This window comes from Lottia gigantea, assembly GCF_000327385.1.
Source record: "Lottia gigantea unplaced genomic scaffold LOTGIsca_12, whole genome shotgun sequence".
In the NCBI taxonomy this organism is placed as follows: domain Eukaryota; kingdom Metazoa; phylum Mollusca; class Gastropoda; family Lottiidae; genus Lottia; species Lottia gigantea.
Window position 1 is genome coordinate 2,903,271 of NW_008707225.1, and position 51,164 is coordinate 2,954,434.

General features: G+C 32.4%; 4 protein-coding genes across 4 annotated transcripts; 3 read left to right on the top strand and 1 right to left on the bottom strand.

Moving 5' to 3' along the window:
- Window positions 1-18,286: 18,286 nt before the first annotated feature.
- LOTGIDRAFT_100031 (hypothetical protein) lies at window positions 18,287-18,487 on the top strand (the record flags this gene model as incomplete). Its single annotated transcript, XM_009048202.1, has 1 exon — window positions 18,287-18,487. A coding segment is annotated over one exon (201 nt), but the record flags the coding sequence as incomplete, so codon positions are not given.
- A 4,504-nt stretch (window positions 18,488-22,991) lies between these two features.
- Window positions 22,992-27,526, bottom strand: LOTGIDRAFT_156936 (hypothetical protein; the record flags this gene model as incomplete). Its single annotated transcript, XM_009048203.1, has 7 exons — window positions 22,992-23,039; window positions 24,825-24,915; window positions 25,122-25,255; window positions 25,565-25,656; window positions 26,094-26,175; window positions 27,048-27,116; window positions 27,509-27,526. 7 exons carry the CDS (start codon window positions 27,524-27,526, stop codon window positions 22,992-22,994), a joined length of 534 nt encoding a protein of 177 aa, XP_009046451.1.
- A 2,305-nt stretch (window positions 27,527-29,831) lies between these two features.
- On the top strand, window positions 29,832-36,554 carry LOTGIDRAFT_177862 (hypothetical protein; the record flags this gene model as incomplete). The annotated part of the gene is made up of 15 exons (XM_009048204.1): window positions 29,832-29,945; window positions 30,623-30,742; window positions 30,911-30,996; window positions 31,261-31,508; window positions 31,992-32,035; window positions 33,077-33,160; window positions 33,335-33,338; window positions 33,674-33,749; window positions 33,981-34,206; window positions 34,641-34,852; window positions 35,113-35,226; window positions 35,333-35,489; window positions 35,725-35,838; window positions 35,967-36,174; window positions 36,403-36,554. 15 exons carry the CDS (start codon window positions 29,832-29,834, stop codon window positions 36,552-36,554), a joined length of 1,959 nt encoding a protein of 652 aa, XP_009046452.1.
- A 161-nt stretch (window positions 36,555-36,715) lies between these two features.
- Window positions 36,716-42,003, top strand: LOTGIDRAFT_156940 (hypothetical protein; the record flags this gene model as incomplete). Its single annotated transcript, XM_009048205.1, has 8 exons — window positions 36,716-36,857; window positions 37,163-37,257; window positions 37,492-37,575; window positions 37,732-37,890; window positions 38,896-39,030; window positions 39,252-39,399; window positions 39,535-40,257; window positions 41,933-42,003. 8 exons carry the CDS (start codon window positions 36,716-36,718, stop codon window positions 42,001-42,003), a joined length of 1,557 nt encoding a protein of 518 aa, XP_009046453.1.
- Window positions 42,004-51,164: the final 9,161 nt, after the last annotated feature.

Below are 51,164 nucleotides of genomic sequence, written 5' to 3' on the forward strand. Positions count from 1 at the left end.
TGCCTTAAAACGTGCTAGATGCATATTGTTGTTAGAATTTTTAAAACTTTGGTTCGAGGTTTATATTCACAAGAACGTGTACAAGTAAGATTCGGAAAATATCGACGCCGTTTAACCCTCAATGTACTGAAAATACAATTAAAGTGCATACTGAACGTGAGAGGCAGGGGCGATAGTTTTTGTCAGAAAAACTTTACTTTATAAGGATAACGACGTAGGTTTTCAAGGGAACCTTTTTATCAGCGGGGCCTTGGCCAAACCTATTTGCATTGATCTGATTACTCGACTAGGCTTACGAGTGAAAATGACTCAATCAAGATCGTGGGACTTTCATACACCGATCGAGATTAGAATTGTTGTGATTGTGCTGCAGAACCTCATAAAATTTAGATGCAATCCTCGATATTATGAAAATGCCTTAAAACTGACTTGTAAACGCGAGCGGTTTTCAGGTTTTTTGTAGGTCTCGAAGTTTGATACGAATTGACAAGTATTGACAGAGTTTCATCCCTTAAACAACTGCACCTGTGAACGCGATAGAGGCCATAATTGTTGTCAGATGATCTCGGTCAAGTTTGAATTTGAATACGTTTTGACAAATTTTTACAGAGTTACAGCCATTTATATATTGAAAATACATTAAACGTGGCTTGTGAATGCAATATATGCCACAATTGTTGTCAGATTTTTTTTTGTAAAAATTTCAATACTGTAATTATGATGATCAACACCATTTCATTATATTTTTGCACCTGTCTCAATTTTTAAGCATTAATATTTTATTTCCTTGATATTCTCAATGACGTTCGTTTTGTGCTGCTTTTTACAGATAATAACCTACTTTTACTAATTTTTTGGTGTATGAATTTGAAAAGTTTTCGTTATTGATCACTGTAACTTAATCTCATACACATTTTTATATTATACAATGTAATAATGCATGGTTTTTATTTACTGTTTACTTTGCATTAAGGTCATTTTTTCTCCATCTATGTTTGTCCCCGTGTGCTGAATGATAAAAGTAAGACTACTTGAAACCGATTTACCTTACCAATTCGTGCGAAGCGATAATTCTTTTTTTTCATATTAGAGACAATTATGGCGGCTATAAAGCGAAAACCTGTTTTTGAGAACGTGATGTCCTTGACCCGATGAAAGTTATTTGGTTCATAATATGTTTCTTCGAAAATTTTTTGAACAATTAAATAAATCACCCTTCGCAATGACCTGTTCATTCAGATAATTTGAATATCGAAAAATTTAAAACGCTGAACTTGACACTGAATTCTTAAACACGTGTACAAGGTAATCTTGTGTAAATTAGGGTTCAAAACTATAATTGTCAATAAAAGATAGAATCTATATATGTTACATTCACATTATCTGACATAATATGGTGAAGAGTAACGGAAACTCAAATTGAATGATAAGGGGGCATTACTCATCGTGAAACTTGCACACTTGACGTTTAATTCTGTTTTAAGACAATTTATTTCTATAAAAGATAATTTTAATCTTCATTGAAAACCATTTCTCTTTCATCTCCTGTAATTATTTATATACAATATCTCTTACCTGAATTCAAGGTAGATCATGGCGGATTGTAGTTAACACCACAATTTAAAACGATTCCAGGCTGGTTATATTCGACAATTACTCCAAAGGGAAAACACAGAGAAAAGAGTGAAATATATAAAAGATGATCATCCATGGCTATTTCCATGTTGTTCTTAGGGTAACTTTATAAAGAAATGAGTAAAAACTGATATATTAAGTTATAATAGAGCCATAGCGTATAAATTGACTATATTGTGTGTTTATGCGAAATTCTACTATCATAAAATTGCGTTTTAAAACACGTATAGTGTATGGTGAGACTTTGCTATAAAGATTTTACATGATAAATACTAGACATAAAAATTTTCATAGGCTCTTCATTTAACCAATTTAAAGTTAGTTTACTATCAGAGTCAAACTATGTCTAAAGTTCGGCTAGAATATCACCAGCACAGTCAGGTTCGCAGTCGGTGGTGCCTCATTAAAAGACGATCTGTTACAGATTCTCTCGACCTTTTGATGAAGTTAAGATTCTTGCTCTAATTTTCTCAATATTTTTATGTACATGTTTTTTAGTGTCTGACAGTGTTATTGGTCTATAGAATGTAACAGAAAACAGTTCAGAATATTATTTTATTGTGTGGTCTTCCATCTCTTTAAACGTTCACTGTATATGTTACGTCATAAGTTTTGTTAAAAAACGTCTTAAATTCCTTTTGTTTTTTTGGTGTCTACGTTGGCAATGTTATCTGATGTTTTAAAATCGGACACACTATAAAGGTGACAAGGCCAAACGATCCGTTTTATGCGCTTTAGCCACTGGCCCGTATTTAGTGAAATATGACCTGGTTTGTAGAATTGTTAGCCACAATCTAAGACCCATTGTAAGATAAGAACTATTAAACTACTAAATGAATCTGAGTTTGAAGCTGTAACTAGCTTTTAGTTTGGTAAAAAGAACAATGCTCATATCTTCAAATATACACCCGTAAATCATTATTATCAAGCGTGTACAACCATTGGTAAGAGGTCTGTGAGAGACGGACAATTCGAGAAAAATCATAAGGTATCTTCCTTGTAAAAATTTACATTCTTCCGTGTGATTAACGATGAAACTTACATAGCATATTAAAGCAAAACCATGCATAAAAAGATTCCCGTGAATGGCCAATAACAGAAATTCCTGTCCATCGTTGATAGTACATTTTTGCGTTTTTGGTTTGATATTTTCATCAGTGGTGCATATTTCTGTAATTTCGTGCATTGATCGATTAATGCCACTATAAACTGTATGGAACTTCTTTTTATGTTTGTAGGTGCTCTTTACATCAACCCCATTTTTCTATCAGCATTTACTATCTAGTTTTTATGTGGCTAATTCCCAGAAAGAGGCCATTTTAATCTTATAGATTGATATTGGTCACAGTTGTTACTTTCTAATTATCCGTAGAATTATGTGAAAACTCACAAAATATGAAACCGATCACAAAACTAGGGTGGTCATAAGAGTATGAAGGATTCTATAAAAGTCAGTTATAAACGTCCCACAAACACCTTCTAAACACCATCATTATTTTACTTCCTCTCTTTAGTAGTTTTTTGGTATCTAAGTTCCCAGGGATATAAGGGCTCCCACAGCCGTGCAGTAAGCGTCGACTCTACATAGGGTAGCTGATAGGTAAGCATGGTAAATGTCTTCAGTGGTTTAGAATGTGTGCGCCCTACTGCTTAGAAGATCCATTGAAAGCAATTTTTGAATGTAGCCTGGGCGGATTTTATTTTTCCTACTACATATTCCATAAAAGATGCATATCATTTCCAAGGATTCCCTTTAAACCAGGGGGTATATTGGAAAGCATGGTAACCATGCCATCGTACAAGTGTTTTGTCATTATTTGACATTTTCAAAAAATAGCTACAAGATGTGTAGTAACAAATACTTAAATCAAGTTCTTAAACTAAAAAAATATGTTAAATGTTATCCCTCGGATCGAAGTGGATTTTTCTTGCTAATCATCAGGGTCATTGATGTATCATGACATTATTTTCTCACTTAAAAAGATTAAAGTATATGAACTGTTTGAATTAAAGTTGAAATTTATATGTACCAATATTTATGTTTCAGTTAATTTGTTAAAGAGTGATTTGGTTATTAATATCTGAAGAACAATTTCTATAGACCATGATGTCATTAATTAAAACATCTCGACAATGACAATAAATAATTTTAATACTTTAGCACGTGTATGTTATATTTCGTCTTTTATATCAAACTGTTTGTAGAGTGAACCACTGAACAGATTAAATAAACAATAAAAGACTTATATTTAAGTTACTTGTTCCAACACCAGAAAGCTACAAAGGAAAATGGCGAACAGTCATCATAAAATTTGGGCTTGTGTTTTCTTGAGTGGAGAAAGTGGTCTCCAAAACCAAATTAATATCGTGAATAAAATTTCCCCAATCTCTTAAATGCAGCTTTTAATATCAAGATCAAAGCTAAGGGAATATATTATAGTTTCATATGGACCTCTTGAAGAATATTATTAGCTATAAAACACCAATCGTTGCATATTTTATTCATACTGTGCGGGACTGATATCAGAAGTCATGTGACATAAGGAACACGTTACTTATTGGTAAAACTTGTTTGAAACATATTCTATAATCAATGTCACAAAAAGATAGTGACCTCCGCTCTATGCTTTTGTCAGATGTTGATCACTTATTTATTACTTTTATGTAATGCCATCCGATATCCGAAAGTTAATGTGAATTCTCGACGAAGAAGAAATTGCAAATCAAGAAAATATTATTGATTACTGCTATACATGCAGTTAGTGAACCCTTGACATTCCAGTTATTATTTTACGGGAAGATACAGGTGTCAAAAGAACTCTTTATTCAGAGTTTCTGACTGACGATATTGCTAGGTGTGTTGAGCGTCAGATTTCTAGAAGACGGAATTGGTCATAAAGAAATGTTTAAATGATGTCGTTTGAGCATACTACTGATCTGCACTTGTCCTTTTTCAGTCTGATGCACTGTTTAAGATGACATTGACCACCAAGATCAAACTCCTCACCAATCCTATAAAGGTTACGAAAGCTACCAGATTATCACATGCTACGATTCTGAAAGACAAGTGCCAGTGGTCTATATTTCTGAATTGTTTTCTGAATCCTCCGGAATTTGAATTACATACATGAAAACCAATCTTGTCATGGATACAACCAATGCCGTACTCTCTGTGAATCCGTAGTACAACTTTTTCAAGTTGTGAGACTAATATTATTTTGTGAAGCAGATTTGTTCATAGCTATTAAATCATTAGAATAACGACCTTTACTTTATTAGTATATTATCTCTCAGTAGTTTTAATGTTCTTACAGACCTGTCTGAGATTCCTGTTTAATTTAATTAGATTGGAAGCTTTTGGACCTACGTCAAAGCTGGAAATACCCCTATTGGTAAGCGGGGATAAATAACAAGTAGGGGGCTACACCTTTCAATCTTAAAATTTAAACGTGTAAATTGTGATAGCTATAAATATCTCTCATTTACAGCTGTTTTAGTCAGAGATAATTTTGTCATTTCATCTCACACATTAAAAGATAAATTCTGTCTCCAATATACTCCATTAAATTGTTGAAAACAAATCCAGCGAAATGATATGGGGTCAAACTTAGCAGTAAAGATGTCGAAAGACTTACTCGCTTGTTAAGAAAGATAAAAATAGGAAAAGTGATTATCTTGTTTACGGTTTTATATGAGATATTCTCTTATAGAAGCACTGGCCTAAATCACAAGTAGAGAATATGGATTTCAGCATTGAAATACATTCTTTCTGACTGCTTACAATAGGATCTTCAAACCTTTGATCCGAATAAACCTTTGAGATAAATTACAAAGTGTGACAATTAAGTGCTTTTCCTCTGAGAATCAGATGTTCTTATGGAAAACGATCTGGTAAGTTTACAATATATTAAGAGAGTTGGTCTGGACTGGACTGGAAGAAACTGGCGGTATATTTGGGAATCTGATCAATAGTTGGATATAATTGAGCTGAACGCACTTATAACTGAATATTACAGTTATCGGTGATTTACTCTCTTGTACGAAATAAATATATATCGGAACCATCAAATTGACGTCTTGATAGTCAGCGTTTTGTTAATTTTGGCTGCGTCACTTTACGTGAAAAAGACCGTTTATTAATCGAATATACAAGACTAAGTATGCTCTATCCATAAAGTAAATCCACAAACATCCAAAAATCATCTATACCTTTGGAATAACTTTATTCCACTTTATTGAAATGATCCGAGGTAATAGGTCATTTTGAATTTTAAGCTAGACCATTGGTTCTTTTTGAATCGCAGTGTGATCCACATTATTGTAAGCAGAGCAGTGAAACATTTTAATAATGAAGTGACATGTAATATAAATAATATCGCATGGATACTGTGATAATAAAAATAATAATGATATAATCACTCGCTAGGTTGTCTATCCAATAACTTTCTAATAAATACACACTTATTTTATGCACGGTTAATATCACAACATGACGTGCAACATTTTATATTTCTTAAGTCAAGTGGAAAATATCTTTTTATCCGCCTGGTTACGTATTAGAGTGAAGTCCTCGAAACTTGACGGTATTGAAAATGATGGGTGTAGTTCACTTTTCCAGAAAGCGATCCGCGATTCTATGCATTTTGATGTTAAATTTAAACCTTTAATGATGGAATGAAAACATGTTTTTATAATCTAAACGGAATTTTACTTCACAGCCTACAAAAAAGCAAGTTATCGATTGTTGCCAATAATCAAAAAGCTGTACGAAGATGGATGGATTTGGCGAATAAATATTTCTTAGTATTATGAATGTTACAATTTGGCTTTAATATGATAATGTGACCATATTTATTTGTAAAAGAGCTTCTAAAAATATGTATCGCTAAGCTATCCTTGAGTACAACATTTTCAAAACAGGATAGTCTAATCAGGCCACATTAATGAAATGATACTTCATTGAAACCTAGGGGATAGACTGATGGTTTTTCAACTGATTTTATCTAAGAAATGTTTCATTATATTACCACTTATGAGGCTCATTAGTTTTTTCACAAATTAAAGAAGAATATTTCCTTTGAAGTTGGTCTGCAAGAAGGCGAGGAGATGTAATCTGCTATTTGAACTATTAAAAGCAAAATGATCATTACTTCAATTATAATTAACTTTAAATTAAAACCAGAAAAATTGAAATGATATCGAAATTTTCTCTTAAAATCTTAAATTATTAAAACATAGTTCAATTTCAAAAACAGGATTTAGATGCACCATATAAATTTAAATAATATTTTTCTCAACAAAGATTGAGCCACGTGCACCTTCCCTGTGAAAACACGTACAATGATGATGTACATAACTTTGTTCTGAATTTCTCAAGAAGTCATTCAATGATTCATCCAATGAAGAAAATCAGAATGACTTGAGAGCATGATTATTAAATAGATTCCATTTTTTAGATCTATAGTCGTTTCTGAAAAAGGAAAATAAACCTTTGCACATCGTAGCTCAAAATATTTTTTCAATGTGTCTATTTTCATATATTATACATACTTCGTTAATTTTCATGAAGAGTTTATGTTATTTCCATGACAACTACCTTTCAAACAACCATGCATAGATCTGGATGGACGCAGGGAATCGGTAAATCATAAACCGTAGGCCTATAGTTGACGTGGTTTTCGGGAACAAAGCGTGAACTTATCATTTATTTTCATTCCCGACAAGTTCAGACCAATAAATGCACAAGCCCGCAACCTGCTTGGTACCATTAAATGGTGGTCATTAATTCTTCATTGTTCATAGAATATTAAGAATCTTATTTTCTTTTTAATAGTTCTACATGGTTTAATTTGATCAAATCTGGCTAGTTTTATACCAGGCTATCAAAATATATACCATATAATTATAAAAACCTTATAAAAACTCAATAGCATAATTTTCAAAACTGAATAAATTTTCTTGACGCAGATATCATTATTTCTATTCCCGCTTTCTTTTGCGGAAATCAACATAATTTTCAGGAAAAATCTTTTTTTATAATAAAACAAAAATAATTTGTATTTGCACTTTCAATCATACCTATTTGACATAATTATTTCTTAAAAATTTGAAAAACTTTCATAATAACATAATCAATCATAGTCGTCCAATTATTTTATTAATATGGTTTGTAATGTAACAGTACAGTAATGTCCCTACTTTGAAATGATGACTTCAACAATTTCTTGTATTTCATAATATGTATTAAGGTATGTCGCAGATTTTTCACANAAGAATTGCACATAATTTTGGTAAAACTTCTCTAAAATTATAAAATAGGCTTTATGTTGCAAGATATATAAAGAGTAATACATGTTAAGGGGCACGTATAATAATTTTCGAACAATAAAACCCCCGTCACACTTTCAATTAAGGGTTGATGAACGGAACAAACTCTTCAAAACTCAATAAAGTAGCAAATTGTTTTCTAATGAAGCTAGTTTAAGATGGAAGACAATAGAACACTAGTTTTAATGAAGTACGCAATAGAAAAAGATACAATACATCAACTTCTTTATAACTCAATACAAAATAAAGTTTACATTTTACTTATAAAGGACCAGTATCTCATATTGTGCGGTTATAAAATAGTTACGACTCTCCCTTTTTTCACGCTAATCTCCTGTAATTTGACGTCAGCTTAAAATGACAAGGGTTTCCATGTTGTAAATTTGGTAATCAATGGGCATAAAATACGTTGACAAATTTAATAACTTAACTAGCTCTTTAAATCTACCTTCAACAGTATATTTTGAAGTATAATTAATTGTCAATGAAAGAAAGGTAAGAGAAGCCCTATACATAATAAAATATTATAGGAAAAGGGTATCTCTCGAATTTTTGTGGGTTTTAAGATGATTTTTAAATTAACTTCTAACCTGGATCATAGACAAAATCTCAAAATATATTTTATCAGCGACAAAAAGGCCTAAATTAAATGAAAATCTTAAACCAGCAAATTTTCATGTAGGATAAAACATATTAAGGATCTGAAGAAGCAGTTTTCTTTCTGAAAAAATGCGCCAAAATCTTTTAATGTTCATCTTGATTATTGCGTGATCTGTTAAAATCATTCTGAGGCGGAGCCTTTCACATTATCTAATAAACGTTTCATAATCTCATAAACATATCTAATATTTAATATATATATCATATCAACATGATGTTTTCTTATAAATGTACACTAAGATATATCAATGCAAATTTTAATTTTGAAGAGTATTTTTTGGTATTATTTAAGTCTGTGCAGTAATTTGAAAATCATGTACGGTATAAGGAAAATGTATTCAAAATTCAAAATAAAAATAAGAAATGTAATTGACAACACTAAGGCGTGGGGGTGTTTCTATCCCAAGAATGCTTCAATTCAAAGTTTGGCTCTAAAAGAAGTCGAATAAGAAATAAGAAATAAGAAATAATTTATATATTATATAAGTATGATGAATATTTTTATATGGTGCTTGAAAGGGCTGTTGTATTTTTCTTTTTGAACATTTTTGAACTAAACAGAATTTAAAACTAATCCTAGAATTAAGCCACTTTGTGACGAAGTTAATCATTTAAAGAAAGGTGACGACAGTGGTTTATGATAAATTCAGCCCTGACAGTAGCCACCAACTGAGACCTTTGGAAATAAAGTATTTTATACCTTTCCTAAAGTTCAATTCGTACTAACTACTTAGGACATAATACTGGCCTTGCAGTTTTGCCTAAGGGATGCCAATTTTATTCTTTTTCTACACAAGGGGGTGCATTTGCTGTACTATCTTACAGATAAATAAATGATTGGTAATATTTATAAAACGCACCATGACATTAGCTAAGAAATCTTGGCAATATTGCATAGATACCTCTTTTTGGTGGATGTTTGGAATCACTTTGGTCAACACTTCAACACATTTGTGTTGTATAACTTATAAGAGAAAAGGGGTAATATGAAGGTTAACGATTATGATCTGGTATTAAGCATTCCTTTTGCATGTAGCTGTACGGAAACTTTTGACCAGCGTTGTGCTGGGTGTTTTGCTCGTCACATTAGTCTCCTGCATTGAAGTTTTGAAGCGCTTTATGACTGTGGATCTGAAATGGACATTGTGGATCGGATATGGCAATAAACTGAAGCTCGAATTGAAAATCGAAAAAAAAAATATTGGTATTATACCGTTCTAAATTGTACCTATTTGAACATTTTGCATGGAGCCCTTGGTCAAAGAGCAGAACACCAATTAATGTCCTTTGATCTCGTAGTGCTATTGCTCCTCTGTGGTTTCAGCTATTTGAAGAATAAGTTTTTTAGTATAAAATTTATTAAGAATAATATTTATTATTGTAATGAGTGACAGTGTAGTTGATGTAATGTATTATTGAATGATTAAACGGTAAAGGAACATTCACGTGGATCGTAATACTAATGCTTCAGGCTAAAGAATTTCTAAATCAAACAATAAAAGATTTTTTTGGTTGTTGTTTTATTTTGTAATTATGAAAATTTTGTATGTTTGGTGGCAAAAATAAATTTGATGTGTTAGTAGAATATATCCTACAGGTCTGTGATGCGTGACATCAAGTCAAATAACCACCGGAACGAACTGCTAAATACCACACACAATATTTTACGATCTTTTTAGTACCCGCCAATCAACTGATAGTAGGCCGACTCGGTGGGCTAGCAATTTTTAACGTCAGGGCTAGTTGCCGAGTGCGAAATTATTCAAATCACTTCGTCACCAACTGAAGTCGGGAGATAATCTATCGGTCCAGTAGACTTGTTCCAAATCGTTGGATGGGCGGGAACTAGGGAAATATAGAAGAACACGTGTAGTTGATGGTTACAGACGTGAAGTGAAACATCAATTTAATAGCAGACGACAAGCTGACTCTATATTTATATTTATGTATGATAATATATATCTAACTTCATCATTGTGGAATTGAAACCAGAAACTCAACCGTTTTCAGAGATGAATCCTTACGCATTCCGTGGCTGGCACTTGCCAACAGCATACAGCGAACCGTCAAATTGTGATCGAAATTATCCTGTTTATCCAGCATCATGGACTTCCAGTTATTTCAGTTCACCAACAGCAGTGTATCCGTTCCAATCAGACAATACTACAAAACAGACGACAAATAATGATTGGAAATTACAAAGTGTTTGTGCAACTACGCCTGATTCCAACACATTAAACCGTGATGCCAACACAATAGCCAAACAAGGCTATGAAGGACTATTATATAAAGGTAATTCGTGTAGGGGAGATGTTGAACTGTCTGTTAGAGAAGATTGTCCGAGGAACTGTTGTACTATAACATGTACATGTAACAGTCAACAACGGTTAAATGTTCTAGATAATAGTTGGAGAGGTTCCGATATGTCAGCATCTTTAGATTTTAATAAAACTCCCAGTGTTTCACCATATCAATCATTTTACCAAAGAGGTGAGTTTTCAAACGACTTTTCAATGTTATTTTTTCATTAAATTAATACTACCGTATATACGACAATTTTGTTGCTTATATGAGTTATTAGGGAATATCAATTTTTGATTAGTTTGTATCGCCAACTACTGTAGACTCAATCTTGGCGATGTTGGTCGTATTAGATAGTTTGTTTTATTTTAGATATCTGTTCATAAACAGCGATGTCCATTGACTCTGTATATGTTTTGATATTTTCAATGAATTTATTACAAATACCGTAACCAAAATCTAATTCTTCACTAGAATATAACATTATACCTGTACGCATTTAAATAGGTGGCATCTCTTAGGGATAAATTAGAGCCAAATTATGTTTTTGTGTTTACGGTCTTGAATCTTTGGCAGATATTTCTAAACATTGCTTATTATATTGAATTCGACTCTGTTGTCAAATCATAATATGATTTGCATGCAATTAAAATATTAAGTGACTCTCATGTCTTAACTATAGTCTGAGTTTTTTTAAATGGTAAGCATGTCTCAACGGCCACATCTTTTCCGACGTTATTTGGAGATTTTATCCAGTAGCATTATCGGAGGAAATATCCAACTTATTTTGTAACAAGTCTTGAATTTTTTTTTATCTTTCGCAAACAAATTAAATACGAACAATAACATGTTCAGATTAACCATTATGATCTACGATAACGAATTTTAAAGCTAACTTAGGCTTTTAAAGCATAAGAGTATCAGATGACATTATAATGTAGATATCTACAGTATAATTATAATTGAATAAGATCGTCTTGTTCAGATTGGACGAAACTTCTCAGCCATGTATTCTAAATAATATATGCATACTAAAGATAGGCACATTATTGTCGTTAAAATTTCATCGTGAGTTGGTACTTACAAATCCATTTCATGTGTGCATGATTATATTATTGATAGAGCAGCTCATATTCACATAAAACTTGTGCTATTAATGACATATTGCACTTTATGTGATATTGTTTTATATTTGATTTTGAATGATAGCCTTTCATTTAAATAACAATATTCATTAAGAAATAAACATTTCAAAACTTTCAAATCTGTCCCCGATATCCAAATAAGTACAAATCTGGTCATGAATGTAGGCACGTCTCAAATTAAAACAGATTAAATGCGAACACTTTTTCATAAAAATCTTCAAAATGCAAACTCATGTATTTTTAAGTGTCAAAATGTAGTGAAATCTAGACAGATTTGAAACCAATAAAACAACATAACCCTTCAAATAACTTTACGTTGACAGGTTAGCGACTTTATGAAGACATGTTCATTCTGTAAGATTTATTTTATGCAGGTTTCAGCGAGTTGCTCGACACAAAATATGACTAAAAGAAGAACATATTAAGACGTTTTGTTTGAATAATTATGATATAAAATCTTTTTAGTATGAAACTGCAATTAAGCCATCACATGCACTTCCTTTCAACATCCAAAATTTTGAATTACAATTTTTAAAAATGTTGTCCTTACTCAAGATGTTATTTTGTCGTGTTTGTTTGTAGAATGTTAATTTTTTAAAGGTTACCTAAATTGTAAAATAACTACTAAACAGATTTGATGTAGGTGACAAGACACAAGGAATAAATTTCAAGATTTTTTATGTTGAGTTTTAACAAGAGTAGAGAGCACAACGTAATCCAAGCCTTTAGATACTATTTTTATTGTCCAAGGGGTGACATAAGCTTTCGTGTTGTCTTGAAATTATACATTTTCGACAAGAAGAATTAAAAATGAACTCCGCTCGATTAATGATGTGAGGTTTTACGTCCTTTTTTTACGGAGGGCTAAGACTAAGGCGGGCAAGACAATGCAGCCAGGAAGATTGCAAAGACACTTTTCTATTTCCAACGTCCACGTGCACAGTCTATATGGTTTATTTCTTGTACAAACGAGTAGGCTTTTCATATTAGCAACTCCGACTCGATTCACAAACATGGGTAAACCCGGTAAAAAATTTTGAATATACTGCTTTGTCCATGCCAATGTTGAGCTCTGCGTCACTGTCATCACAATTGGTTTGATTTTCATACGTTTACAGTTGTGACTTTTGATTAAAAATTCATCTCTTACTATGCTACAAGAGAAAGAATTGTGAGCATTATTGGAGTTTATTGAATTCCATATTTCAAATACCTTCACTAATCGGTGAAAAATGAAAATATAAAAAAATCGATTCAGGTAAATGACCCTCGTAATATATTCCGGGTAAAATAATTAAATGTACATTGATGTCATGTTTCATAAATCAAAATTTTAAAGGCGCAGTTTACTTTCATTTTCAAAGAATGACACTAATATGAACATCGGGACTCGATTATCTGCGCTTATCTTACCTACCTTTCAAAATTAACAGTATAATGACAGATTTTTTTTTGTAAAATTTAGGAATTTCTGCTAGTAATTTTGCTGGAATGTACGATAGTACAGTCTTCAGAATTCCAGTCGTAAGTGTCAGTCGTGAAGTTGACAAAAATAAAAAAAATATTGAAATGAAAATGATCGATTTCCTTTCTATCTCTTCTCCATCAATATAAAAAAAAATACCTTTGGAAAGCCAGAATTCATGCTGACTAGCCACGAGAAATATACTATTAAGACATTTCGTTTAATCTGCTAAAAGGTAGCGGAGGGATAATGTATTTTGTAACTGTTAATCACTAAGTACTAAGGTAAATCTGCAATCATCTAAAACGACTGACAATGTTCATTGAAAATTACCTTAGATCATTAGCAAAATAATTAGCCACGCCTTTAGAATAAACATTATTGTTTTTTTACGATTCTTTTCATTGAGAAGCAGAAGAGAAAAACAAGAGAATTTGTTTATGAACAACCTATTACAGCATTCATTTTTAATTAAAATATTTATAATATATAGTAATGCAATATTAGCTTCCTTTACCTTAAGTCTCTGTTTTGACATATTGTGGTCAGCAAATCAACTATCACGGACATTGTTTTTTTTTAGACTTTTCTTTTAAGTACCAGAATCAATTATTATTAGATATCTTGATAGTAATTGACCATGTCAGTTATTAATTATATGTTAATTTTTTCAAATTTCAATGCTCGTTTAAGAATGTGTTATTGTGTGCGTAGAAACATGTAAATTGTTATATCTCTATGCTTTATGAAACCAGAGCCGCGTGGAATAAGAATCTAAATAGGCGGTACTAAAAAATAATATTTCATAATGTAAGAGATAGCAATCTATATCCAGTTATATTGCATGTATATGTTATAAACATAAGCCGCTGACATGACAAAAAACTTTGATTTTGTATTCATTTTATTAAAAAGGGTTGTAAAATTTGGCCTCAAAATCTTATTTAAATAAACCCATCTCATTAAAACTATGTTTTTTTACATTATGATCATTTTGCAAAAAAGTAAAACATGTTTTATACCTTAAAGGAAAAATAGAAAAAATTTAATCGTCGGATTAAGATAAAGCCCTGTATTGCTCTTTTTTGCTGTTTTTACCAGTTCGATGCGCATACAAAATTTTGATAATATGTTTTTGAATCATCAATGTTCGATTTTATTACAAAAATTGGGAGATATCTGTTTTTATGGAATCTATTGCTTACTCAAATAACATCCATAAAAAATAGATTATAGTACCACAGAAATAAAAAAAAAATGATTTAGTAGTAAATTTGCTTTGTTTGTTAAATAAGCTAAATAAAAATAGTAGATGACATAAATATAACGTATTTCGTGTATTTAATAACATTAATTTGTATAAAAATAAATGGAAAAAAAACGGTATAGAAATAGTGTATAAAGCCACTTAAGGACCACTTGTTTGTGAGAAAATTTGAGAAAGATATGTGGCAGATTGGAAGGAAGTTGATTAAAGATATAATAAATGTATAGTATGAATTGTGTCTGACATATCTATATGACTAATAATTATGTTCATTTATCATAAAAAGTCTGGAATGAAAACTGGAAGACCAGATGTGTTCTGATCGCTTTCTCATGTCTGAAATAATCAGTTTTGATTTGTAAATTTCGCTAAGAAGTGTTTCATACAAATAACGAATCCAAGGCATGATTCTATTCTTTTGGATGTAAGTTTTTGAAATTTTAAATGCAATGCTTCATTGTATATAGGAAATATTGCGTCTTCGAGCTTTATGTATGCGATTTCAGTACATGTATAACATTTTGAAAGTTGATAGAATCGCAACATCTGCATTATGAAAGGAGATTCTATGATGCATTCAATCCAAAATATAACTGCGATCTGAAACAGCAGATAACTTGGCATTTTGGCTGTTGTAATATGTCTCAAAATGCGTATAATAGTGGTCTTTTTTGCTTACTACGATGAGATGAATTTATTGTAAAATTATAAAAAAATAGCTTCCTTTTCTGCATTCAAATTCAATTACACGGAAGTTTATTATGTGTTTTATATACAAGATTTATTTCTAATAATATAATACGATTGCCTATATTGTATTGTATACAATGTAATTCCCCAAAAAGTCCGGATTTGAATCTCGAAATTTATTTTTCATCCTTCAATAGTTTGGAATGGTTTTTTGTGTTATGAGCATTAGATGAACAATATTTCTCTTCATTAATAAGACAAATTACATAATAAATTGATGTTTTTGAACACTTTTTTATACACACTAATTTAATCAAATTTTAATTTGACACTTTTATTTCACAATTCGTTAAATGTTAAGAAGTATTCTCTTTATTCTCGTCATCGTGATTTATATTTTTGAAAGCATCCCTTCAAGTAATCGAACAGATTTTCTTCAAAAATACGAATTTTTTCAAATAATTTTTAAAAATTGAAATTAAATTCAAGTGTATGACTTGTTCATCTAGAATTCATGCGATATTGGAGAAAGGTTGTCGGTGATATGAAGATAGTGAGGGTAGAAGGAGGTCTCCCTGCCACACACACTAGTCGCCATTCTGATTGATGAGCACATCCGTTACATAAACTACCAGATAACAAGCTATTTCAGTGTGTATTTTCAATATTTTCAAAATATTTCATTTAAATTCTGTTTCTTTCTTGTGTGAACACACATTCTCAATAAAATGAATATACATTAAAAAAAATATGAATGAATAAAATTGTCATACGTTTTTTAATCCAATACAAAGGTTATTTATGTCATATTATTTACTTATTTCTAAAAGATTTTCGACCGGAAATAGAATAAGGTTCGCTTGAGGAGAAAAAAAGGACAATTCCAAGTAATTTAGAGTCAACACTAAATGTTTTAAAAGTAAACCCAGAGCCATATCCTCTACTAGATGAAAAATAACGATGACTGTATTTTTTACTTTTGTCTATGTGATCTAATTTGTATTTCAGAAGAGGTAGACTGGGGTTAGGCAGATGTTATATGAATGTTGTAGGAAAAGGTCTCGTAAGAGTTAACAAAAAAAAAAAAGAACAAGCCTTTGCCACTTTCCAAGTTAAAAATAAAAAATTGTACATAAAGTTTTGCAAGTAAGCTTGCACTATTGTGTCTGAAATAACATAATTTAGTATCAGTAGATGTAAAGATGACATTAACATAAATATAATGATGAAGATGTAACTATTTTAACTAATTCTCCAATTAAACTAATAAAACTCCAGGTAATAGACACTTCATTCACTGCTACAATAATCTCCTGTGAGGCCTTGCTACCATTCAAAATCAATCACCCTTTTAAAAACATTTACGTAATATTCCTAATAAAACAGCACGGGTTTAATTTTCTTGGCGCAATCATAAAAATAATGACGAAGAGTTGCAGACGTAGAGATTTGATAGAAGTTGGAATGATGATGTGAGGTTTATGAAGTGAACTGTTTGCTGGTTTTTATTTTTATCACAATCTAATAGGCAACTCGTTATTCTGTTTACTTTACTGCTTCTCACTTTATTTATTTATTCACTGGTATTATTGCGCACCACCCGCTGTGCCTGTGCACATGCGCCACATAAAATAGGCAGCAGGCTAACTGATTGAGACCTATGCCGATAATAAAGTCTTTATGATTTTATGATTATATATTCATGGTTTTATATATCTGGACAGGCAGCTTTAATTGTCAATCAAATATCTTCAATATCTTTGATCCTTTGAACCCACACTCAGCTGGTGGAACTATAAAATTTGGCGGAAGGTTATATCTGGGATTGAATAATGTAAGTCTATATGGCTCCAGAATACACCTGTTAGAGCTACATTAATTTTAAATGGCAATCCTAATTTAATCACCAAATTAGTTAATTTGCTTCATATATCTTTTGGTTTCTGATTTCTTGAAAGTAATGTTTCCTGATTGAAATAATTCAGTCTTTTTATACCTATCACAACGGACAATTCAAATTCCTACAAGAGAGTATTTCTATGAAATAAAATGTTCAAAATTTGTACAATAGTCATCCTAATGAATAAAAACTAATTTCGACAATAGAACAACTAATAACATGTTTTGAATTTATATTTGTGTTAATGCTATAACATTATGTTTTGTACATGCACATGCTAATGCATTAAACTTATCCAAGCGATGTTGTATTATGTAAATAACGTCAGTACTCTATTTTTGATAATTTTTTTGAAAATATTGTGCTATTAAGCAGGTGGTAAAAATTGCAATGACAAATACATAGATACAAAGTCAATTCCACGTAAATTAGATAAAGCAATATATACTGATAAACTAATAATAAATTGGAAATATGATTGTTTGTTGTTACAAAACACTCGAGTTAATAGATATATAAACAAACATATGTTATATTCATTATGAATTAAGCTACAGAGGTAACATATTATCTCTTGAATTAATTATTTCACCTGAAAACTGTCGGAGTTTGTTTCAAATAAATCAATTAAGAGTTTAGTCGCCGCTATTTTCTAATATCTAAAAGAAATGTATATCATTTCAGAAATACCTAAAAGAAATGTACTTCATTCAGAAATATCTAAAAGAATTGTATTTCATTTCAGAAATATCCAAAAGAAATTTTTTTAATTTCAGAAATATATATAAGATATGTATTTCATTTCAGAGATATGTATGTTGTTCTTGCATTCGATATTCAATATGTTTTATTTTCTATTTCCAGATATGCAGCAGTCAATTCATCTACCATCAACTTCTATAGCACCTACAACAGTCACGTTAAGAAAGAGAAGAAGGCCGTATTCCAAATTTCAAATTGCTGAATTAGAACGGGAATATAATGGTTCCACTTATGTCTCAAAATCTCGCCGGTGGGAACTTTCCCAACTAATCAACCTATCAGAGCGTCAAATTAAAATCTGGTTTCAGAATCGACGAATCAAGGCGAAGAAAATAATCAAAAGGGATGATATTAGTCCTCAAGTTTCTCACATGGGGATGCCTTCTTGAAACTAATAGCCGAAAGAGACGAACTTAAATTAATAAATTTGCCACTTTAGCCAGACAGATCGTGAAGACTAAAGTAAAAGGAAATTGTGTCTTTGAAACGTGTAAATGTTCACGTATTCCAGCTATCGTTATCTGAATTGGAAAATCGGGAATTTTTTTTATTCCATTTGGAGGTCATTGCATACTCCTGTTTAATTTCGCTGGTAATCAGAACCGGGTGTGAAGCTTGTCTGTACAGTATAAAAACAGGTAGTAACACATAAAGATACCAGTTAGAGTCACATCAAAAAACTTGAATAACAAGCTTGATTAAAAAAAGGCTATATTTGGGTAAATCACAACAACCAAATTCATATACCGATTGAGCAGCTAAATATTCATTCATTTATTACACTTTAAATTACAATTTACAATGCTTCCTGTCTCAGAACTCTCCGTGCTGAATAATACCAAAAATGTGACCTTGGCAAGAAGTCACATGTGTCAAACAGCAAATTGCTTCTATTTCATTAGTCTGTGCTATGTCAAAGATTCGGTGATTGAATTCTGAGAAATAAATCAAATATTACTGTAAATCTATAAATAATAATGGCTAAGAAAACAAAACAAGCAGGAGGCAATCAGATGTTCGTTGAAAAGACCACAACGATGGTACTCCAATGTAACGCTTTTTACCGGTTTACACGAAGTTTAAAATTCCTGTATTAAGTGGTTATTTCATTTTTCGGGAAATTGTTAAGATTTGCAACGTTTTTATATATAATTTTGTTATTCCATTAATTTTTAAAATCAGAGTATGAAATGTACAGAAGCGTTGTAGTGCCACACATATTTTTTTTTTCAAAGCCGACTTACTTACTCGAAAATCCGACTTAGTAATTCGAAAAATCTGACTTAGTAATTCGAAATCTGATTTGCTAAAGTCGGATTTTCGAGTTACTAAGTCGGATTTTCGAGTTACTAAGTCGGATTTTCGAGTTAATAAGTATGATTTTCGAGTTACTAAGTCGGATTTTCGAGTTACTAAGTCGGATTTTCGAGTTACTAAGTCGGATTTGAAAAAAAAAAAATATGTGTGGCACTGTTGTAAACGCTTCCGTAAAAATGGGTTAGTACTTCCAAAGATTTATGTATAAATAAATATTTGTTATTGTGTTCTGTAAGATATGTATTTGTTTGTAGCAGGGAATGTAAATATAATAAATATTCATAATTATGATAATTTATGTGAACATACCGATATAACCAAATTTCAAATTGATTTTGAAATAACTTTATTCATACTGTTAATTTCATATTGCTTAGTACATGTACTGTCTGTCTACAGTGAGGCTAGTGTGAGAGTCTGAGAATGTATTCGGTTCTGTGATTTTACATTAAAAAATAAACACACTTTTTTCTCAGAAAGAAATTCATGTGAAATTAGCCCACTTTCTGACTGAAAATTTCCCTTTTTCAACACAAAGACAATACCTTGTAGATGAATATGATAAATATTGTAGACAGAGAGTAGCATAACACGATTCCAGTGGAATTTTTGGCTCACTTTTGGTAAGCAGAAAACAAAACGACTAACTATGAATTATAACGTGAAATGCACTTCTCTTTGATGCAGCTATACCTTATATATGATCCTTAATGATCAATTTGCATATTTTACACTGCCATCTGTAAAGATCGACATTCTATTGGTGAAAGCTTGTTATCTGACTTCGGATGATCGGAGAAATGAAACTACTCAGTGATAGGAGCAGGGTTTCCCAACATGCTCTCTATGCATCAAAAGCAAGTTTGGTGTTACGTTTATGAGTGTCAACAATTAGAAAACTGATATATATTTTGGCAATAATTTATGTATAACAAACTATGAATTGGTATATCATTATTTTTCAAGAAATAAATTTATTATTTATAAAAGATATGTGTATGTTTATATAATGTAGATTATCAAAAAAATATTGTATATAAAGATTAATAAAAAGTCAAATAATGAAAAGCAATTTCTTCAGATTTTCCTGAAAATAAATACCAGCTATTCTACTCTAAATGTGTATTTGGAAATTATCTAATAATGAAGGTCAAGATAGATTCCAACGTGATTTCCTTTGGCCTGATCTTAGGCACTGACAACTCCAGTACCATGTGACTTGTATGGATTCAGAATTACATTTTCGTCCTCATTGGCATCACTCCCATAGAATTGTAATTTAATGATGTGATGTCATTTATCATAGAAACTAAACGAATACCAACCCATCCTCTTCTTTTTTATGTATCAATAATCACTCACTAGATAGACTAGATCCTATATCTTCCATGTACATCAATGTCAGTGTACATGATCTCTGGCAGAGTAGGCCTACTGCAATGTGTAATGTAGGTCATCGCACTTTCTCTGGCCACGTTATGATTATCTTGGATCTTTCATTGAAAGAAAAATGAGATTTCACCGTTGAATCTATGGTTTCTATGACAGATATTAACTTGTTGTTAATATTGAGGAATAAATCCTCATTATTAATTAAAGATAGAAGTCAGAGTATTTAATTCAAATTCATTGATTAATTTCGAACTACTTGAATATCTGTTTTTCAAAAAGGTTGTATCTATTTTGTCAGAGGAAATTATTGTATAGGAAGGGAGATAAATCTTGAATTTTGAAGCGTAGAACCGAATTTGTGGTTATTGTTTCTAAGAGAATTTTACATTCGAATCACTTGTCGAATTCATGTCCTTGTAAAAGCAAATATTAAACTATAGGTGTAATGATGTACATCCTAACAACTAGAACTAAATCTGATTATAATTGATGGTAGATTAATATGATAGTGATAACGGCCTGTATTTAACAAATGTTATCAGTGTTTCAGGCAAATGAAAGTTAACTAGTGGACGTGATGAACTGAATTTCCCCGAGAAAGAAAAGAAGAATGTACTTGTAATGGAGCCTATTGTTTCTGAACTTCGTCGTCCAGTTGAAAATGCTTCGCATGCTTAAAGGAACATTGTTATTTCTGTGATGATACTTTTCATTCTAATATACAAATTAAAAGTAATGATTTCATAGATATTTGTAAGCCCAGAAGCTAGACTTGATAAACTACTGCTTGCAGTTAAGGGGGGGTAACCATAACATTAATGTGGCCTGTATCCTTTAAGATTCGTGTACGGACGGGCTTCCATATAGATACTTTTCAGACACAAACAGACCGCGAACAACTCTTTAAAAGCAAAACACAATGTTCGGGGCAATATTTATTTTGTTACATTCAGTAAAAAAACATATAGCTGAAGATATTGCATCTGGAATAAACGCTCGGACCAGGCCAAACCAACCAGTCTACCGACAGAGTTTGACTGCAACAGGCGTATTCAGGGTCTGTATCCCCTTCCCAAATCAATATATGGTTTAATATGGTATTTTCGATAGATTTCCGCAATTCCACTTAAATTGGGACCTGAAACCATTGATCGAAGGTCATTGAAATGCCATTGAAATGCATTACAAGATTAAAGACTAGATTACAGTTATAAACGATCTAGATTTAACTCCCTTGCAATTATAATTTACCAGACTACAATACTTTAACATTATCTCCCTTGCACTGCAGACTCGGCGAGAGAGATGTAAGCATAGGGCTTAGATAACAACCTCTCGTCTCTATTACAGTCTCAGTCTTACATTTAATGGGCATGGGTAAATGGAAAGAACAAACTTATCTGACTAAATCAGATGAAGCATGAAAGAAAAAGCTTGAAAAGATTTCAATTTACAGTATCATTCTATGAAGACCCAATGACATTAATAAATACATCAATATAGCTAACAACAAAAAACACTTTTCTAAAGTTTGATTTGATGAAATGTAAATACCAGTCACAGGTGTGATGAAATTCAAATGAGAATTTTAGACATACAAATCACAGTCAAAAACAATTTCTACATAGGACACTTTTCTGTGTAATTGATTAATCTGGCATGCAACTTGCAAATTGCAACAATACTAACCTGACAAAAATAGCGTTGAGGGACTGGGGACATGAAAAGTCTGAAAACGAACGCCTGATATCCATGACTTACACTTAATCAAACAGATTACAGCCAAAATGAAAGGTTATCTATCATATGTACAGAAATAATTGATGATACTTGCTTCAAGAAACATAGTGCAAACTGCACAAACCTTATTTCTATTCTAGCTTTCTTAAAGGAATACAGTTGTCGAATTATTCATTTCACCAGCTCAAAGGTTTACTACAGAGTGAAGTATAGATGGAATTAAGTTTTATCAATTGGCAACACAAATAATCAAATAACTATTTCCCTTTAAATGCAGTTATTTCTTTTCTTTTTCATGAATTTTTAAACATAAAATACATTAAAATAATGGTTATAATATATATTTATATGTACATGTATAAACAATGATAGAAATTATGAAATTAACTGTTATTTTAATAGAGACCATTTTATCTGTTCCTTAGCTGACTGTAAAACCTGCAAATATAAAAAAAAAGAAACTTAATTCAAGATATTTCAAATCAGTTAAGATACTATCAGTAATGTATCAATATGATTAAAATATAGATCTGCAATTTTCCCTTCATGTTTTTTCTGTGATGGGACTACATTTAACGTCAATGATCTGAAGAAATTGTTTTGCAATACCACGTTTTAGATCTCTGTAATATTCAACCAATTAAATATTCTGTTCAATTAATAACTCACTTTAAAGATATTATATAAATTATGACAAATTTTGGACATTATATTCACGTATCAGCCAAATTGAATCCAGAACAAAGCTCATAAGTCAAACAAATAAAGGTAACATGGTGTCACTGCAGTAAAAATTGCCATCTTGACACCTTGAAAGCTGCCTTCTCCAATCCCACTAACTCAAAACTAATCATATTTTACATTATAAAAATCAGAATTGATTTAGCTATTTAATGATACTTTCAGATAAAGTTTACTATCACACATTTCTCAGAAAGGGCGGTTTTTTGCTGTTGACTGGGTGTTTAGCGACTTCACATGAGCTATTCATTAATTCCTATGATGTCACCATCTTATCGATGGATGACGAAATTTGCGATATAAACCTTGCATTTACTGTCTCAAAATGAAGTCTATTGGGTCCAACTGACAATGATTTGGAGGAGAATTTTATCAGATCATGATTGTATCAGCCTCAGAAAAACATGAGAAGGACCATCTTGATTTACTTTTTAACCACATTGATAATTTATTATATTCTCATTTTATTTTTTCTTTGATTCCATAGATACTACATGCCTCTGTCGTCCAACACAAGAGGCACTGATTCATATAAATACATGCAATAATTTTCAAAACTCTGTAATACTTATGTTCAAATTACTTCAAAATATTACCTGGATGATGGCTCACAAAATGATAATTTTGAAAAAAAGGGGATAAAAAAAGGAAACTTATTAAAATATTTTGTAATAATATATCTATGGTAAAGAACTTAGAAGAACCATTGTTTATCTTAATTTCCCCATCAAATTCATTATATTTTATATAATAATGAGATATTTTGATATGACAGTCTATGTCATATATCAATGATCTTATTTGTTATCTCATAATCAATATACAATCTTAAACACTTTGATTTTTCAACATCATATCCAAACTGAAAAGAAAACTTTCTCTTTTTCTAAAGGGTTAGATGAGAGGTTAACAGAGCTGCCACCTTAAGCTACATATAAGAGATCTAATGTTCCATAGCCAACTGAGAGAGTAATCCATCCCATTGACTATTGATTTTCTGCCCAATGAAACTCACCTCTAATTTACGTGATAATTGCTTGAAAAATCAAATAGTACAAAATTGAATGTGTGGATATGTGAAATGTAAAGTACAAGTGAGCTGTATCCAGCCTGGCTTGATATTCATTAAGTGACTCAAAGTATCAAGCTCAAGTATAATATTATCCATAAAATCATGTCAAATTACCCCATTCCTACATAAATTATAGAGGTAAAATTGTTCCCTGGTGCCATTTTCAGCACTGTTAAAATTGTTGTAGACATTACAATTCCATTAATATTGAATCTGTTGTCTGATATCTAGAGTAAATTTCTAAAATATTAGATAGAATATAATGTTTCTGATGATGTGCTTATGTATAATGTGATTGTAGAACATGATGCAAATATAATACTATAAAAAAGATAAAAGTGCAATGGAAATTATTATACTGTGCAAATATAAGGTATACATTGCAACATATTTCTATTTATATTACTCACCTGGGCAACTGTTTGTTCACCTAAGGGAATGTCATCATTTCTGATAGCTACTTTATGTACTATTGCTATTGAATCAGCTTCTAAGATAATACTGGAATAAAAAAAACATGAGTAAGAGCATTTCAGACTTTATCTTAAATATAGACAAGGCTCATCAGGAGTATAGGTTGTTGATCTTGTTAACGATAGACAGAGCTAAAATTGCTCTCCTAGAAAACTGAAAAGCTTTCTTAATCGGAAGCAATTATTGATAAGCAACAGAATTTGATACAATATCTAAAATGATTTCTTACTTACCCTCCATCACATATTTCATCAACAGCTAAATAAACAGCATCTAAATTCTCTAATAAAGCTCTTTTTTCAACATTCTTTCTTAATATTTGACTGATTGAATCATACATTGCATTTAAAACACTGCCTAATATCAACTGAAAATAAACAATAAAACCTGTTCAGTATTTATTTTTTGTTACAATAAAGTACTTTGATCATACCCTCCATTTCACATCCAGCTGTTTAGATGATGCATTTTATTCTAAACATATTAATAATAGATATTGCAAATAAACATTCAAAATCAAATGTGAAATAGGCTAAACAAAAATGGTAATCTTTGACTAGTTTTTACTTATTTCTTATAATTCTTACTTATAAATCTATCTAAATTAGAGTCTTAATCAATAGTATAAGCATTACATTTGTTTCAAATTTAATAAATAAATTTAATACCACCATACCTCATTTTCTTGTGTTGATCCAATAACATAGAAAAATAAATCAACATTACTTTTATAAACACATGTTAAACCTTCAAACATAATGATTTCAGCTGAAATTAACAAAAATAATGCATGAAACTTGCTGTGGGATGATTTATAATTCAGTATAATAATTCTCTAATGTCTCTGAACTTGGGTAAAAGAAAAAAAGATTTAAATAACAAGGTGGAAAACTTGAAATTTACTATAAAATTTCAAAAAGGTCTTTTTTTTACTATTGCCCTAATCTCAATTTAAATGTCATCAAACTTTAACACGAGTGGAATAATCTGTTAGGCTAGTTAGTGCCATCCTTCTCAAGGTTAGAGAAATCTTTGTTTTGGTTTAAGTGTTCATAGATCAAAGTTCATAGTGCCATTCTCAATATGTCAGAAACATTCTTTGGTGTTTGGGATGATAATTTTTGAAGATAAAGACCATTAGGAAAGATATAAACTTCACAAACTGTACATATTGTGACAAACTGTAACAATGTTTATATACATACCATTAGCTCTGTGTGTTTTATTGAAGAGATTTTTCTCAAAATTTTTCTGTTCCTTTGCTGTTGGAAACGTATCATCATAGTACTAAAATACACACCAAATTAAGGTAACTAATCAAAGCTCAAAAAGATCCATATCAATGCATTTCTAATTTATGTGGCAATAAGTGACCTAGTTAAACAAGTTTTCCTTAATATGCCTTAAAGCTTATATATACATATATTCTACATTAGTTTTTAGAAGTAAAAATTCCAATTGGAAATTTGACTGCAAGTAACATTTATATTCAAGGAAATGACATGAAATGAGTTTTACATCTTACATTTCTGTGTACCTGATTGGGCTAATGAACATTTCGAACCTTAAATAGAAACCAATAAGGCAGGGTTTAAATGATGTAAATTACATAACAAAGAAAGAAGTGGGGGTGTCCAAGTTTAGATTTGTCATGGATCCCATTGGAAAGTTTGCAATCTGATAATCCAATGGAGTTAAATGGAGAGCCTATTGGCTGTAGACTGTGTTAGGTCCGGGTTGGTGCCAAGTCGGTTGATTATTAAGTAGTCGAGATTTCGACTGGAGTGTCTTGGTAAATGGAAGTGAGAGGCGACAGGTGTGTATAACTTGGGATAGATAGGTTCACTTTCCAGCTTCTCTTAACCCAGACAGCCTGGTAAAATCTTAAACCCCCCTACCTTGGAACAAACCAATCCCAGTACTGATCAACCCCAGTAAAAATCCACCCCGGTAAACCCTGAAACTTACGAACCCCGGCAAAACACAAACCCCGGTAACCTTCCATCAGGGTCCATGAACAGTATAAATAGAACACCGCAAGGTGAATCTAATCAGTCTGAAGAGTTCAAACACGAACGAAACTAGTCACTGATAATCAGGGATAACTGGTCGCACAGCCAATCTTTATCTCTTATATGATGTAAATTACACTTAAATACCTTTGCTAATAATCTGTTACCATCATTATCTAATATAGCTAGAGCTTTGATGCTGTATAAAGAAGGTTCCTACAAGAAAAATATCAGAGGTTACAATACAGGATCTTAAGAAAACAGGTGTAGGACATAGAGACATTTGGCATCAATATTGAGCAAAATATAACCAATAGTATTTTGAAGATATTTCTAAATGACTAGTTATTAAAGTTCTAATGACACAATTGCTGGACTGGTACAAATATGGAATAGTTGCTGTAGTGTGTAGCCAGTGAAGAGTGTAGGGTAGGTAGTGCTACTTTTTATTAACACCTTGTCAATTTGTTATGTTTTCAATGATCCTGCTTCAGGATCTCAGGCTACACCAAACCACAGATATCTAGTTATTAATTTGGAGTCAAATTGTCACTTATTGTATTTCATAAAACGACAAATTCGAAAGATTTAGTGAAAATTGTACAAACCAATATTCCACCGTCCATGTTGGCTTCTTCGACGTGGATGTACACTAGCCGTTTTTATCAAGACGTTTCTATTTCTTTAGCAATAATCTACAACAAATTATGTCCTGGTGATCGAGAATATATAATATGTCAAACAAAAGAAAACGAAACTTTTTGAGGGAAGAATAGTTTGACTGAATTATTTTTTTATTCAAACGACGTGTAGACATTAGTTTTTGCTGAATCACATTTTGAAAAAATTGAAATTAATACTGATTTGATGATTAAATTTGGGGTATCCGATATTTTCGTTTCGTAATGAAATATTTATTCATAGTAGTTTCGCAGCATGTTTTCATGCTCAAGGTGTTTATAATATGATAGCTTTCCGACAATAGTATAATGGCTACTTTAACGCTCTTGTTATTTCTGAGTTTCTTTTACGGATTGTTGATCAAAAGATGATTATATTAATTATTGTTCCACGAAACGTCGGCTTCCACTTACATGACTTGGAATTAAAATGATATTTGGTCATCTACTATGGTACTACTTCATTCCCCGTAATCAATAATTAATAGGCGCGTTGGTTCACACTATCCAAATATCTTCATATGAAACGGCGAATTTAACCAAACAAGTTTTTAATCACGAGTTTCATGCGTTTGTTCATATTTACAAAACAATCATGTAGTTGCATGTTGATGTTGGTTGGGCGAATTATGTAGCATCGTGAATTAATTTCTATCATGCTTGCCTATTTGTAAGATGTATTCAAACTTATGCTTAATACATGAAACAATCAATTAATAGATATATTAGAAAAATTATTTTTGCAAGAAAATTTGATGATTTTGGTTACCGGTACCGATATATATACCATTTCAACGACATCCCCAGTGCTGTTAGATCCTTTGTGAAACTGTTTGCTGACGATACCAAACTATTTGGCCCTAGTCTGACAATACACGATAGAGAGCAATTACAAGATGATTTAGACAATTTGGTTGAATGGACAGAAACCTGGCAAATGCAATTTAACATCGACAAATGCAAATCAATCCATTTTGGATATAATAATTCAAGACACCAATACCACACGAAAAACAATACCATATTTGAACCACTACAACAAGACAGCACAGAAAAGGACCTTGGTATCACAACAGACAACACTCTTAAATTCAGTGAAAGCTAACAGGTTAATAGGACTGACAAGAAGAACCTTCATTAACATGGACAAAGATATGTTTTTGCCCCTGTATAAAAGCCTAATCAGACCACATCTGGAATATGATGCAACAGTTTGGTGCCCAATGTTAAAAAAAGACAGCCTATCGGTTGAAAATGTCCAACGAAGAGCGACAAAGATACTTCCCCACTTAAGAGATCTTACCTACCCTGAAAGACTCAAAGCTCTAGGTTTACCCACTCTTAAATACAGAAGAAAACGCGCTGACGTTATCCAGATATACAGATTTTTAAACAACATAGATACACTGGTAGACAAAAACATGTTCTTGATATCAACCTACAGTAACACCAGAGGCCATAATCTTAAACTGAACAAGCCACACACAAGATTGGATGTCAGAAAAAAATACTTTTCAGTTCGTGCCATTGACAGTTGGAACTCATTACCTATCTATGTGGTCAATTCAAAATCTTTAAACAACTTTAAATCTAATCTAAATTTGGCATGGAAAAACGACCCTGAAAAATTTCATCTATAGACTATAACCTGTGAAACGAACACAATTAATTACATGTATAAAAATGCGCACTCCATATGACATTCGTAACTCACGATAGTACGTGAATTTTTTAGACTCTTATATATGGTGTTCAAGAAGTCTACAAGCTTAATAAAAGACCGGTTTACAGTAAGATACAGTAAGATTTCATATATATTTCTCATTTTTACTTTAAATAAATTTAATTTATACCGCACGTACACTTTTTCCTGAATAACATCAATGGTTCAACCTATAATACACAAGTATAACTTATAGATGAAATTTATTCAAAAACATATCATAACACTTTTACTGCTAGGATTAACCTGTTTCAAACTTAAAACAGTGCGAAGTAAAAAAATATTTCGTCAAGGGAGGTAACTCTATATTCGATCATTAGATCGGCAGGTCGGTGAAATACACCCATCATAATAATGTCTCTTAAAAAATTCAAAGAAATGTATATTTAAGACAATAACTTAAATGTTATTTTATAAATTGACGTAAAAATATTAAATCATTAATGAACAAATTTAAATAGTTTAAATATTTTTACCTTTAAGAAAAGAGATTTTTGCTGCGGGTTACAACCGGCGTCAGAGAAGAAAATGGCGTTACAGAAAAAGAAAGACGGGCACCCAAACAACAAATTCTTTGAATCTTCCGAAACCATAGCACAATTCGACTCCGTTCGAACATGGCTTCAAAAGAACTGTCGAAAGGTATTTATACAATTCGCATATATATGCAATTTCTTCCTTGAATGGGTTCCAAATGGCGGCTTTTATCCCGTTTTTCTTTGTTTTGACTTTGTTGTTCTTAACAAACTTTCCATGGCTTGGTAGGTCCAGTTTTTTCATTCATTTCTATCATTTCTGGCCAAAAGATGTCAGTGCGAATCATATTATTGAGGAAATGTTGATATTAAATGAAGATCAGTCAGTTATATCTGTGTGCATTGCTTAAAGGTGCTGTCTCAGATCTAAGAACAATGATTAATACTATAATGGCTAGGTCTGTTGGTGGAAATTTGTTAAGACTAAGATGGTTAATTTTTACATGTAACCAATATCTTAGTTCTTTGTTTGATACCTTGACAACTATAGCAACTTTTCTTGAAGTTTGTAATGCAGCGATCTGATAGGGACTGCACATTGGCGAATGCTTCCAATCATAGTCCAAAACAGAGAGTCTGTAAAGAACATGCAACAATGTTTACAGTATTTCTATTGAGTGCTGTGATTGGGTCACTTGTGTGCATTCGGTGGTGTACAACCATTCAAATGGCTGCATTGTGTTATATAAGAAAAGTGGCTATTACAGTCAAGTTATATGATGAATATCGTCACCGCTGGACATTGTGAAGATGAATTGAATAATGGTAATGTCTTTCTTGCAGTATATCCAAGCAGATCCACCAACAAACAAGTCCCTGGCCAGTCTTGCTGTTTTACTTCTCCAATTTCAAGAAGAAACATTTGGGAAACATGTTACAAATCCACCACTTACGAAACTACCAGTAAGTTTTGTTATTTTTTACTTGTTTAGTAAGATTGTCCAATTACTGTAGTGTAAATATGCAGACTGTCAAAGTCACTTTTTCTTCTAATGTTTAAGATGACAACCTAAAAAGTGGGATAAGGCATCCCTTTGTATATTTGTCACCATAGTGATATATTTTTTTTAGATGAAATGTTTTATGGACTTTAAACCAAGTGGTGGATTGTGCAATATATTTCAAGCTGTTTATAAATTCAAGAGCGACCAAGGATGGTATGTGTTTCATATTTTATATACTCATATAAACATAATACTAAAATATTTTAACAGAACCTGAAACATGATGTTCCTCAGTGTTTCAATCTAAAGTATCAACATGTTTCAGTTTGTGTTTTAATATTTCTGTATCGCTCTACACAAGTCTTAGTTAACTATAAAATATTTTGTTATTGTAACAAAATACTGATTACGTATCGTGTGCTTCTTTATCATGTAGTTATTTATACTTAACGTTTTGTTCTGACAACTTTATTTCAGGAGAAGATTCGATCTTCAATCACCATCCAGAATGGACAGGAATGTAGAGATGTTTATGAATATTGAGAAAGCTTTAATACAAAATAAATGTCTGACATTACCTGCCATTTATATCAGACCTGATGTTGATAGAATATTAGTACCAAAATTAAAAGATATTATAAAACGACATCAAGGCACTATAACAGATAGTTCTGATAATGCTACTCATATTGTTTATACCTTACCAACTCAAGCACCTCCTGATGGTGAGTTTGTTTTAAGATTTGGTGACTTTGCATGCAAACATTGGAAAATGGTTCCAGACTTCCCTGCTCTGAATTTGTATGCTGAAATTTTCGGGGGTTGATTTAGGTCTTGAATATATGTAAATATTCTCCAGAAGTACTAGGAAAAGTACAAAAGTTACACAATTCCTTTTATATCTCAAACTAGGAAATTCAGTTTCTTTTTCTATTTAAGTCTTCTCTATATGTCTTTACTATAAATGGCATGGATTTGAAGGCTCAAATTTCGACTGTGACCGCTATTACTTCAATAAGCTTAACTTAGAATTTCCATTTCTGAGACTATGGTAGCATTCTCCAAACAAATGGCAAACCTTTTCTTTTCAAAAGATAGATTTTGTTAACAACTTAAGTGTTGAGCTTTAAGAAAAGAAATGAATTTGAAAAAAGACAGTTACAAATAGTTTGAATTTTTATCTTTTATCTGTTTTTGCTTTTTTGTAGAGGATTATTTCAGACCAGTATTGAAAAGAGATAAATATACTATGGTACATTGGTGGTATACTCCAGATAGGTAGGTTTCTATTTGTAATTTAATGTTTCAATTTATGTAGAATAAATAGTTTATCACTGGGAAGCTATGTACATTTTGAGGTTTCCATGATTTTCTATCTAATAACAACTACTGGTATTTAGTTGCCTGAGTGTTTCTCAAAATTATCTAAAATAATCTAAAAATTACTATAATTGTCATTTCAGTTACAATATGTGGGTTAGTGATCCCCCAATAGATTATGATCCAGAAACTCCTAGTTCTCATCAAGGTCCTTGGGAGGTAAGTGACTATTATGTATTTAGGAGGTCAAGTCATATCTTTTATCCTATAATTTCCTTTTACCACACAGTATGTCATTCAAATTTATCTATCATAGAAAGTACAGCATGTATTGATTCTAATCATGCATGTTGTATTTCATCACTTTTGGGTTGAAGAATGTTTGTATATTATTCAGGTATTTCCTAGTTGGTTATTATATCTAGAGGAATATAATGACTGTATGTTTGTATATTATTCAGGTATCTGCTAGGTGGTTATTATATCTAGAGGAATATAATGACTGTATGTTTGTATATTATTCAGGTATCTGCTAGGTGGTTATTAGATCTAGAGGAATATAATGACTGTATGTTTGTATATTATTCAGGTATCTGCTAGGTGGTTATTAGACCTAGAGGAATATAATGACTATATGTTTGTGTATTATTCAGGTATCTGCTAGGTGGTTATTAAATCTAGAGGAATATAATGACTGTATGTTTGTATATTATTCAGGTATCTGCTAGGTGGTTATTATGTCTAGAGGAATATAATGACTGTATGTTTGTATATTATTCAGGTATCTGCTAGGTGGTTATTAGATCTAGAGGAATATAATGACTGTATGTTTGTATATTATTCAGGTATCTGCTAGGTGGTTATTAGATCTAGAGGAATATAATGACTGTATGTTTGTATATTATTCAGGTATCTGCTAGGTGGTTATTAGATCTAGAGGAATATAATGACTGTATGTTTGTATATTATTCAGGTATCTGCTAGGTGGTTATTAGATCTAGAGGAATATAATGAATATATGAATGAAGAAGATTATTTAGTTGAAGATGAATTTAATGTAAGTAATGATGTTTTTATGTATTATGATATTTAAAATGCATAGGAAATATATTAATTTGCAACCATTTGGGTCCTGTGCTGCCTTTGTGCTATTCACAAGGTTTTTTAAAGCACAACTTATATGTTACTCGATAAGCATTGTCAGGAAAAGTGTTCAATTTCCGTGTTGCAGATAAGTAGAAGTTTCATTTCAAACTTGATAAAAATTATATTGCATATATAAAGCTTGTTACTGGTACAGATATTTAGTATCATGTTAGGATAGATGTTTAGTTTTCTTTGTTAAGTTATCTCCAGTCTGTTATGAATTTTCATATTGCAGGGTGATGTACCTGGTAAATCAAAAGATAAAGTGAAGAAATCAAACAAACTGAAACTTACTGTTGATGATGTAAGTTTATGATATTATACATACTGATTATTAAAGAACAGAGATCTGTATTGAATGTTCTTTGGTCTATATAATATTTGATTTGTATATGTTAACTATTTTAGTTATCAACTGATGTAGAAAGAAGTAAAAAAGACAAGAAATCAAAAAGAAAAAGATCACCTTCACCTGTCCCAGATAAAAAGAAACGTAAAAGGTATACTTCTATTCTTGAAGTTATTGAAAGTGTCAAACATAGAGCTATGTAATCCATGAAGCCTACATAAGAGAGAATTAAGGAGATACCACCCTTTAAAGATACCAAATCTGCTTAATTTGTCGTTGCTTGAAGCTGCATAATGATTAGAACACACACAAATCAATGCATATCATTTGGTCAGGTTTTATCGGCATGGTTATGTTTATAATTGTTGTATTCTGTCAACAGTACAAGGACACCAGGTGGATCCAGTTCAACAAAGAAGAAATCAATGAAGGAAGAAGAAGAGGAAGAAGATTTAACTAAAGATATGGATGAACCATCACCTGAACCTAATATACAGGAAGTCAACTTACCTAAACAAACTTCCAGTTCACGTAGTCAGAAAGATAGTGAGTTACAACCTATTAAAGGTGCCACACTGATGGATTTGGATGAGGAAACCAGTGAAAAGGTAATATAGCAAATGTTATCGGTCATTAAATCTTTAATATTTATTACTCATTTACGAAATGTTTTGTAGGTTTTAGGTGAGGGAAACCAGTCCAAAATCAAAAGAAACTAAGTTGACTAAGAGCACTGATGTGAACATTGAGAATGTCTCTACACGTCACGTGAAAACCAAGAGGTTGCTTAGCAGCATGACCACGCTACAGCTTAGATTAATTTCTTGTGGTTAGTCAAGGGCAATAATTTGGCTAGTACTGATCGATAATATAATTCATTGAATCAATTCACATTTGATGATTACAGACAACTGATCTTCAACTTTAATCTTCAATTTAAGTTCAAATTGTTTGTCATCAATGCCCCCCAAAGACACTCAGTGTCTGAAGATTGCACAGTGTGATGATTGTATATTTCTGTATGCTAATTTCATTGAACCAGGTTGATGGTGAGAAGGGTGAAGCTACACCAGCTAGTGAAGAAGGTAGTAAGAAGGAGAAAGATGACCAGGATGATAATGTTACAGAACAGACACATCACATTATTGTACCTAGTTATTCAGCATGGTTTGATTATAATTCTATACATGCTATAGAAAAACGAGCTTTACCAGAATTCTTCAATGGTAAAAATAAATCAAAAACACCAGAAATGTAAGTTAAATCAACCCTAACCCTGCTTTCTGGATATTTTTGTGTTTGTATTGATCATAAATTTTACTCTTATCAGTTACAGTTTAATCAATGTGAAAGGGATTGTCAAATATTGTAATGCTTCAAAAAAGATGTAAATATTGTTTGTTTTCGAAGAGGATTTCGGGCTTCCTATGCTAATTAATGTAGTGTCTTCTCGCATGAAAGGTTACAGTCTGGTTATAGAAATAAAACTTATGGTTTGCACTTTTCTTTTTCAGTATGTTGGCATATCGTAACTTTATGATAGATACCTATAGATTGAATCCAACTGAGTATCTAACTAGTACAGCTTGTAGAAGAAATCTGGCTGGTGATGTATGTGCTATAATGAGGTAAGATAATGTCAAATCTATATTAAGGGGAATTGTGTGAAATGGGTTTCTATCAATGTTGATTGTGAATTTTGTTGCTGTAATATGCATTTTTCTCTTTTTTTAGGGTACATGCTTTCTTAGAACAATGGGGACTGATCAACTATCAAGTAGATGCTGATTCTAGACCAACCTGTATGGGACCTCCCCCAACATCTCATTTCCATATTATTGGTGATACACCTTCAGGATTGGTTCCGATTAACCCACCTAGATTGAATCAGGTAATTTATACAATATTTAGAAGAATTCTCAAAATTGTAGATTTTATGTTTGTGTCTATACAGTGTAGAGGACCTCTGATGCAGCCTAGTCTTAGCTATAGTTTTTTCTCTTGTGCTGTATTTGTAAATGTGTTAAAATCTTTAGTTTTCATACTACTAATATGGGCATAAGAACCATATTCCAGAATTTATTAAAAGCTCATACTGTTCATCATTGTAACTATGTATATTTCAGCCATCTGCAGCACAACAAATTGTAGATTTAGATAAGAACAAAGAGAAAGATGATGGAAAGGAACTCACCAGTTTTGGTTTGAAGTCTGACATGTATGCTAAAAAGGCACTGAAGGTAGGTTCTTTCTCTATCCAACAATAATATTCCATTGAGCCACATTTCCTTTCATTTCAGTCTAACAATGCTATATTAGTGTTATTGAAATGAACTTATTTGATGTTGTTACGTGTGTTTTTCTACAGAGGTTACAAGAACAGAACCCTAATTTACGATGTAGAGAATGGACAGATCAAGAAACACTGTTATTATTAGAAGCGTTAGAAATGTATAAAGATGATTGGAATAAAGTATGTGAACATGTTGGAAGTAGAACACAAGATGAATGTATTCTACATTTCTTGCGTTTACCAATAGAGGATCCTTATTTAGAGGAAGATTTTGGTCATCTTGGTAAGTATCATCTTCCGGAGGCGGTGTACTGGAATAGTAAGCATTATGAAAGGACGCTCCAACTAACTTGTTTCTTGCGTTTCAAAATCCATTAAAGTTTGTTTAAGCTTGGATCCTTTTGTTCTAAAACTTTAAAATCTAAAGACAAGTTTTAATAATGTATATAGGAATCTTTATATCTTTAAGGAAATAATCATGGAATTAATTTTGTTTTTGATTTTTTTTCAGGACCTTTGGCTTATCAGCCCATACCTTTCTCACAGAGTGGTAATCCTATCATGTCAACTGTAGCTTTCCTAGCCTCTATAGTTGATCCAAGAGTAGCTAGTGCAGCTGCCAGATCTGCATTGGGTAGGTTCTATTTTAAATTTTTAAAATAAGTCAAGTTCATAGTTCTCTGATTCTGTTCATGTTTTTGTATAATATGGATTATATGCTTATATTTATATTATGATAAACTTGTGTAAAACATTCCTTCAATTTATCATATGGACTTTGTTTTCATTTATCCTTATTATTCCTTTCAGATGAATTTTCCAAAATGAAGGATGAAGTACCCCCTACATTAGTTGAGGCTCACAGTAAAATGGTATCTGAAGCCAGTAAAGAAAATAAAGTAATTGATATAAAGACAGCTTTAGAGAAAAGTGGTATTGCTGGAACTGAACCTGAACCAAAAGAAGGTGTGTTTCTGTTTAGAAAGGGATTATTGACCAAGAAGTAATATCGGTCCATATTTTTGTAGTTCTCTCCCTTGTACAGTCAAGCATGAAATCCATTCTGTCTAATTGAACAGGAATATTCCATATACGAGAATACAATGCCTCAGATTTTCAAAAAATTCTTTATGATATTATAATGATTTGAGGATAAAAAAAAAACAAGTTCCTTCCAAGGTCGATCTGTTCTCTTGACTTATAATGTACTATAAAGGTTCTTAGTAGCAAATGTTAACTTTGTATTCATGACACTAAACATTGTTTTCTAGAATCTAAAGAAGGTGAGAAGGATGTAAAGAGTGAACCAACAGGAGATGAGAAGAAATCTGAGGTTAAAGAAGAGAAGAAGGACGAGGAAGAAAAGGTTGGTCTTTTTAGAGCTTAGATACTTAGAGCCAGCACAAACTTACAATGATATTAAACAAAAAGATGATGTTTGATGTTTTTAAGAATAGGCAGAATTAGTCTTTAGCAGTACAATAATTTAAATGAGATATATTTTGTAAAAAAACTAACACGTCTTTAAGCAGATCATTTTGTGAGTGACTTGACCAGTGTCAAAAAATGTATGTTTGAGTTTGTAAACTTTTGATTGCAGAAAGAAGAATCTATGGAAACTGATGAAAAGGAGAAGACTGAAGAAGAAAAGAAAGATGCTGAGAAAGATGATAAAACTGATGAGGTGAGTCTATATTTATGCTTAGATTGCTCTCTGATTAGTGAGCCAATGTGGAATCTTGAGAATCAGTATTTCACATAATCTTATACATACATTACTAATCTTTAGAGGTACTCAGTTGAAATTTAGGTTATTTATTGAATCTTTGATGTGTTATAGCAGAAAGCTGACAAGGAAGGAGAAGCAAGTACTGAAAAGAAAGAGGAAAAACCCAAAACAAAAGAAGACGAAGAGAAATTAGCAGAATTTAAGGAGAAAGATGGAAATCTATCATCTGCTGCAGCTGCTGCTTTGGCTGCTGCTGCTGTTAAAGCTAAGGTATAGAAACTTAAACGTAATTTGCTATTTCCAAATCCTGATCATTTGTTTCATAGAGATGCTTTTAGTGATAATAAATATGTTAACTCTGATGTATTTGAATTACATCTAGTCCAATCCAGGTGTAGACTTAGTTTGTATCTTTGTTCCCCCCTCTTTTGCAGTTATTGATGTATTGTCAGTGTAAAAGAACACATCTGTTTATATGCTTACTTTCAACTTAATATGATCATTTGACTTGTGTTAATCAAAGGAACGTTTTGGCAAAATTGCTTTCAATACTTGACGTTTTTCTCTTTCAGCTATATTGTGCAACTCGTGCTCACTCTACAGGCTACAATTTTTTACAGATTCTTTTCATTTTTATTTTGTGTGTCAATGTCATTATGAAGATGATCCCTATTGATTTTCGTGATGATCGGATAATTTTTCACCGAAATATCGTGTCTGACTTGACGTTTTACTCTATTAGCTATATTGTGCAGCTCGTGCTCACTCTACAGGCTACAATTCTTTACAGATTCTTTTGATTTCTATTTTGTATGTCTATGTCGTTATGAAGATGATCCCTATTGATTTTCATGATGATCTATCGATTTTCATGATGATCGGATAATTTTTCACTGAAATATCGTGTCTGACCTGACATTTTACTCTATTAGCTATATTGTGCAGCTCGTGCTCACTCTACAGGCTACAATTCTTTACAGATTCTTTTGATTTTTATTTTGTATGTCAATGTCATTATGAAGATGAGCCCTATCGATTTTCGCGATGATCGGATAATATTTCACCGAAATATCGTACCTGACTTGACGTTTCACTCTATTAGCTATATTGTGCAACCCTGTAGTCACTAAAGACTGTTAATCATTTCTGACAGCTGCCAGTTGGCGTATGTTACCTTGCCTGGCAAGCTATCTTGTTTATAGGTTAGTGCTAGAAAGTGCATTGTTCAATTATTTGCACAAATTATAGATTGAGCATATTATGATATATTTTCAGCATCTGGCTGCAGTTGAAGAGAGAAAGATCAAGAGTTTGGTAGCTTTACTGGTGGAGACTCAGATGAAAAAATTAGAAATAAAACTACGTCATTTTGAAGAACTAGAGACTATCATGGATAGAGAGAGGGAAGCTGTAAGTTTTTATCCAAGATGTATTTCAGATAAATACCAGAGTAACAAGAAAATACAAGAAGTTTAATAGTACCATAAATTATATGATATGATTGTGAACGCCCACAATCAGTCAGTACACTACTTTGTCGAAAAACTGCAATTTTCATGATGAAAATACTTCCACTTGACCTTGCAATTTCATTTATCTGTCTTTTTACTTATTATTTTTTCAAATTTTAGCTTGAATATCAACGGCAACAATTACTGCAAGAAAGGCAGCAATTTCACTTAGAACAGATCAGAGCAGCTGAACACAGAGCTAGACAGATTGCCATGCAGCAACTGGCCACTGAACAACGTCAACAATCCTCACAATTTGGTGTTGCTAGTGAGTATATGTTTTAAAAAATATTTTTATCTTGAGTAAATCAGAGTTAATTATAGCGAAGATATACCAGATTTATGATAAATGAGGCATCACTGACAATATTGGAATATGTAACCTTTTATTTCTTTATTTCAGGTCCTCAACAACCTGGTGGATCAAACATGGTTAATGCTTCTCAAAATCCTAACTTAACCAATGTTGCTAATCAAAGCAGTTATCCCATGCATGGCTCTCCTATGCCACCACAAGGTCCAACTGCTCAAGCATCAAGTTCTCCTGCTCCCCCTCCTCAACCAACTGGCTCATCAACTCCTCAGCCACCTACAACCCAAACTTTTCAACCAGCTGGCCAACAAGCAGCCATGACTCCACAGCCAACACCATCACAGCAGCCATTTTCAACTGGACCTCCACCATCATCAACACCAAATCAGCAACCACCTTTCCCACAAGGACAAGGTTTCTCATCACAGCCTGGTGGACATGGAGGATCTTTCCCTCCACATTCATCAGGACCAATGCCTACAGGAGCTTCAGGTCAGGTTCCTCATCCACAGTTCCAACCAATGGCTGGTCCTGGACCTCATCACCCACATCAAATGGGTGGTCCAAGCACACTTCCTCCAATGCAGGGTCAGCAACACATGATGCCAGGTTCTCAACCGTTTCCATATCCTCCTAATCAGGGTATGCCACCTCAAGGCTATCCAGCTCAAGGCCAACCACAACAAGGCCCTGCTTATGCTTCTTTTCCCCCACAGCAAGGTGGTGCACCAAACCAGTTTCTGCCTTCAACAGGACCAGGCATGCCACCACAGTGCACTCCATTACCTGCTTCTGGTCGATCTGGTCCACCTGGTAAGAATGGTGTCTGAATGTTGTTATGATTCTTTTTTCATGTAGTTGCCATTCTGTCATCTCTTCTAAATCTCTAACTTTAAAAATCACCCTATTTTTTAACTCAACATTATTTAATCTTTATTTTGTTTTTGTCACTAGAGCATTGTTTGTTTTTAATTTGTTTGTGAGCATGTATGGTATGAATGCTAACAATCACCCCTCTAACTTCTATTACTCATGGTACTTGGAATGACTTGACTTATGTATGTCCATTGCTTTTGATGTTTTGGGTGAATATTTCAAAATTTAAGTCTGTCAATGTGTAACTTTGTGTGATATGGTTTCAGTTAAAACTGCTAAAACAGTTTTAGCCTGTGATTAATATTTTATTGGAAAGAAATTTCTAGAACCCTGTGTTGTGGATATGGGTACAACATTCAACAGTTTGTGGTATTGTTCTGACATCTGTGTTCGAATGTTAAATTTTTCTACAAATAATAAATAGATATTATTGTCTTGGCATATCAGCTTCAAAACTGTACTAATAGTTTGATATCGGAATAACTGGTGTTGGTGTATTCTTATAATGAGTAGAAAATCTAAAAATATCCTACAATTTGGCTGAAAATTGTCTCGTTTGCCCATGTTTTATCAATTTTTTCAATGCAAATTCATTGTAAGACTAACAGTATTTTTTATACGCCCACATTTAAGATGGGCGTATATTGTAATCACCCCGTCGGTCCGTCCGTCCGTTCACATTTGGCTCGTGCTCACACTACAGGCTACAGTTCTTTATGGATTCTTTTGATTTTTATTTTGTGTGTCAATGTCATTATGAAGATGATCCCTATTGATTTTCGTGATGATCGGATAATTTTTCACCGAAATATCGTGTTTGACTTGACGTTTTTCTCTTGCAGCTATATTGTGCAACTCGTGCTCACTCTACAGGCTACAATTTCTTACAGATTCTTTTGATTTTTATTTTGTGTGTCAATGTCATTATGAAGATGATCCCTATTGATTTTCGTGATGATCGGATAATTTTTCACCGAAATATCGTGTCTGACCTGACGTTTTACTCTATTAGCTATATTGTGCAACTCGTGCTCACTCTACAGGCTACAATTCTTTACAGATTCTTTTGATTTTTTTTTTTGTATGTCTATGTCGTTATGAAGATGATCCCTATCGATTTTCATGATGATCGGATAATTTTTCACCGAAATATCGTGTCTGACTTGACGTTTCACTCTATTAGCTATATTGTGCAACCCTGTAATCACTAAAGACTGTTTAATCATTTCTGACAGCTGCCAGTGGGCGTATGTTACCTTGCCTGGCAAGCTATCTTTTGAAGTTGATGTTCCAATTCACATAGAGGTTATCAATAACTTGCAAGACAGCAGTTTCTATATTAAAATATTTTAAGGGCTTTTAGTCCAATAAATAGTCAACTAGTTATTGTAGCTCAAGTGACATAGAAGTCATCTCTGTTCATAGACCCTTGTTGTCCTCAATAAAAACCACTGATAATGATGTCTAATGTTAATTGTGAAAATTGCTCTGGATAGTGATAATTGAGGCTTTTCATGACTGATAAATTAGATCATGACATTCTTTGTATAAAGTTTATTATAAAATTGTTTGATAACATAGGTGTTAATATTTTTCTTGGTATGTTTTTCAGGTGCAATGACTCCAGAAGGTGGAGAGATGATGAATCAAGGTGGTGCTCCTCCCCAACCTACCAACAAATAAATACAGAATCTCTGGTCGATAGTTGTATATATATATATTGCTTTTCATTTCTATCTCTATCATTCAATATATTATGTGCTGCATTTTATTGTCAAATTGTTGGATATTTCTGACTTTCATGTACATTGTATTTTTTTTTAGTTTAAATGACTATCTTGGAAAAACTTCTATTAATTTTGAAAAAAACGAAGGGATCGATAAAGTTACAGAACACACTATTAAACTGTAAAACTATGAATCTGGTAATATGTAATATGGTGTATGTAATTCTTGATTGATGCTAAACACACATAAGATGCTTTCCAAGACCATTGCCGAGATAAAGCTATATAAAGCTATTTGTACCGTACTAAATGTAGTTGATGTGTAATAGTCATTTATGTAAATTCACTCATAATCATTGATATAAAACGAATAAATCTATACAGTTTTTCTATTGGCCCACTTAAAATAAGTTATCACATTAGTAACTGCAGTTTCATCTCATTTAAAAGTAAGGTTGAACTCATTGTGCAATATTATTTTCCTAACCGATGTAATATGTTATCTTGCGATGCAATATTATATTAGTGTCCAAGGAACTGGATTCCGGTCGATGGCAACGGAGATGGATTGCATGCTCCTCCGACAGAATGCAATTTGGCAAGTGAATTATCCTATCGCGATGCTAGCTGTGTCTGAAAACCAGTGATTAGACATGTTCATTTGGGGAGGCAGGAAGGGTAAATGGGGGTGCTAATAAGACGACAATCCATGTGTCGCACCACGCTCGCTTGCGGCCACTGGGGGTGTGTGTGGAGGGATGTTTCCCCCTCAGAAGCTGAAATTTCTAGACTGAATTCGCGCGATTTGATGTGTACTTTTTTTGTAAATAACTTCATAGACTAGAGTCGCTAGACGATGAAATTAGACTTAATACTATTTGTTTCAATATTGTTTCGTAAACATGAAAATGGTAACTCACTGCGATGCGTTAATAACGCCACTGCTGAAAACACATCCTGGTTCCAACCTCAATGCACTACCGCCAAAACAGAATTTCACAAGAAAAATATATGTAGTAGGCCTGTTTCTGCGAAAACGCTTGTAGGGTTCGTTCCCGGCATATATATAGAGGTTATACTTTCGGATTTGTCAACCCCCCGTTTACCCCTTGTCAGTGATGCATGTCGAAGTGACGGTTATGGAAATAGTGCCGTGCAGTTCGAAAGGGACAATTATGGGCTATACACATAACCGATTCATCAGCAGTTGGAAATGGAAAACGAGCAGACCACTCCGTTGCTCGTTTTCACAAGACCAATTTAAGATAGATAAGTCAAGGAAATACGGGCGGACAATTGACGCAAAAAATGAAATGAAATGAATGGAGTTTTACGTCCTACTTTCATGTACCATGGGGGTTAATGAAGAAGGGCAACGCCATGCCAGGATTGACGCAAAAACGTTATTTAAACTTATTATAGAAGAAACTGTTCTTGATTAAATAGTTGGAGATTTATGTTCTATAAAAATGCCCCCCAAAAAAACTTTTTGTGTGGCAAAGTCCAGGCAATATTTTGCACATCGAACCATTACTATGTATAGCCGGTTTAGTCACAATCCAATCGATTCCGTTTTCTGGATTCTATCCTTTTGTTAATTTATAATTTTCACTGCGATATACCTATATATATTATATTATTTTATATGTATAAAACGGTTGACATACTATATTAGTGAATCACTAGTTATTTATTATGGTGTAACTAAGTTATATCATTTTAATATGTCATTTAATATCACGTCAACATAGTTTCTTCCACTCTATCACCAATCTACTCTAATCCTTTTTAAATTGATATCAGCTCCAATTGCATTCTTCACGTCTTTAACCTGTATATTTGACAGCACAAGTATATTGACTGCATCAACTTATTCACTTTTAATATATGAGTTTACTTAAACCACCAAAAGTTCTAATTTAAACTGGGTAATGAGAGATCGTGAAAGGATAATGATTACATATGATTTAAACCTTGGGCAAAGAAAGTTGAGGGGCCATTACTTATCTGTCGATACGGCGACTTAGATCACATTTCCTTCCATAAACTAGCAGACATATAATTACTTGACAAAAGCAATAAGTTTTACCCCTTATCAGTCACTTTATGAAGATATAAAGACTACCTTTTTAATTTGGGGTGACCAGAAATTGCCGTCTTCTTGTTTGCCCAGCCCCCTTAATCTGCTCCTGTGGATGCCTCGTATTTCTTTTATAAATTGATTAATACCTCTAGACCTTCAGTTTCTCTATTCTTCTCCTTGTCTTTTCTTGTCTCCCTTTCATATTCTTTCTTATTTTACTCCCTCATTACCTTGTCTTAACTAGAACTTAATTCGTCATATCTGATGCTGCGTGCGCTAAAGATTTTGACAGGTAGCACTTAGAGCACGAAGAAAATTTGGGGTAATTACAAGGTATGCCAGAGGATACACGTCGGCGCGCTAGTTTTTGGTACCGCTTTAACATAACTGATAGACCTGTATTGAGAGGCAGTAGGATGAGACCGACATCTGGAAAGGAGTCTCCGAAAAAGAATTTCCTAAGGCGGATATGGGAGACATTTTGGACAAGATGTGTACAATGAAGAAAAAGACAAGTGTGAGAAATATTCAGATGGCATCCTGGCCAACAATAGTTTTGCACCTGCCTTCAGATTGTTTTGTGAAAAAAAGACATCAATAACTTATGATAAGCATGTTCAAGTGTCGTGATTTGTGTTCTGATCTACGTCAGAAGTGAGTTATTCTATGTTAAGTTTTGACCAGGGTGAGGATTTCTTACAAAAACGTAGGCCTGCGTTCGTAACATTTCAAAGTTTGACAACAATGAGTGAAACATTCTTGTAAAAAAATGTGTTTCCAGGATGACAGAATGATGATTATATGTGTTTTTATAAGTTTTGCATAGATGATGCCTTCCTCAACCAATCAGATAGAAAGGGGTTATCTCCCTTTGAACAGTGTCTCTAAACAGCCAGCTGCAATTGTTCTTAAATCTACACTCACCGTCATAAATTTCTGGTTAAATCATATATTGCATGGTGTTACATATTGTGTTTGTCCATTAAATATGGGAGATTTTTCTTTGCCACTTATTCTTTCAAATGCTATCGAAGGTTTTATGGAATTTGTAAGTTTTTGAAAACAAAGTATTTTTTTTTCACACTGCCATGAGCCACTATTAAATGCATAAAAGAATAAAGCCTGTTGAGGAAATAGGCTGCCCGAAATTTCCCCACGAATTTTACCTTATTTTCCTTTATTTTCGGGTTTCTTTAAGAACCTAATTTGTTTAGAGCAGACTGCCCGAAAAGATAATATCCCCCCCCACCCTCACCCCGTATGGAAAATATGATCAATATTTTGGTTTGTGTTGTGAAGTAAACATTCAAGTAATTAGTTAAAAAATATTAAGATAAGCTTAAGTCTTCGTTAGTTTGTCACCGATGATCGCCTGATGACTGGGCTATTGAAATGTCTTAAGCTTTGACATTTAACTACCGAATACCAACCGAATCAAGTACCATTCCCAGCAGAAGGTTTCATTGTTTCATTGGAAATAAATTTTCCCTATACCATAACTCAAATTTCTAGCCAGGACAAAATATATTCCATTTCTACACAGTTGGGTGAATTTTAGAAAAATCAAAAGCTGAACAAGGTTTATCAATAAATTTGTCGTTGGTAACATTTTGAGTATTATTTGTGTAGAAATGCAATCGACATGAAAACTGTTTATTTCCGTGCTGGTTTAGAAGCATGACGAGATTCTAACGCCTATCTCAACCCTACAACTATCAGAGATAAACATTAACATTTACTTTTATTTATTTCTCTTCTCACCAGTTTAACTTTCCACTCAACTAGACATAGAATTGCAATTAGAGCTTTAGTGGAACTTGAAAGAACTCAAGAAGCGTGTTACTCTCATTGTTTTCACAATATAGTTGCTAGTTTTTATTTCGATCGACGAACCCACGGATTTGATATGTACATGTAAAAAGCTTCCTGGACAAATTCGATATATTGAGCTTATATCGACTGTCAAGATGTTTAAAAAATATTGGGTAATATCAAAAAATCATCCTTATGCCATATGTTCAAAATATCGAATCAACTTGGCATTTAACCTTGTAAGGCATTGCATTGAACATTCGGTATGGTTGTTTCCACCCTATACTTACTTACTACACAACCAATATTATCGTACTTAACTTCATATACTTACTTACTGGACTACCAATATCAACGTACTGAACACACAATACTTACTTACTGGGCAACCAATATCATCTTACTGAACACTGTATACTTACTTACTATACATCCAATATCATCTTACTGGACATCATATATTTACTTACTGTACAACCAATACCATCTTACTGAACATATTATACCTACTTACTGTACAACCAATATCAACTCACTGAACATCTTATACTTTCTTAATATCATTTTACTGAATATCATATACTTAATTACTGGACAACCAATATCATCTTACTTAACTTAATATACTTACTTACTAGACTACCAATATCATCTTACTTAACATCATATACTTACTTATTGTACAACCAATATCGTCTTACTTAACATCATATATTTACTTACTTATTGTACAACCAATATCATCTTACCTAACTTCATATACTAACTTACTGGACTACCAATATCATCTTACTTAACATCATATACTTACTTATTATACAACCAATATCGTCTTACTTAACATCATATACTTACTTATTGTACAACCAATATCGTCTTACTTAACATCATATACATACTTACTGTACAACCAACAATATCATCTCACTGAACACTGTATACTTACTATACATCCAATATCATCTTACTGGACATCAAATACTTACTTAATGTACAACCAACATCATCTTACTAGACATCATATATTTACTTACTGTACAACCAATATCATCTTACTGAACACTGTATACTTACTTACTATACATCCAATATCATCTTACTGGACATCATATATTTACTTACTGGACAACCAATACCATCTTACTTAACTTAATATACTTACTTACTGTACAACCAATATCGTCTTACTTAACATCATATACATACTTACTGTACAACCAATATCGTCTTACTTAACATCATCTCACTGAACACTGTATACTTACTTACTATACATTCAATATCATCTTACTGGACATAAAATACTTCCTTACTGTACAACCAATATCATCTTACTGAATATCATATACTTACTTACTGTACAACCATGATCATCTTACTGAATACCCTATACTTACTTACTGTACAACCAATATCATCTTACTGAATATCATATACTTACTTACTGGACTATCCATATCATCTTACTACCAATAACACCTTACTGGACATCTTATACTAATTTAATAGACAACCAATATCATTTCAACGAAAAATACGAAGTAAAATTTAAGACTCTTGGAATTTTGAAGCATCGTAGCAAATCAAGGCACTGACGGTCTCACTAAGTTCGGATCGAAAGGACACTGTTTTCTAAAACAACTTTTTATGCTGTCAATTTATCAAAGGATAACTAAACACTGCATGTTATCATATCTAATTTAAATAATCTGATCGCATATTATTGGTAAAGGATAAAAGTGTCTTGAATTGTTTGTAGTCAATATGTCGCCTATAGTTTTATAATGATAATCACACCAATTATTAGATTTCCTATCATTTATCATCTAAAGTCAATAAAACAATAACAAATAATATTTAGTGTCGATATCAACACTGAAATTGGCGATCATGACAATCGAATCTTGAGACTTATTTTCATAACAAGTTATTTGTTTACAACAGAATGTCTTCGTTTGCTTTCCGTTCTTGAGACTGGTAAGTGTAATTGTTTATGAAATATTTTGTATAAAATATCATATTTGGTATAAAAATGGTTAACAAGTTTATGTAGCTAAACGACGCTTGAACAAACCAGCTTTGAGTTGAGTTTGAATACATTCTCTAAAATGATGCTTGTGTATTTTTTCTCTTTAAGTCATTTGACCCTAAAAAATAATCGCAAGCACAAAAATGTCGAACGTATAAAATGCGTATTGTTTTAACGACCACCTTGCATGTTATGTCTCATTATAGATTATGATAATTTACATTGATATTCTCTAGCAACTCTCCAACAAGAGAACACTAAATTTAACCTTTCCCATTTCCCTGATTTTTCACATGGAGTGATTTAGTCATCTGACATTTCAGTCTTTTACATCAACTGAGATAATTATAACCCTTCAACCTGAAATTTCAATATTTTATTTTAACGTGAAGTTCATTATAAAGCTGGTCAGAATATGACATTAGTTCAATAACTTTGAACGGTTGGAAATATGGGCATTTTATGATTTTATTACCATTTCAGCTATACACTCAGAGCTGATGTCTATTGCAGGAGTAAAAGCGGGAAGTAAGACACGTAATTTATCATATCAGACGAGTTGAATATTGGTTGTTGATATTGATTGTTGAGTGCCGAACATTCATAAGATTGGTGAAATATAAAAGTCAGTCTCAAATCGTAATTTTTTGTAAAAAAAAATAGAAGTCTGTCGAAAACCATTAAAAAATATATGTTAGGGGTTTTTAACATAAACAATTACACATGTTTACCCAACAGGTTCCTTCAGATATATGACAAGAACGTTATCGATATTACCACTTAGTTATCTAAATAAGTTGACTTTTGTCATATTTTAAACCTTATGGTGACAATAAAACCAAACTTTTTCTCGATGGGATTTTTGATACCCAAATCCATTGCTCATTAGGTAAGCTATTGTGACGATATAGACATACAGACGATGCAGACATTTATACATTTAACGTAGATGGTAATAGGTGATGACTTATAATGGTTTCAATCGTAATTATTTTCCTGGTAAAGAATTTTACTTGAAATATCGTAGTTCAAGTGATACGACTTATTTGTGAATGGAAATAAAAATATTCCTATATAATTGCTCATACTAAATATTATAGAGACACGCAATGGTGCATTCAACTGCACTCCATGACTTTATCCCATCCTACAAATTTGCATTACAACTTACAATAGCTTGCGATGTTACTCAACCTAATGCAAAGTCGGGATTTCAGATTATATTTCATGTCCTATATATTTATCTGAGATATCTAGTAATATATATTTATAATATTTCTATTTCCACAGTTAGGTGTTAGTCCGTATACCTGCACTTAGCGACCTAAACCCATTGTTTATAATGTTACTATTTTATTGTTCAAGATATAGGATGCAGTCACGAGACGTTACTATCTTTACCTACGGTTCGAACATTATTCATATCCTAACAATTTAATTATAGGGGACACTACTGCTCTACCATGCGACCACAACACTCGGATTTAACATTTCAACAGGCTCGGTTTACTTTTCCCCATACAGTTGATCTGATCTGCTGGGCGAACTGTCATCTGAGAAATTGTAAATCAAGAAGCATTCAATTCACTAACACTACAAAGGTATTGGTCTAAAATTAGCGGTATTGAATGTAGACGAGGGGTATCACATCGACACTGTGTCGGTAAATCAAAAAACAGAAGCCATTCAAATTGAACTGAGAGACCATCTCGTGACGCGTACCTGGATTTAGAGGTTAGATATTATCTGAATATTTCTGACTTCTCGCCCGTTAAAGTTGACTAAATAAAAAATGTTGTTTATATTGGAGCATAATTCATACTAAAACAATGCTTAAGAAATGATATATGGCCTGAGATTTACTTTTGACACATATTCTAGATGGTATTAAATAGTATAATAGTTCGGAGTAGGTTTACTGTACCACAATAGTGAAATATTACTATATAGTATCTAACCAGACATACCAAAAATTTACCAATCATTAATATTGTTGTTCTAGTATATAGGTAGGTTTATAAGTCTCTGAGAATAAATTAATTTTGTTCTAGAAATTTGAATTGAACAAAATTTGAATTAAAACAAATGCATTTCCTCACATTCGAACCCCCACGTGTATTGTCAGATACTGCCATAGTACAACCCTTTATTAGCTTGAATCCTTGTAAAAGTTTCCTTCTTCGAATAACAATGGACAGAAAAAATAAGAAAATTGAGAGATGCGAGGAAGAGGAAAAATTTACTTTTTGCATCAGTGATACTTTTGTATGTACTTTTGCTAGAATTTCATCCGATACTCACTTCCTTAGACTTGGAGGAAGTGAACTATTTTCACATGAAACTTGGTTGAATTTATCACGATTCAGTCAGTTATCGTTGTACGATCTCCCAAAACTGGTGGCTGAACACAATATTGAACAATCCAAATGACTGTCTATACCAAAGACAATACAACAGGGTCATTACTGATACACAACCCTAACTATGGTCATAAAGCGTACCCCTGGGAAACTCCATAACAAGAAAGGCTCTTATTGATTATTGTGAATTGATTTTCTCTCAGGTTTAAGAATGAACGTGTGAAATAAAGCTGTTAAATGACACACAGTGCCGAGCTCTGATTGTCCCAGGAGGTTCTGTTCAAAGAACTGGGTAGAAACCCTGTTGCGACATCTTTTGTTGCGACTTTGTCGTCTGTGTTCATCATACACAAATAAACGATAGAAATAAATGATGTTGTTGACTCCTCACTGGTACCCCCGACTGTGTAGATTCCTGTATAGTATAGGTAGCCTACCGATATCATTATTTCGCATACTCTATTCAAAACGCACCAATTAAAAACGTGTGACAATTTTTCAGTGGATACTTTCATATAATTCTGTGCAATGTGTTGTCCGAGCAATTTCCAGAATACTATATGCCATTTGTGTAAGTAGACAGGATTTAACCAAGGTCAGCAAGCAATCGTCTAACTCACTCTGACACCGTGACCCCTAAGATGTTCTGAAAAGAACAACAGAATTAGGTTATTTCAGATTTTTTCATATAAATATATTATGTAAGGTTTTGACGTAATGTTCGTCCATCAATTAAATATGACCTTCACTTTTCATTCAAATATGAATCAGACGAAAATCTTATGAGAACTTTGAGTAGTATAGAAGGTAACAATAGGATATATGTGTCTATT